At 43.4% G+C, this 71,921-nt stretch overlaps 3 protein-coding genes across 9 annotated transcripts; 1 reads left to right on the forward strand and 2 right to left on the reverse strand.

Moving 5' to 3' along the window:
* Window positions 1–14,397: 14,397 nt before the first annotated feature.
* Window positions 14,398–18,584, forward strand: dad1 (defender against cell death 1). The gene is made up of 3 exons (XM_055633959.1): window positions 14,398–14,677; window positions 17,166–17,298; window positions 18,449–18,584. The coding sequence occupies exons 1-2, from the start codon at window positions 14,467–14,469 to the stop codon at window positions 17,294–17,296; spliced, it is 342 nt and encodes a 113-aa protein (XP_055489934.1). The 5' UTR covers window positions 14,398–14,466; the 3' UTR covers window positions 17,297–17,298; window positions 18,449–18,584.
* A 3,834-nt stretch (window positions 18,585–22,418) lies between these two features.
* Window positions 22,419–51,961, reverse strand: adhfe1 (alcohol dehydrogenase iron containing 1). Of its 5 annotated transcripts, none has more exons than XM_055633955.1 (14): window positions 51,808–51,961; window positions 48,308–48,345; window positions 46,983–47,026; window positions 46,791–46,844; window positions 45,926–46,080; window positions 43,750–43,946; window positions 42,620–42,697; window positions 38,921–39,026; window positions 36,911–37,063; window positions 33,007–33,105; window positions 31,670–31,748; window positions 30,167–30,263; window positions 26,032–26,189; window positions 22,419–23,615 (listed from the first exon to the last, which is right to left on the reverse strand). In XM_055633955.1, the coding sequence occupies exons 4-14, from the start codon at window positions 46,842–46,844 to the stop codon at window positions 23,532–23,534; spliced, it is 1,260 nt and encodes a 419-aa protein (XP_055489930.1). In that variant the 5' UTR covers window positions 46,983–47,026; window positions 48,308–48,345; window positions 51,808–51,961; the 3' UTR covers window positions 22,419–23,531. The 5 variants fall into 5 exon arrangements, with proteins under 5 accessions (XP_055489930.1, XP_055489932.1, XP_055489929.1 ...); XM_055633957.1 differs by having other exon boundaries at window positions 46,791–46,870; XM_055633954.1 differs by lacking the exon at window positions 51,808–51,961 and adding an exon at window positions 51,687–51,805.
* A 6,486-nt stretch (window positions 51,962–58,447) lies between these two features.
* LOC129696249 (ribosome biogenesis regulatory protein homolog) lies at window positions 58,448–59,895 on the reverse strand. 3 transcript variants are annotated; one of them, XM_055633962.1, is made up of 2 exons: window positions 59,698–59,895; window positions 58,448–59,580 (listed from the first exon to the last, which is right to left on the reverse strand). In XM_055633962.1, the coding sequence occupies exons 1-2, from the start codon at window positions 59,878–59,880 to the stop codon at window positions 58,582–58,584; spliced, it is 1,182 nt and encodes a 393-aa protein (XP_055489937.1). In that variant the 5' UTR covers window positions 59,881–59,895; the 3' UTR covers window positions 58,448–58,581. The 3 variants fall into 3 exon arrangements, with proteins under 3 accessions (XP_055489937.1, XP_055489936.1, XP_055489935.1); XM_055633961.1 differs by having other exon boundaries at window positions 58,448–59,640; XM_055633960.1 differs by having other exon boundaries at window positions 58,448–59,895.
* Window positions 59,896–71,921: the final 12,026 nt, after the last annotated feature.

Here is a 71,921-nt window from a genome sequence, read left to right on the forward strand (position 1 = left end):
TGGTCGCTTGAGCCATACGGTCTTGCAGGGCTGGTCCCACTTTGATCGCCGGAGCCGTATGGAGCTGTGCGGAGCTGCCCCGACATTGCTCGGGGCTCCAAAAAACAGACACTGTCCAAAAATTCCACGCGGCAACGGCCTGCCGGCCCGCAGCCACATTGAGGCCGTATGCACCGCCTCGATGGGTGTGCGCAGCGTCTTGATGCCGTACGTCACGCGCGAACTTCCCGCGGACGTCGCTCGAACTTCACGTCAATTCGTACGGGATCACTCGACCTCCGCGCGGCCCCCGCTTCCGGTTTGGTCGCGTTTGCCGCATGCAGTCGCATGCTGGTGGGACAGGCCCTTAATGGGCTTAGGACTAATGGCATGGACCACCAGGTGTCAGCATTGAGCCAAAGGGCTGCTTGGCCTCCTTCCGTCAAAATAAGCGTAAATGCTTACAGAAAATAATGGATGAAGTTGGCGGGTGGGAAACTGGAAGAGTGCCAATCCCTCACTTTATAATAGAACGTGAGATAGGAATTATCAAGGAGAACAGGATATTATCCAGGAACTGCAATATCAGCTGAATTCAAGCTTCACAATAAACACTTTATTCATGGCAGGGTGGAGGTTTTTGGGCGTGGTTCCGTGTGAAGGTTTCAGAAAATACAAAAACTTAGTTCAAAATGATGTTTCACTGGTGTCACTGCTTGCAAAAGACCACAAGCATGTTGGGTGGTCTGTTCCTATGTTGCACTGTGGCTGTCGACACCGTAGGCACCTTCTATAGTGAGCAAAAACACTCACACTGTGCTATTCTAGGCTCTGGTTAGACTAAGATTGGGTCTTAGTCTATACATAAGGCGGCACAGTGGCACAGCGGTAGAGTTGCTGCCTTACAGCGCCAGAGACCTGGGTTCGATCCTGACTACGGGTGCTGTCTGTACGGATTTTCTTCCTATGGCCACATTCCAAAGACGTGCACGTTTGTAGATTAATTGACCTGTAAATTGTCCATAGTGTGTAGGATAGAACTGGTGTATAGGTGGTTGTAGGTCGGTGAGCACTCGGTAGGCTGAAGGTCCTGTTTCTAAGCTGTATCTCTAAAACAAACTAAAAATACTAATATGTAATTGATGTGAAATAACAGAGCCATTGAATGAGGCATAAATAACAGCAACATAAAATGGAACGTTTTCCTTCTATTAAGATGAAAACGAGTGTGGTATTTAACAGGGCTGGTGATATTAAGTAAGTAAGTAAGTTTATTGGCCAAGGATTCACATACAAGGAATTTACCTTTGTGCTCCGCCCACAAGTAATAACATGACATACAGTGACAGTTACAAATGACTCAGAAAACACTAAACATTAATAATAATAAAACATTAATGATAAAACCCCATTGGTCATGAGGAGAATGTACAAATACTGTACAGAGAGCACCCGTAGTCAGGATCCAATCTGGGTCTGTGGTGCTGCAAGGTAGCAACTCTACCGCTGCGCCACCGTGCCACACCATTAAATTATTTTTTCTGTAATATATTTATTATGGTGTCACGTCAATAAAGGTGAACACATTATTCCGATTTCTGCCCTTAGTTGGATAACACACATCTCAATTCATTGTATTTTTTGCCTGGTTTTCAACCTCTTCAGTCTGAAGGTCTCGACCCGAAACATCACCTATTCTTTCTCTCCAGAGATGCTGTCTGTCCTGCTGAGTTATTCCAGCTTTTAGTTTAAACCACCATCTGTAGTTCCTTCCTACATTCTTTGTTAAGCAAAACAGGTCTTATTCTAATAATATTATTCACCTCAACTAAGTATTTTTTTTTCTCACCTCCATTGCTGCAGAGAATACAATCCCAGTTAACAAATCTTTCTACAAAGTGAAAAAAAAATTCCAACCCTGCCAATATGTTCATAAATCGTACCTGGATCCTCTCCAGAGCAATAGCACCCTTTCAACAGTGTGTCATAGTCTTACAGCATGGAAACAGACCCTTCATCCCAACTTGGACATGCAGATCAAGATGTCCTATCTAAACTAGTCCCATTTATCCGCATTTGGCCCATATCTCTTTAAACCTTGTGTGTTCCAGTGTGTGTTGTAAGGGTGTGTGTTGGGTTGTGTGTGAGAGTGTTTGTCAGTGAAGCGGCGACAACACCCGGAGTGAGTGGAGACTTGGTGATGTCCGGGGAGCATTTCCCTCTCTTCCCCCATCCCTGGGAATGCAGGCCGGCCCAGGTGCTCTGTGTCCAGCAGGGGTCCGGGGGAGATGAGGGACAGTGACCCGGGGGTCAGGCATCGGAGTGGAGCCTTAGCCCGAGATTCATCCCCGCGGCTTCAGAGGTGGCACTCACCTTGTCCGCTCCTGACTCCGGGCTGGGGTTAAAACTCCATACGGTGTGGACAGAGTGGCCGCCAGACACAGAGCCGCTGGAGGTGAGGGTGGGAGGTGTGAGCGGTGCCTCGAGGGGGGAACGCTGCTGGGACCACCACAGTGTCTCACCTATCACACCATCTGCACGGGAATGTGAATGCAGGTGAGGCAGCATCTATAGAGCGCTAGACAAAAATGCTGGAGAAATGCTTGAGTGTGAAGAAGGGTCAAACTCAGACATAGATGCTGCCTCACCGGTTGAGTTTCTCCACCATTTTTGTCTACGTTGCCATTTTAAATAGTGTGCGATGGGCTTAAGCCAATGTAAATTGCTCGTTCTTTACGGGAAACCCGCCGACAGAAAACTATTCTCATTGGTGAGTGTGGAGGAGTGTGACTTTATTTATTTATTTATTTATTTTTTGGTTTTTAAATGTGAGAGTGAGAACGTCTGTCATCAGCGTGAGAGCATGAGAATTTCGTCAAATGCGTGAGTCTCACGCTCAATGCGTGAGAGTTGGCAGCACTGTGACAGCCCATACTCAGGGTCAAACCCTAGTCTCTGTCGCCGAGAGGCAGCAATTCTACTGCTGCGCCAATGTTTGTTGCTCTGTAAGGATGGAATGAAATAAACGGAAATAAATAAAGGTCCTATGAAATGACTGCTGGAAGTTTGTTCATATTTTTGTTGTGCTACAAGGAAAACATTTCCTTTCCATCGACTTTAAGTATAAATTTACTATTTCTATCCGTGCATAAATCCAATTCTACTTGTCAGGTCTGACATCTCTTTTGGTGACACTTTTAATAGGAAATTGGGCACCTTTAATTTTAATAATTCAGGTGAAATGAACTATTAATATTTTTCCTGAAGAAACAAATCTACAATATTGACCAAATAATGCAATACAGACACTACACATACCAAAACCTGGCATGGAAATAAGGAATGTTTCACAACTTGTAATACTTAGCTCATACCTTGTCATTATGTTTTATGAATTGCCCCATTAAATGTAAAAATTCTGCACTTCATACAACAAATCACATTACACTACCGTAAATAGTGATTATTTTAACTTTTTATTTATTTATTACAGCTCAGCTCAGCACTGTTATAAATGAATTAAAAAGGATCAATGTCTACATCCAATATAAAAAAAGAAATAGTGTTGGAAGGAAATGATTTGATAAAAATAATCATTAATTCAGTGAAGAAACAGGCACTTTGGCCCAACATGTCTACGCCAATCATCTACTACCTATCTATACTCATCCCATTTACCAGCACCTGGTCCATAACCTACCAGGCCTTGGCAATTCAAATGCTTGTTCTAAAATCATTATGAGAACACCTGATTCCAGCATCATCTCAGGCAGAGTATTCCAGTTCAGTTTTTGTTTATTGCCACGTGAACCGAGGTACAGTGAAAAGCTTTTGATGCGTGCTAACTGGTTAGCAGATAGACAAAACATGATTACAATCGAGCCATTTACAGTGTATAGATACATGATAAGGGAATAACGTTTAGTGCAAGGTAAATCTAGTAAAGTCCAATCAAGGATAGTTAAAGGGTCACCAATGAGGTAGATAGTAGTTCAGCACTACTCTCTGGTTGTGGTGGTAATGATTCAGTTGCCTGATAACATTCCAGATAATAGTCACCCGCTTGGTGAAAACATTATTCCTCAGATCATGTCTGAACCGCTTACTTCTCACCTAAATGATAATGGTTCAATGGTTTGTTTATTGTCATGTGTACCAGGTACAGTGAAATACATTTTTTGCATACAGCTCAGCAAGGGCCCGTTGCAGCCATCACCTCCATCCCATGATCCCACGAACCGATGTCCTTCTCCACACCTGACCTCTGGGTAAAAGTGGATATCCCTATAGTGGGTAGGACAGGTTTGGAGGGATATGGACCAAAAGCGGGCAGGAGGGACGTGTAGGTGGGACATGTTGGCCGGTGTGGGCAGGTTGGGCCAAAGGGCCTGTTTCCATGCTGTATCGCTCTATGACACTATCTATCCAAACTACTCATTATCTACCCCATCTCTGCTTCTAATTTTACAAGCCTCTATGAAATTTCTCCTTGGTCTTCTTGCGCTAGGGAAAACAAACCTTTTCCCAGGGTAGGGGAATCAAGAACCAGAGGATGTAGGTTTAAGGTGAGAAGAAAAAGAATTACTAGGAACCTGAGGGGCAACCTTTGGCTTACAGCTTGGTTTGGGAACAGCTCCACCCAAGAGAGAAATAAATTGCACGGAGTGTAGATGTAGCCCAGCCCATCAGACAGCTCAGACTCTCCATTATTGAATCCATCTACACACTTCACCCTGCCATGGAAATACAACCAACATAATCAAAGGCTTGTCCCACCACAGTCATTCCTTCTTCTCACCGATCCCCTTTCCTTCTTCTCTCCACACCACCAGGCTGAGAAACAACTTCTTCTCCTCTGTTATCAGGGTTATGAATAGTCCTTCCATAAGCTATTGTACTGTCCAATTCACCTCTACTCCACAGTGAACTTGTTTCTCGAACTGCAATGCTTATAACTATATTTTGCACTCTGAATCCTCCTCGGAGCCCTATCATTTGTACTTGAGTTTGGCTTGATCATAGTTCAGTATAGTATTATCTGATTTGATTGAATAGCATGCAAAACAAAGCTTTTTTGCTGAACCACAATACACATGAAAATAATAAACTTCAATTTGTGAAGTGTCTTCATGTGGCCATGAAACAAATAACAGTGAGATGGAGCCATCTAGTGCTTGTTGAGATCAATTCAGTTCCCACAATTTGAGCATTGAAACAAGAACGTTTAAAGGCAAAAATCAGGACTTCTTCTTCTTCTTGCATATGACGTGCACAGCCTAAAGTTGTAGGACAACTTGTTCTATTTGATCTTATTTAATTGTGCACGCCGGGTTGATTGCATTAGTCGAAACAGGGTGAAGATTGCAATCTCCCACCCCAAAACAGGACTGACACTGTTACACGAATCCAAGCAATATTTTTGTCCCCATCTTTATATCTTTACAACATCTATTTAGAACCATAGAAACATAGAAAATAAGTGCAGGAGTAGGCCATTCGGCCCTTTGAGCCAGCACTGCCATTCAATATGATCATGGCTGATCATCCAACTCAGTATCCTGTACCTTCCTTCTCTCCATACCCCCTGATCCCTTTAGCCACAAGGGCCACGTCTAACTCCCTCTTAAATATAGCCAATGAACTGGCCTCAACTACCTTCTGTGGCAGAGAATTCCACAGATTCACCACTCTCTGTGTGAAAAATATTTTTCTCATCTCGGTCCTAAAAGATTTCCCCCTTATCCTTAAACTGTGATCCCTTGTTCTGGACTTCCCCAACATTGGGAACGATCTTCCTGCATCTAGCCTGTCCAACCCCTTAAGAATTTTGTAAGTTTCTATAAGATCCCCCCTCAACCTTCTAAATTCTAGCGAGTACAAGCCAAGTCTACTTAATCCACAATGTGACATTAGAGAAAGCTTCGTCGGTCAACAGGAAAGCCTTTCTGAATTATTTTAATATATAGGAAGGAACTCTCCAGAGATGCTTCCTGTCCTGCTGAGTTACTACAGCATTTTGAATTATTTTAATAATGCTGATGCTATAATATGAATAATGCTATAGGAAGGGCGCTATTAAGCTAGAAAGAGTGCAGAGATTTACAAGGATATTGCCAGGACTTGAGGGGCTGAGTTAAAAGAGAGGTTAAGACTTTATTACTTGGCATGCAATAGGTTAAGGAGTACATCGATGACTGTATCGTGCCTGCCTCCTACATCCATGCAGAACTCATTTTTTTCATTAACTTTGCCACTAACTTGCACCCTATGCTCAAATTCAGTTGGACTATCTCTGACACCTCATTCCCCTTTCTTGATCTCTCTGTCTCCATCACGGGACACCCACTATTGTCTGACATCTACTACATCTCAATTTCTCCGTCTCCACCACATCAGCCGGCAGAAACGGCAAACAAGGGACAATGACGGGCCTGGCGGCTGAGTGGGCAGAGACGCCAATGAGCGAGGAGGAGCATCGGACATCTATCGGTGAGTGAGGAGGGTCATTGGGTGGCATGGAGGGGGTGAGAACAAAGAGGGATCCGGCTTGTGGGAGCCGGCAAAAACGAAAAGGGGCCATTGGGACTATAATGAATATTTAGTAATTTTTCGGCTCCCAATACCTGGCCACTCTTTGCATGCTTTGTGTATTGTATGTAAAACAAAGGATTTTGCTGTACCAAGTACATGTGACAATAAAGTATCATCATCGTCATCATCTGCTCCCACGGTGAGGCTTTCCATTCTAGGACATACAAGAGGTCCTTGTGTAAACATGCTTCTACCCTGTTGTCATAGATGGATCCATCACCCACGTCTCCTCAGTGCCCTGTAGTTCTGCTCTCTCACCATCTCCCCGCAGATGGAACAAGGATAGAGTTCTGCTCTCTCCCATTTCTCCCCTACCCACTTCCATTCCACCTATATTCCTTCCTCTGGCTTCACAATTTACATAATAACGTTTAGTGCAAGATAAAGTCCAGTGAAGTCCAATTAAAGATAGTCCAAGGATCTCCAATGAAGTAGATGATAGGTCAGGACCCCTCCCTAGTTGGTGATGGGTGATCTTTTACCGATCCGCAGTTACCTTTATTGCCAAGTTCCCACTTGTTTCATACATTACAGACATCCATATTTCTAAACCAATACCAAAATAATGCCTCACCCTCGAGCTGCTTCCATTCACTCATTGACCAAATAATCTTGCTTCCAGCTTGTCTATGCTCATCCCAGTATTATCCTGTCTAAGACATTCTCCCTCCCCAACCTTCACTGCAGCTGAACTTGCTTCATTTGTCTCCTTCCAAGCTCTCAAGAACGGTATTTGACTTTAATGGCTTCCCTTCACACCAATGCTACCCGATCCGGAGAGTATTTCCTCATTTTAGATGTGGAAAGGGTTTCAACAATAAAGATATAAGTCACCACGGTGTGATAGGAGGAAGAATAGGAATGTGAATTGTGCTCCATGCGCATACACCTCTCTTCATTACCCAGGACCATGTACTAATTCAAAGCGGTTTACACACTCTTTAAAATTGCACGTCGATTCAGAAATAAACCACCAAAGCAGCAGAACATTAAAACTGATAAAGGGGCAGATAAATAGAAATGTTCAATTAAAAAGCAACACAACATTGTAAACTGGTCCAGTGAGTGAGGTCAGACAATTAACTTGATATCTTTAATTATGTTTAGTTACCAGAAACAGCATTAACATATCATCTTTTCATCCATGTATATAAGACATTATGCCGTTTCGAACTTAAACAGTTCAGCACAGGAACATGCCGTGCAGCCCACAATACCTGTGCTGACCATGATGCCAAGTCCAACGCTTAATTGCTTGCACATAATCCATGTTACATCCATTCCCATTCCCATTCCCTACCCATCTACGTATCTATATAAAAGTCTCTTAAATGCCGCTGCCGTGTCTGCCTCTGCCACCATCCCCAGCACCTCATCCCAGGCACTCACCACCCCCTGTGTAAAATAACTTGCCCTGCACATCTCCTTTAAACTTTGCCCCCCCCTCACCTTAAAGCTATGCCCTCTAGTATTTGATATTTCCATCATGGGAAAAAAAAATAAAAATTATCTGCATGGAAATTTCTATTTCAGTTTTATTTTCTGTGAGTTTTTTGTGATGTAAAAAAAAACTTATATTACTTTGCAAACCAATAACCTATAGTAACCTTGTCTGCCCAAGGCTCATCCATAGTCCTTTCACGATAAACAACATATTTGAATGCTCTCCAGCCCCGAGATATTTGGAATTTCCATTACCTCCAAGGGAATAATGGATTATTTTTAGTTTGAGTTATCTCCATGGACTGCTTCACTGGACCAGTTAATCGTGGCAGAGGCAGAGGAGTGGTTACAATCATTTTCTGAGAAGATGCTTTGCAGACTCACCCAGGGGCTTCTCAAAATGGGAAACATGCCACTCAAAATGGCAGCTCCTCGTTAAACAGATCTGGCAACCACATGGAGCAATTGTGTGGAGGGAAGATGTAGTTTCACAGTTACTGTACTGGAAAAGACGGTGGCACAGTGGCGCAGCAGTAGAACTGCTGCCTCACAGTGCCAGAGTCCTTGGTTCGATCCTAACTACGGGTGCTGTCTGTGTGAAGTTTGTAAGTTTTCCCTGTAACCGTGTGGGTTTTCTCTGGGTGTTCCAGTTTCTTCCCACATTCCAAAGATGTACAGGTTTGTAGGTTAATTGGCTTCAGTAAAAATTATAAATTGTCCCTAATGTTTAGGATGGTGCTAGTGTACGAGGATTGCTGGTCGGCGCGGACTCGGTGGGTCGAAAGGACTGTTTCCGCACTGTATCTCCAAACTAAACTAAACTTAGAACAACGCAAAAAACAGACCCTTCAGCCCACAATGTCTGTGCCAAACATGATGCCAAGCCAATAATTTATCAACCTGCGTATTATCTATATCTGATTTTTCCATCGTGGGAAAAAAATTCTGACTGTCTATCCTTTCCAAACCACTCATAATTGTATATACTTCTATCAGGTCTCTCTGCAACCTCCGGCCTCCAGAGAAAATAATCCAAGTCTGTCCAACCTATCCTGTAGCTAATATCCCATAATCCAGGCATCATTCTGTTAAACCTCTGCACCTTTTCCAAAGCTTCCACATCCACCATGTAAGGGGGCAACCAGAACTGCACACAATACTCCAAATGGGGCCTAACCAATGTCCTGTAAAGCAGCAGTCAGATGTTTTTAGACAGTTTTTTAATGCAGGGTTAGGGATGGAGGTGTACGTAGACACGTAGAAAATAGGTGCAGGAGTAAGCCATTCGGCCCTTCGAGCCAGCACCACCATTCAATGCGATCATGGCTGATCATCCACAATCAGTACCCCTTTCCTGCCTTCTCCCCATATCCATGGATTCCACTAGCCCTAAGAGCTCTATCTAACTCTCTTTTGAATGCATCCAGTGAATCGGCCTCCACTGTCTTCTGAGGTAGAGAATTCCACAAATTCACAACTCTATGGGTGAAAAGGTTTTTCCTCATCTCAGTTCTAAATGGCCTACCCCTTATTCTTAAACTGTGGCCCCTGGTTTTGTACTCCCCCAACATCGGGGACATGTTTCCTGCATCTAGCATATCCAATCCAAACTGAGAAGGAGCTACTTGCTGTGATTAAGTTTAGGATACAGCATGGAAATAGGCCCTTCAGCCCACCAAGTCCATGCCAACCAGCGATCATCCCATACACTAACACTATCCTACATATTTACAATCTTTACCAAAGCCAATTAACCTACAAACCTGCACATCTTTGGAGTGTGGGAGGAAGCCGGAGCACCCGGGGAATACTCGCATGGTCACAGGGAGAACGTGCAAACTCCGTACAGACAGCACCCGTGGTCAGGATCAAACCTGGGTCTCTGGCCCAATAAGGCAGCAACTCTGCCACTGTGTGATCTTTGACCTGGAAAAGCATCATAAATTCACACAAAGGAGAACAGTATAGTTCACAGCTGACCAGGAACCACCTCGAGATAACTGTTGGTAAGCCACTTAGAATCAGTCCAACACAAGGCAGCACAAAAGAGGGTTTGGGGATTGCTTGCAAGGATAAAAGTATACAATGTACAGTTGTAGTAAAGACTCTGCATAGCAAGATAAAGTAACTACAGAGTGAAGGGGGAGATCAGGGCAACACCGTGGCACAGCGATTGAGTATCTGCCTTTCAGCGCCAGAGATGTGGGTTCGATCCTGACTATGGGTGCTTGTCTGTATGGAGTTTGTACGTTTTCCCTGTGACTTGAATGGGTTTTCCCAGGAGCTCCGGTTTCCTCCCACACTCCAAAGACGTACAAACTTGTAGGCTGATTGGCTTGATATAATTGTAACTTGTCCCTAGTGTGTAGGATCTTGTTAGTGTGCAGGGATCTGGTTGGCACAAACTCTGTGGGCCTAAGGGCCTGTTTCTCTAAACTAAACTAAACTAATCAGGCCATTACATTTGCAGATGGTATGGATTTCACTTAAAAGGGAATCTTGCTGAACATTCTATTCAATGACCTAACTTGCAGAATTAATCTAATTTCCTTTAGCCACTAGCTGACCTCCACTGTGTTTCCAGCATTCTTTTCACATCTGTGTGACATATTTCAGTAGCTCTGATATTATTAATAAAAACGGGATTAGCAATTCACAGCTTTTCCAGTATCTTTTGACATGAAACACAAACCTTTCAAGTTATTTAGAACATCTAGATGATTATTTTACACAGTCTTTCATGATTTAAGGCACTTTAATTGAAAACATTGCAGAATCAAAACCAATTAGTTGGAGAAAATAATTATTGATAGGAGCAAGAAAGGGAGGGAAGAGAAATGATTTTATTTTTTTAATTCAAACATATAGAGGTCTTTTCCTGAATGTACTTAAAATTGGCAAGATTCTTTGAGTAATTCAGTGCCTTGCATCAAAGATAACCTGCTTCCATCAGCTCTGATGAAGAGGTCCCAAATGTGAAATGTTAACTTTGTTTCTCTTTCCACATGTGCTGCTTGATTTACAGAGACTTTCCAGCATTTCTGTTTTTATTTCAGCTTTTCAACATCTGCTGTTTTTTTTAAAATCTTTATGACTTCAGAGGTGGCTGATGAGGCCAATGTAGGAACTGCAGACTCTTCCAGGGAGAGGCAGGAGGTGACTCCCCAGAGGGTGGCCGGGGTGGGGGGGGTGATAGGGGATTGCTGGATAGTTTTGTGAGATGATTTACTTTAAACTTTAGAGATACAACACAGAAACAAGCCCTTCGGTCCACCGAGTCCACGCCCAACCAGCGATAACTCCGTACACTAACACCATACTACACACTAGCGACAACTTACAATTTTTGCAAAACCAATTAACCTACAAACCTGTACATCTTTAGAGTCTGGGAGGAAACTGAAGCACCTGGAAAAAAAACCCACGCGATCACAGGGAGAAACATAGAAAATAGCTGCAGGAGTCGGCCATTCGGCTCTTTGAATTGACACCGCCATTCAATATGATCATGGCTGATCATCCAAAATCAGTACCTCATTCCGGCTTTTTCCCCATATCCCAATTACCTTAGCCCTAAGAGCTAAATCTAAATCTCCCTTGAAAACATCCAGTGAATTGGCCTCCACTGCTTTCTGTGGCAGAGAATGTCCATATAGACGGCAACCGTAGTCAGGATCTAACCCAGATCTCTGGGGCTGTAAGGCAGTAACTCAACCACTGTGCCACCTTTAACCTGCCATTTATTTCCGCTGTTGCATTGTATTTTGTTTTGTATCCTCCACATCTCCCTCTGCCACTTACTTTTGCAATAAACCTGATGCATGGACTCAAAATTCCCAATTCCATCCCAAATGCTCCTTCGTTTTGAATGGTCATGGACCAAGCCCTCCCATGTTTCATCTCTTCAGAAAGTCTTTGAGTTCAGGTTTGAATCTTTTCCTCATTCTGCCTACTAATCGCTTCCCGTGGCAGAGCTCAGGAATTAGTTGGATTTGGAAAATTGGTGTTGGATCGCCAATAAATGGCCGTTGGTTCACTGCTGGGCTGTCATCCCAACTTATTCTTTCATATGCATTGCAATTTGTGGTCATTGCATCTTAGATTCAACACACTGTGGTTGGCTGCTGGACTCTCTCACGACGGCAACTAGACATGAATCACCCTGTACACTACCACTATCCTTCCATACAAGGGACAATTATGCAATTTTTATCAAAGTCAATTAGCCTACAAATCTGTACGTCTTTGGAGTGTGACAGGAAACTGGAGCACTGGGAGAAAACATACGCGGTCAAGGGGAGAACGTACAAACTCCGTACAGACAGCACCTGTCATCACGATCAAACCCAGGTCTCCGGCACAGTGAGGTAGCAAGTCTACTCACTGCGCCACTATGCTGCCTTTGGGGTTCAGTTGTTACTGTTGTTCGTAACCTTGTCATGGTTTTGGTTGGATGTGGTGTCGGAGAGGGGTAGGTGAGCTGAGTGGAGCTGACAAAGAAGCCTTTCCATAGTACATTTTGCAGATGGTAAACTGTTTTCCAGTGACAAAGAAATGTTTATGAAGGTGGATGGGGTGACAATCAAGTGAATTACTTTGTCTAAATCAAACTTCCGAAATATTATGGACCTCCACTTATCCAGGTTTCTGGACAATATTCCATCATATTCCTGTCTTGACAATGGTACATAGGCTTTAGAAGATAGATAAGTTGCTTGCTGCCGAATATCGTGGGTTTGATTTGCTCAGGTAGCCACAAAATCTTTGTAGCCAGGGTTTAATTTAGTTTAGAGATACAGCATGGAAACAAGCCCTGTGGCCCATCAAGTCCACATCGCCCAGTGATCCCCGCACACTAACACTATCCTACACACATTAGGGACAATATACAATTCAACCAAGCCAACTAGCCTACAAACCTGTACGTCTTTGGAGTGGGGATTTGGCAATAATTAATTGCTTTTGATTCAAACTGATTATTTCTTTCTTTCTCCTGCTATTTAATTTTGAAGATATTTAAATTGTCACTTCATCCATTCGATAAAGACCTCTGGAGGACAGGATCTTTTCATGCAATTGAATCACAACAATGAGGGAGATAGTAGTTCAGGACCACTCCCAACTATCAACCTGAGCTACCATCTACATTATTGGAAACCCTCAGATTATCTTTAATCAGACTTTGCTGGTCTTTAACTTGCACTAAATATTACTCCTTTTATCAAGTATATGTACATTAGGGTTGCCAACCGTCCCGTATTAGCCAGGACATCCCATATATTGGTTTGTCCCATATGGGACCACCTTTGTCCCGTATTTGACTGCTACTACTCAGGTCGAGGGGACTGTCGGGTCGGATGGCCGTGTTCGTCCCCGCTTCACCCCTCCCAACATAGTACAGCCCATGGAATGCAGCAGCAGCGCCATGCCCGTGGCCCCGTCGGTCGGCAGCCCACCCAGTTGTCCGACCTTCGGACCTTCGCTTACCACCGACACCACCACCCCTCCTTCTCACGGCCGATTATCAGTTCATGAGTTGGATGGGGTGCCGGACTTTGCACGCGATGTCCGACACCCGGTCCAAAATTCCTCAGCTGGCCCGCCAGCTGGGCTTTGTGTGCAGTCCAGCACCCGGGCCAACTCATCAGTCACCGCCGAGTCAGTCAACGAATTGCCGTCGGGAATTTGTCCCTTATTTTGAACTTTTGCCCCTTATTTGGGAGTGAGAAAGTTGGCAACCCTAATGTACACTCAGTATTTCCACCAATAGGGTGATTTCACCAAATGTCAAATGAGCGTAGATCCCCCCTCACGTGACTGAAAATTTTAACTGGAGGACATGTGTCCTTGATAACCATATAACCGATGTGACATATGTCCTCCAGTTAAAATTTTCGGTCACGTGAGGGGGGATCTACGCTCATTTGACATTTGGTGAAATCACCCTATTGGTTAGATGGCATCAAAACATTTTTCACTCTACCTCTGTGCACGTGACATTAAACTAAACTAAACTCTCAGGAATTACATAAAATGCTGGAGTAACTCAGTGGGACAGGCAGCATCTCTGGAGACAGGGAATTATGTCTCGGGTTGGGACTCTTCTTCAGACTGGGAGTCAGGGGAGAGGTGCAGAACTCTCCTCATAGAGAGGAGAACTTCTTCAAAGTAGGCACACCTTGAGCAGACAAAATGTGTAGGAAGGAACTGCAGTCTGAAGAAGGGTCTCAAACAAAACGACACCCATTTGTTTTCTCCAGAGATGCTGCCTGTCCCGCTGAGTTACTCCAGCATTTTGTGTAACTCTCTTCAGGGAGTGGTGGGGACGTTATTTGCTCGGGCCCTGGTGACGTGGCCGCGGCGGTCAGACCGGACGAGTTACGGTGGGGACGGACAATACTGCTGACGTGTTTGTGCGCCGCTGGATTGTGTCCCCGGATCCTGTTAGTGAAGATGCGCGGCTCCGTGTTCTCGGTCCTCAGCCGCTTCTCCCACGAGTATGCGGCGGGGACGCCCCTGCGGCTCAAGCTCGTCGACTCGTACCTGCTGTACATGGCGCTGAGCGGCGCGGCACAGTTCCTCTACTGCGCGCTGGTCGGCACATTCCCCTTCAACTCGTTCCTGTCCGGGTTCATCGCCTGTGTCGGCGCCTTCGTGTTGGCGGGTGAGGCCCGTGTGGGGGATGGGGGGGGTGGGGGTGTGTGGGGGTTGGGGGGGGATGGTGGTGGGTTGGGGGGGGGTGGGGGATGGGTGTGGGTGGGGGGATGGGTGTGGGATGGGGGGGTGGGTGGGGGTGGGGGGGGGGGGTGGGTGTGGGTGGGGGGGGGGGATGGGTGTGGGTTGGGGGGGGGTGGTGTGGGTGGGGGGGGATGGGTGTGGGTTGGGGGGGGGATGGGTGTGGGTTGGGGGGGGTTGGTGTGGGTGGGGGGATGGTGGGGGATGGGTGGGGTGGGTGTGGGTTGGGGGGGGGGGGATGGGTGTGGGTGGGGGGGATGGGTGGGGGGGTGGGGGGGGGGGGGGGGTGGGGGGGGAATTGGGGGGGTGGTGAAAGGTATGATAAATGGGTGTGGGTGGGGAATTGGGGTAAGGAATGGGGGTGATGGCGTGGTGGGTGGGGGGGGGGGTGGGTGGTGGATGGAAGTTGGTGTGGATGGGGGGTGGGTGGGGAATGGGGTGGTGGTGGTGGAGGATGGAGGTTGGTGTGGATGGGGGGTGGCGTGGGGTTGGTGGGGAATGGGGAGGGGTGGGGGTTGGTGTGGATGGGGGGTGTTGGGGATGGGGTGTGGTGGGGATTGGGTGGTGGTGGGGGGGGGGTGGTGGTGGGGGATGGAGGTTGGTGTGGATGGGGGCTGGCGTGGTGTTGGTGGGGAATGGGGAGGTTGGTGTGGATGGGGAGTGTTGGGGATTGGGGGTGGTGGAGAATGGGGTGGTGTGGTTTAGCAGGGGGTGGGCTGTGGTGGTTAGTGTAGAAGGGTTGAGGGGAATAGATCAGGTGCAGGATCTCGGTCAAAGAGGAAGGTGGAAAAATGGTGGAGGGGGCAAAATGAAAAGGGACTCTGGGATGGCAAAGGAGGAGGGAATCTGAATTGTGGGTCGGGACAGTAGTTGTTTCTGGTGGTGATAGAGGCTAGAACGATTGGAAAGTGTTGGGTCAAGCTTTGTTTGTTGGCACTCATCATTGGGAATTGGTTTGTGGTAGACCTATGTGTTGTCATGGCTTGCATGCCACGGTAGATATGATTATTTTGGCCAGCCAAATTTGAGGGGGGTGCTCCACAACACCCCCTGATTAAATAGGTTCAATATTTTGGTGGGGGAGAAAAGGGGCATGTGATGGTGGTTGGTGCTGCTCCCTGCAATTTGCTTGGAGTTGTTGCGGCATTACCTCAACAGTTCTCAAACCTTTTTACTTGAATGGTACAACTTACCACCAACAAACCTCTTTGAGTGGAGCTCATCTTTATAACAAATTGGAAGCCAACTGGCCTACGATGACAAAACTCTAAAACCAAGGCTATTGAAGAATGATGATTTGCACATGTTCGGAAGCTGAGTTCCACGCAATTGTCAGTGCATTCACTGATGAATTTGAGAAAATGGGCCTTGCACTCTAATCATTTGCAAAGTAACTGTCCACTACCAAGCTGTCTCTGTTGCTCTACCTTGTCCTCGGGCAATAAAGGTTCAAAGCAAGATCTTGGCAAATGTAAACCACTTCCCAAATCTCAGAGCAGCCTCTTCGTGAAGATAGACATGGGTGACAAGATCTGCCAGCCTTTGATTGTGAAGAAGCATACTTGAAACTCCAGATCATATACATAGCTCATGGTCTGTCAAGACACTGGAAAATACCAACTGTCTCTTCCAATTCACTGGAAGGACAAGTGAAGCAAAAGTGTTCTCCCACGTTCATATTATCTGTATTTACACTTAGCAATATTAGGTATATCACATTGAACGCATTATTAGACAATCTGCTATGAACACTGTCATGGGATGAGATTATCTGGCAGGTGGAGGAAAAGGTTCAAGGATCTGCTCAAAGCCTCCTTGAAGAAATGAAACGCCATCCATGGACACCTGGGAATCTCGTGCCCATGAACATTCAAAGGTGTACCTTGGATAGGTTCTTAAAGGTCATGCACAAGGAGCATACAGAAGCCTTGCCGAAGTGAAGGAAGGAGCAGACTACCTAACAACCTACTCAGTCCCATTGGCCACTACAGCTCCACAAGTGAAAGAGTCTGCAATTTCTACATTGGGCTTCATTAGCTCCTCAGAACCCACAAAACTAAAGTGGAAGTAGGTTATCGATTGACGACCCCTCCCTCCCCCAAATGTCTGGGGAGATGGAAGGGTGTGCTTGCTGCTATGCAGTTGGAAAAAAAAACACATCAGATTTAACTGAAAGGGTTACTGTTTCATCATATTCCACAGGCCATCAATGGATAACACATTAACTATGTTGAAGTTTGTTTGATGAAATGGGTGTGTATTCTCAATGATTATCATCCAGTGAGGATGGTGTAATTGTGTACAGTGGACATGTTTTCAGACTAGTGACCAAAATGTATGGTTCGATATTTCTTTATGGTAGTCCTGCGGAATTGTCTTCTAATTGCATACTCTGTTGGTTTCTGCTTCTCACACAGTTTGCTTGCGGATACAGATCAACCCTCAGAACAAAGGTGAATTCATTGGTATCTCACCAGAGCGGGCATTTGCTGATTTCCTTTTTGCCAGCACCATCCTTCATCTAGTGGTGATCAACTTCATAGGCTAAATGTATGTATGATGAGTAAAGAAATTGCCTTTAAGCTGAAATTTCCATTGTCTTTGTATGAAATGGTCTAATGTGCTGATAATAATAAATGTGTACAAAGATAATGGGATCAAAAGAAGGAATGATTTTGGCCTCTTATTCTGTCTGGTTTTGGTATGACTCCTATCCTGAAATGTATATTAATGGAAAACAAAGTAGTTACATTTATTTTATGTGCTATGTTACGATCTGAGGAGCACAAACTTTAAAGTACTGGAAGCATATTCGGCAGGGTAGTTGGACTAATTGTATTTCTCTGCCTGAGATCTGAAACTTGTGTTAATGGAGTCATTTTCTGTATTCCTTTGTTTGACTGTTTGAATTCCTGAAGGTTTATTTTTGTGCCACTAAGTTATATTTGGGGGTTTGGAGCCTATGTCATGATATCTGAAGCGGTGATTCTTTATAATTAGACTGTTAGTTTGTAAATAGCGTGTTAATGTTTTTCCTGGAGTTTTTGGAATGCGAGTAGAATAGCATTAAAAACCTACCAGGCCAAGACGAGAAAGTGACTTTTTAATATGGTACCCATGACCTTTGGATGGTCCAAAATACATTACATATTTTAAGGTTAAGTTATTGAAACAGTACTAGCAGAAGCATGTGTAGTCATCGGTTCATGTTTTACTGATGATGGATAACTGATAAATACTGCTTTTTTCTTTAAACGCCATGAGATCTTGGGAAGGTAGATGGGGTTTGGCATAATCATTCTTCCGAAAAACACACTTTGTTACTGAAAGATGAACCAAGTTTTCTGAAATTGCCGTTCATATTGGGTGTTTGGCTCCAGATAAAAATATACCAAGTTCTAAAGATTTGATTTCAGAACATATGAATGAGGTTTGAAACATGACTTATGAGTTGCCATTCTAGTACCATATCACCAGGCCCTCGCATATTGAAGTCTTTATTCTTGGTATGAGAATTTATCTTCAGTGGCACTTCAAATAAAATTCTCAGAAGACAGACATTTTGAGTGATGGGGAGTTAATAAGATAAGAGCTTATCTTATTACTTTGCATAAGAGCATGAGTAAGCCACTCGACACCTCTGCTGTTTAATAAGGTCATGGTTGATCTGATTATAACCCAACCCTTTTTCTCTTTGCAGTTGTGCAGCAGAATGGATGCAACCCCAGCAGATTGGAGCCTGCGTTGCAGCTGCATTGGATCTGTTTGAATTTTGTTTACAATTTTTCATTCCATACTGTATAAAACAAAATAAAAATCTTGTACAAAATGGTTAATTACATGTGTAAGAAAGAACTTCAGGTGCTGGTTTAAATCGGAGGTAGACACAAAATGCTGGAGTAACTCAGCGGGTGAGACAGCATCACTGGAGAGAAAGAACGGGTGACGTTTCGGGTCGAGACCCTTCTTCAGACTTCAGATCTTCGTTAATAAATAGCGAGTTGAAGTGCACTGGAAACTGGTTAGTCAAGATAGCTAATTGTACACTAACCAGCAATTGAATTAGCCAGTTTTCTAGTCTGCAATTTGTTCTGTTAGGGCATTGTAATTACCAAATGTGATAACACACTAAATTTTGACACATTGTCATTTTGGTGAGGCAATATTGACTTAAAATATCACTTACTAAGTAACATTGTATAACAATTAGCTACTCGAGAACAAACATTTCTGCACTTAACCATTTGGTGGTGTGGGGGCAGACTAGCTTGTAAAGAAAAATATTTATTAGTTTGAGATCAAGTTACCAACTGGCAAAACTTTCTTTGCCCAGAGTTCAACACACTCCTGTCCAGAGAGTAAAATGCAACCTGACATGACTGTTAACTCCTAATACATATTACAAAGCAATTATTTATGAAACGGTTTGCATTTATACAGCGGTTTTCCAAGTCTTCAGGTGTATAAATGAAGTATATTTGTAGCTTCATATCTGAAGCTCAACAGTCAATTTGTGTTCATTCAGATAGCATTGCTTACTGTGGCTTCTCTGAATTGTAGATAATTGTTGATGCACTCAGTACAACAGCAATATCTCAATTTGCCAGCAAATTTTATCCTGCCTTAAAATCCAGTCTTGTTAAATATAACCCGAGCTTGCTGTAATAATGTAAGCAAACAGTACTAAAATAAGAAAGTTTGTTTCCATTTATTTCATTCCTTCATCTTATACAGTAGACTGAATGATAATTCAAATAGATTATAGTAAGCCCAAGTGTCCTAATCAAAATCATGCAACTCTGGCAACAATTGCTGACACGTGGACCATTTTACTTTAGGATGCCAATGAATTGAAAGAATAGCATTTTCTTTGAATAATTCCTCAGCTTTAAAAGTTTTAATAATTTAGGTTCCATGTTACTTTTCACCAGAGTTAGTGTGATTTAAAAAAAAACTAAAGATCTGATCTTTATGCAAGAACACATTGAGTATACTGAGAAATCCGAGCAAGGATCACCTGACTTAAAAATATGTTCTGTTTCTCTTTCATCATCACTGCTTAATGGCACCTGGATGATTGCAGCCATCCAAGAAGATACCTCATCATCACCACCTCCTGGTCAATTAAGAATAAGCAGAAAATGTTTATTTCAATTGCTTCACAACGTAATGGCTGTCCAAGTGAAACAAGGATTTTGGCTTAAGGAATATGTGGTAGATTACCAATGCTTTCATGTACAACCGATGGTGGTGGTGATATATGGTGGTGGCGCTGGGGGCTTTGATAAGTCTGCATCTGACATGTAAACTTCCTGGATGTTGGTGTCACTGCAGGGGACTGCCTCTCACACATGACAGGTCCTTCTGGCTGATGTGACAAAGTGGAGGGGTCTGGTGTGTTTGTCAGAGAATTTAGGATTCAACTAAATATCTGTAAACTAAACTATTTTGCAATGGGTCTGGAATTACATCTAGGCCACAATAGTTTAGTTTAGAGATACAATGCGGAAACAGGCTCTTCGACCCACCGGGACCGTGCTGACCAGCGATCCTCGTTTATTAACACTATCCTACACACACACACACACACACTAGGGACAATTTTTACATTTACCAAGCCAATTAACCTATAAACCTGTACGTCTTTGGAGTGTGGGAGAAAAACGAACATCTCGGAGAAAACCCACGAAGGTCACGGGGAGAACGTACAAACTCCATACAAAGATGTAAAGATGTCCTTTGGAGGATGTAGAAATAAAGAACTGCAGATGGTTAATACACAAAAGTACTTAGTGCTGCAGTAACTCAGCAGGTAGGAGATGCTGCCTGACCTGCTGAGTTACTCCAGCACTTTGTGTTCTTTGGAGGATATTAGATAGGATATTTTATGACATATATATAAAATGCCTGTTGATGTTATTTTTAAGTTTCCCATTATTAAATGAATTTAAATTGCATATACTACACAATTTGACCTTGTGCCTCTGGATTGTTAGCCCAGGCTTGTAGTGTTTCCAATCTGGTAATTCAAACACTTTACGTTCACCCTGACATTACAAAAAGATTGATAACTCCTGATGTAAATAAACGTGACAGTACTGATTCCAGCAGGAAATTCCAAGGTTGTCACTGTTTGACGGTAAGTTTCATTCTTTATCTTGTTTTGTGAGAGGTCTTATCACCTTTGTCAAAACCCCAGTTGTCCATCTCTGTTAATCATCAGTGGAAAATGGCGACTCTGCCCTACTCACATTTCACATCCAAGAGAAATTCTGCCCCTTGGCAGCCCACATAGTTAAAGCAATGATTTAAATCTCCTTAGTTTGTGCACATAAGGCCTGACATGTCAGATTCTAACAGGACCAATTATTTACATATTTTTATGGATTAAAATGTTGCTTCCTTTTGACCTGAAACAAATGGCATTGATCAGAACCTCTAAACAACTTAAACACATTTTTAGTCCTGCTTGTCTCCTCTCCTCTTTAATGTGGCTCTGCCCATCTTCAACTTTTACATGTCTTTGTAACCTTGACTATTCAAATGTGCGTTTGAATTGATGGCCTCCCCCCATCCATTATAATGTTGAGGCTACACACTGCTGGCTATGTCCTAACCAGGCCATGTTTGTCCATACCTATTTCTCGGGCAATCCCTTGCAATTGAGTTTGATTTGCTTCTACGAGCTGACTGATGAGGCCAATGTGCAACATGAGACCTTTTCACAGATGAGGTAAGAGGTCCCTGAAGAAAAAGGTAGATTGGTCATTTGTGAGCTGGCATGCTCCTTGTTCCACAGGACTTTTGTGTGCTTCGAATGCATTAACTTGATTCACCCATAATCCTTATGGTTATGCACCTTGGCAATCTTCATCATAATATTCTTCCTTTTTTTTTCTGTACATGCATATCATGGCTTCCAATTCCAAGGAATCAAGATCTCAAACTCTTCCCTAAAACTTAACACGTATCTACTTATCTTTGTAGCATATTTTGAGATGCTTTTTAAAACCTCTTTGTTTGACCAATCTTTTGATCATCTGCCTTCATGTCTCTTGATGTAAAAACAAACAACTGCAGGTGCTGGTTTATACCAAAGATAGACACAAAAAGGATCCTTTTCGTCCCAAGATGCAGCCTGACCCGCTGAGTTAATACAGCGTCTATCTCATGTTTCTTGATGTAATTTGACCAATTTGCCTGTAGTGCGTTTAACAAAGCAAGTTCCATTGATTAAAGTGTTAGTGCTGAAATAAGATTGAAGAATTGTCATAGGTTGCAAACTGGGAAGTGAACAGCACTCTTTTTAACTAACATTTTCAATAAATTTAAATAATCATTGGGTTTGGAGGCTGATACAATAGTGGCATTTTGCGCAGGTATATTGGTATACAGCGAATGGATGGATATGTGCAGGCAGATAAGAGTTTCCCATGGCACAAACCTTGTTGGCAGAAGGGCCTGTTCTGTGTTGTATGCTAATTAGTTTATCAGACAGGCTGTTCAGCAGTAATTATTAAATATTAAAAGTGCAATTGCACCATATTCAACCAGGTTTAATGTCTTAAGTAGGTTTTGCAAGGTTATTGTAAAATGCTAATCTGTCAAATCATTGACTCTGTCATGCGGACATAACAAGCTGAGTAATGCTGTAAATAATGAATAACATACAGGTGGAAGCTCTGATTTATTTTAAGGTAATCAGGATTTTTTCTGATACAGTAGATCTTAACAGTGAGGAATTTTGTCAGTGCACAATCCCCCTATATTACAAGCTTTATTTATTAGATACAGTTGAACAATATAAACAATTATTCTATTGTAAACCAAGTTTATTGTTATTTTCCATAAAAAATATTGGAATTAACATGTCAGAACAGGACTATTGGCATTTGATCTTTACACAATTAATATCTTGCATTAAAAATGTCATGCTGTTTATTACTATATTATTAGAACATTTTCCTATAACCAAATATATAATAGTTGTTAGTTTATTGGGAGCACAAGATAGCCCTTAGAACAAGAGGTTTAGTTTAATTTAGAAATACAATAAACCTCACACCAATACAAATATTCTTACACCTAGATTGCAGGCACAACTTCCTACAACATATTTATTTGAGAGTTTATTTTACCGACTGACTTTTACAGTTAAAGCACTTCTCCTCGCCCAATTTTGACAATGCCTTGCATATCCTGTGTGGGGAAGAAAAAAACAATTCTGAACTCCACTTTGGTTCTTTTGGCAATCTGTGATTTCTGATTACCAACTAACTAATGAACTGTGGAAACAGCTTTATCTTATTCACTATTAAAATCACTCATTATTTTTAGAATTCTATTAACCCTCATCGCTCCCGGATATAAAGAGAACAATCCTAATGTCCCTAGTCTCCGTGTTATTGAAGTCCATCATCCTTGGTTCTTGTTCCATTAAATCTCTCCTGGTTCTTCCCCAAGAATCGACTTAAAATGTGCTGTTCTGGACAGGACCCAAAGTGCAATTTTCAACTGCATTTGGTGAGGAGGTTTGGCAGAGGCAGCTGCAGATGTACATAGGTGTTCCCTTTCACTGATCCAATGACTGTTGGTTTGCCATTGCATGGTAACAAACTGGCATAACAATTAGTGACACTCAGAAAAATAGTATTTCACAAGCTTATAGCATTCATAGTAACATATTTAAAACATACTTTGAAACGCTGGCATACTAACCAGCAACGTCCTTATTTTATGTTCATCATGATTTAGTTTTGTGTTCTGTATCTTGTGTATGGCGGTCAATACAGTTTCATAGAAGACTCAAACAAAGCTGCCAGGTCTTCTTCTGTGTGAGGTTTGGGTGACAGTTTTGTTACCCTTTCCTAAAACAGATGAATAGAAAACCTAAATAATTTCAAGGATGTAAAGCCATTTTCGTTTCAGTACAATGTACATCTCAATGTAACAGTCAAATAAGATGATAGCAGACAATATTCCAAAGGAATAAAAATCATGGGGGGCAGACTCTCCTTTCTTAGTTTAATGATGACAAAAAAACAATGTCATCCTAGTCTCTCAAAGGCAAAGCATGAGCAAAACATTTTCTCACAGGTAATTCATGCAAGTGTGTAGGAGATTGACTAGTGGGCAGAAAAATGAAAGAAAACTCTGCTCAATTGGAAATAGCCGCATTACCTAAAGTATCAGAAATTTCATTTCTATGGTTAGTTATCAATTTGACCCTTTCCTTCAATTCCTTGCCTTATAGATCTATTATTTCCTCAAGATGGCTGATTTGACAGATTTATATAATTACAGTTCATTTGAGCAACTGTCAGAGTAAATAAAACATTCTCGGAGTTGGGATAATTTGAAGCTATGAGAAATCGGGGCGGGACGGTGGCGTAGCAGTGGAGCTACTGCCTTACAACGCCAAAGAACCAGGTTCAATCCTGACTACAGGTGCTTGTCTGTACGGAGTTTGTACGTTCTACCCGTGACCTGCGTGGGGTTTCTCCGAGATCTTCAGTTTCCTCCCACACTCCAAAGACATACAGGTTTGGAGGTTACTTAGCTTGGTATAAAAATGTAAAAATTGTTCCTAGTGTGTGCAAGGTGGTGTTAAAAACTTCGCTTTCAAAACTGCTGCGGTCACACCTCCCAATCTCAAAACCTCCCTTTCTTTCAAAAAATCACACAATCTTAAAGAAACCTGGTCTTGATCCCTCCTCTCTCATTAACTACCGCCCAATCTCAAACCGCCCCTTTCTTTCAAAAACCCTGGAGCGTATCGTTGCGTCCCACCTCCTTGCGTATAACCTAATTGAACCCCTCCAAACTGGCTTTCGCCCCCTCCATAGCACAGAAACTGCTCTCCTCAAAGTCCTCAACGACCTCCTCACCTCTGCTGACACTGGTTCCCTCAACATCCTCATCCTCCTCGACCCAAGCGCAGCCTTCGATACAGTGAACCACTACATCCTGCTCACCAGACTCAAAGATCTCGGCATTGAAGGCTCTGCACTCAGCTGGCTCCGTTCCTACCTTTCCAATATCTGCCTCATATTGTGTTTTGAATTGTATTCTGTCTTTACTTTGTGTACTAGTCACGTCTCTACTATTTATTTCATTCCCCTTACATGTTTTTCCTCTACCTGCTAAATTTTTGTAAGGTGTCCTTGGGACTCTTGAAAGGCGCCCATAAATAAAATTTATTATTATTATTATTAATGTGCGGGAATTGCTGGTTGGCATAGACTTGATGGGCCAAACGGCCTGTTTCCACACTGTATCTCTAAACTAAACTAATATTACATTTGCAATTTTCAGGAGGCTGGTTCCATTTGTTAGACTAGCCTGAAAAGAGTCTCCCTGTCCTTACATGATCGCCTGTTTGCCAAACATTTTAACTCCTCTTCCCATTCTCATACTGACTTTTCCGTCCTGGACCTCCTTCATCGCCAGAGTGAGGCCACATGCAAATTGGAGGAACAGCATCTCATATGTTGCTTGGGCAGCTTAAAACCCGGCAGTATGAATATTGATTTATCTAATTTTTAGTATATTTGTTCTGTGCCTTTTCTTACCTCTAGTTTTCCTCTCCCCCAACTCTCAGTCTGAAAAAGGGTCTCCACCCAACCGTCACATTTATTTTCTCTACAGATGCTGCCTGACCTGCTGAGTTTTGTGTCTATCTTCCTGTCCTTTGTCTAGGTTTGTTTCTCCAATACAATTTTTTGATCGCATTGAACGTCACTTCAAGACCAAAGGGGCTGCATCTTTTCAAATCACTACTCAAGGATCGTGATGTGGGATCACTAGTTAAACAGGTTTTCATACAGATGACTGGCACTGTAATGCCCCTGTCCCACTTAGGAAACCAGAACGGAAACCTCTGGAGACTTTGCGCCCCACCCAAGGTTTCCGTGCAGTTCCCGGAGGTTCCTGTCAGTCTCCCTACCTGCTTCCACTACCTGCAACCTCCGGCAACCACCTGCAACCACCGGGAACTGTACGGAAACCTTGGGTGGGGCGCAAAGTCTCCAGAGGTTTCCGTTCAGGTTTCCTAAGTGGGACAGGGGCATTTAACTAGTTTCAGCCCAACTGCGTATCATTTAATATTGCCCACAGAGCTACCCACCGCTCAATTTTTCGTACGAGATTCATGATCATTAATTTCCACAGAAATACTCCACCTTTATTTACTTACTTTTTTTCCTTTCATTTTGTAACTAATTGTTTAGTAATTTTAATAAATTATATATTGTAAAATCACTCTTTGCTAGTATCACTGCAGACCTGTGGTAGTGTTCCTTTGACTAAAGCTGGAATATCTTCTTGAGTGTAACCAACTGCACTCAGCCCATCTTCAACATTCAGGTCAAACAGCAAATTCCGAAGTGTATCAGCTAGAACTAATCCTGCATCTTCACATTTCACAGTCCTTATATCAGTTCCTGTAAAACAGGATCAGGAGAAAGTCACATTGATTTCACTGTTCCATTTTCATTTCAATATTATCTATGTGATTCCAGTGTATGTCAAATTCATCGAAACCAACAGTAAAAATTACTAATTAATTCAGTGACTATACAATTTACATGAACAATGATGTAAGAGATCATTGAGTCACAAAGGTTTATCTGTATGTGCAGAGAAATGCATTCCTGGTAGCAACTGATAAAACAGGCAGCATCATTTTAACGTCTGTTTTGAGAGTGAGAGAGAGAATGAACTATTAAGCCATTTATTTAGGTCAATTTATTCCTTTAGTCGCAGTATGTGGTCAAATACAATGATTTTTTTTTTTTTTTAAATTGTAATTCATTTAATGGTCGGGTAGGTTTGTACTTTTGCTTCATTATTCATAGAATTGTCTTTGAAATTCAATCAATCAATCAGTTTTATTCATCACATACACATATAAGTGCAGTGAAATGAATTAGCCAGCAGCGGTACAATCAAAAAAGAACACACAATTTATACTATTACTAAAAGTCTCATCTTGACCACTTCCTGTCTACGTTGTAAATACATTTTAGGAAAAACACTACCTTATATCGCTATGATTTTTTTTGCCATCTTACTCACCATCCTCCTCTCCTCCAACTGCCCCAAGGTTTTTTCCGATCGGTGAAATAATAAAAAATGTTGTGGCGGTCCCTGGATATTAGGCCACTCCTTGGGTCATCCCCCTGGGCACTTATGGGACGAGGGACTGCCAACAGACTTCCGGTTTCTGCTCTGGGGTTGGCTGGGAGTTTTTCATCCCTTTGGTGGAACTCGTGGTGAGTGGATGCTCACAACCCTCAATAAAGAACCTTTGAACCTGCCTGATGTCTAGCCTTTTTCTGACCGCGTCCAGGCCACTACATTGGTGACTTCGACGTTCATCACGCATCGTGATGGACCAGAACGTGGTACAACCTGGTCCCGCCGACCTCCACGCCATCGCGCTGACTTTGTGGACCGAAGAGCCTGATATCCGGTTCCAGCAGGCAGAGACAGTTTGCTCTGCGAGGTGTGACGGTCGATGTAACCAAGTACTATTACGTGATCAGCACTCTTGACCAGGCGACTGCGAGACGAGTAAAACCTTACCTCCGTGCTGGTTGGGGCAGTGCTGGAGCAGCTCGTTGACGGGTGCTGGTGGCCACTCACCTTCTTCAGCAGGCATCTCAGAGGTGCTCAGGGCCGTTACGGCGCCTTCGACCGTGAGCTCATCGCCCTATACCTCGCCATACGCCACTTTCGCTACTTCCTGGAGGGGAGGCCTTTTACTGCCTTCACGGATCACAAGCCACTCACAATCGCATTTGCCAAGCTTTCTGACCCGTGGTCTGCATGGCAGCAGAGGCAGTTGGCGTACGTGTCGGAGTACACCACCTCCATCCGCTTTGTGGAGGGCAAGTACCACAGGGTGGCCGACGCCTTATCGCGACCCACGTTCCACGCCATCCTCCAGGTGGCCGAGGATATTGATTATTCCGCCCTGGCAGCCGCACAGCTGATGGACGAGGAGATGGCCGCCTATCACATGGCAGTTTCGGGCCTGCAGTTGGAGGACGTTGTCTGTGGTCCTGGGGGCGCAACGCTGCTGTGCGATGTCTCCACTGGCCTTCCACCACACATCGTCCCCGTCGCCTGGCGGCACAGGGTGTTTGAGGTGGTCCATGGACTTGCCCATCCCTCCATTCGGGCGACGATGGCCCTCGTAGCCTCCTGCTTCATGTGGCACGGGCTGCGCAAGGAGGTTGGTCATTGGGCGCGTACCTGCATCCCATGCCAGACCGCTAAGGTGCATCGTCACGTGCGTGCGCCGCTGCAGGGGTTCGCCATCCCTTGGCAGCGGTTCGACTACATTCACGTGGACATCGTGGGGCCGCTGCCACCGTCCCAGGGCCTAACCCACCTCTTCACCGTGGTGGACCGCTTCACGCGGTGGCCTGAAACCATTCCACTGGCTGACACCTCGATGGCCACTTGCGCTCAGGCCTTGGTGGCGCACTGGATCGCCCAGTTCGGGGTGCCACTGGACATAACATCCGACCGGGAGCCTCAGTTCACGTCGGAACTGTGGTCGGCCATGACACGCCTCCTGGGGGTTCGCCTACACCACACTGCGGCGTATCATCTGCAGGCGAACGGCCTAGTGGAGCAGTTTCGCCACCAACTCAAGGATGCCCTGACGGCGCGACTCACGTCGCAGCTGCCTCTGCAGTCCGTCTATCTTTTTGTTATTTTTTGTCCCGTTTTAATGTAGTTTTTATTTTTTTGATGGGGTATGTGTATGTGTGTGTGTATGTGGGGGGCGGGGGGTTGGAGGGGAAACTTTTAAAATTTTTCCCCTGCACGGAGAACCCGACCTTTCCCTGTCGGGTCTCCATTGTCGTTGGGGCTGCACCGTGGAGCGGCCTCCAGCAGGAACGTCCTGGGGCTCCAGTCACGGAGCTGCGGACCTACTCACCATCACGGAGCTGGCCGAGTCCGGAGCGGGAGGAGCGGTGGTGGCGCACTGCTGCGACCCGACCCTCGGAAGCTTACCGCAGGTCTGGTGGACAGTGATATCGGGAGCCCGCGGGTCCCTGCTGGGAGACCGCTTTTCGGGGCTTCCGCAACGGCGACTTCTCCCACCCGAGTAGCAGGGTCGAGGATGACCTGGAGCGGGGCCTTACATCATCGCCCGGCGTGGCTTCAACGGCTGCGGGACTTTGCTAGCGCCCGCCCGTGGCTCCAACAACAAGACCCGGAGCGCGGCTTTGCATCACCCGGCGGGGGCGTTAATGGCCGCGGGACAATTGTTATCACCCGCCGGGGGCTCTGACTTTGACTCTGACATCGGGGGGAGAGGGAAGTGCAGGGGAGAGATACGTTTTTTTTGCCTTCCATCACAGCGAGGTGGAGATGCGCTGTGATGGATGTCTGTGTAAATTGTGTTGTGTCTTGGGTCTTTTTTTTTCTTGTATGTATGACTGCAGAAACAACATTTCACTTGAGCCTCTATGAGGTTCAAGTGACAAATAAATTGTATTGTGTATTGTATTGTAAGGCACGGCTCAATGATCCGGACTGGGTGGACGCACTGCTGTGGGTTTTGCTGGGGATCCGCACCGCACCCAAAGAGGACTTGGCCTCCTCCTCCGCCGAGTTGGCGTATGGGTTCCCGTTGACGGTGCCCGGGGAGTTCATCCCGCTGGCACGGGGCCAGGTGGAGCAGCCTTCGGATGCTCTGCAAGGTGCCCACGTCTCGTCATGGGTCTTTCCGTCTGCACATTCCCTCTGCTCTGGAGGACTGCCAGTTCATCTTCCTGCACAGGGATGCTCATTGGACACCCCTCCAGTGGCCGTACGAGGGTCTCCTCCGGGTCCTGGAACATGGCTCGTCCACTTTCATCCTGGACATGGGGGGTCGGCGTGAGACCGCAACTTCAGGATGTTATCGGCCGCGGGCCGGTGGTCGGAGCTCTTCTCCGGCAATTCCTAGCGAGGGGTCCACGGCTAGAAGGTCTGCAGACTGCGGCTTCCGGCTGTAACAGTCCGCAGGCCAGCGATCGGAGCACTCCCTTCTGGCGACCCCGGCACGGGCTCGCCCGCTGCACCCGCTGCTGAAACTCCAGGCCCGACACCGGGAAAGGCCGCACCAATCCATGGTGTTAGGCCGCGAGGGAGGAGGGATGGAAAAAGTCTCCTCTCCATGGAGGAGGCAACCAAAAGCGGTTCCCCCCTTACACCCCCTCCCCTCACCACCCCCCACACAAGACACACCAAGAGACATTAAAACACACATTTGGACACACTTAAAAAAAAAAAAAAAAGTAGAAATTATGAACACGCTGCTGGCAGGGCAGCCGACTCACAGAACCAAAGGGAAATTAAAGGACTGATCTACAAATTCCATCTCAATGTTGGGGAACTTGAGGACCTGATCACTTACCCAGTATTTCTGCTGCTTCCAAGTGGCGAGTTGGACACATAGAGCCTGTGAAAGCAAAGACTGCCGGAGATGTCAGAACGACGGAAAGGCCGTGTGGCTGCAAAAACAGAGCACTGCACTTATGCGGGAATAGCATTTAAAGCATATCTCTCAAAATTAAAAAAAAATCCTTCTATAAAGCTCCACTAACACCAAGACATTCTCCTTTTTGCCAATACACTCAGCTGACCCATTGCCACTGATGGAAAAAATACATCTATCCATTAATTGAATGGCTGCCTACATATTTAGGGAGACGGCAAGGCTAACAAATCCCACTAACGTGCCACCAATTCTTCACTAAAATCACAAATGATTGTTGAATATATATTGCTGTTGGTTTATTACTGTCACGTACCAAGATACAGCGATAATACTTATTTGCATGTTATATGAAAGTGAGTAGAACTTTAAGAGATGAGTGTATCATTTGGTACGGCTTCAGATACATGCTCATACAGCTACTGCTGTTTGATGGGTGGTCATAAAACCAAAGAGCAATATTGCATGAAAACGGGTCCTTTAGCTCATCTCATTCACGTTGGTCAATATTTCTATCCAAGCAATTTCCACTTGCCTGCACCTGGGCCACATTCCTATCCGTGTAGCTGTTTTTTTTTTTAAATACAATAATTGTACCCTCAATCATTTCCTCTGGCAGCTTGTTCCATTCTCTGTGACAATTTCCTCCACATATCCCTTTTAAAACTTCCCCCTCTTGCCTTATACCTATGACCTCTAGTTTCAGACTCCCCTATCCTGAGGAAAAGACTGGCAATTCATCTTATAAATGCCTGCATGATTTCATAAACCTCCTAAGCTCCTGGGAAAAATGACCCAGTGATGTGCTCCCTTTATAGTAAAAAGCAACAAGTTGGCACACAGTGGCATAGCTACTGCCTCACAGCACCAGAGACCCAGGTTTGCTCCTAATGTCAGCTGTGTGGAGTTTGCATGAACTCACTATGACCGCTTGGGTTTCCTCCGGGTGCTCTGATTTCCTAATATTCCAAAGACGTGCGGGTTTGAAGGTTAATTGGTCTCTATGTAGGGAATAGATGCAAAGTGCGGTAACAGAACGAGTGTGAATGGGTAATCGATGGTTGGCGTGGACTCAGTGCACTGAAAGGCCTGTTTCCATGCTATATGATACTATCTACTTGCTCTTAGTTCTATTGAGACTGTTCCATGTCAGTGATAGTGTGGGACTTTCTGCTTGAATTCATGTTGGTGTTAGCAGAAATGTATGGAATATTAATAATGTCATTATTTGGTATATGTCTTACACCAGGGAAACATCAGATACGTTGACATGAATAACATAGGTAAATACATGGTCTAATTTCTCATCTAGTATGATTCACCTAGAAGTGATCTCCAGTACAAACAACTTTTGGGTAAACTTGGGGAGGAATTGCCTTGCACCTAAATTGGATGTCACGTGAAAACATGTACAGTACATACCACCAACGGATGATCCACATTGTAATCTTTGGCTTTAAAGGTTTTCACCATTCCTGCCACTGGATAGGACATTCCATGACTAGGAAAGGAAGATAAAGCATACAGTACAAGTGAGTGACTTTGTCTTCTTGTAATTTGAATTGTGAAATTTCAGAATAATGTAACTGGTCTCGTGTCAAAACCAACAATACAATAACTTATGGGTTGTTTTTTTTTTTTAATTGTGAGCATATAGATTGAATATTTGAGAATCTTCATTGATTTGTTATAAGGAATTTGTGTAAAACAAAGCTAAAGTTTGTTTTTAAATAGTAGTGACTGACTACATTGATAAAAAATAATGGAAAGGATAGATCAGTAGGTGCAGATTTTCCACTGAAATCTCCTTTAGGATACAAAATCTCCTTTAGGATAGCTGTAAAATTTTAGATTTTCAAGAGGAAATGTAATTGTCTAGATAGAAAATTGGTTAATGAACCTGTAAGAACTTTGGATGATGAAGGACTGTAAAATGAGTACCTTAGAATTAGTTCTCAGTGAACTTTGAACGCTGAAGAAAGGGAGCATAATCCTAAATCTACTAATGACACTAATGACATCTGCCAATAAACTATGATGAGAAATGATAGGAAGGAACTGCAGATGCTGGTTTAAACCGATGATAGACACAAAAAGTTGTAGTAACTCAGCGGGACATGCAGGTAACAGAAAGACAGGAGGTAAAAGAAAGATTGATAGTATGGTCCCATTAGTGAAGATTGTGGAACAATTCAGACTCATTGTATTCCAAATTAACATTTCCTTGAACATGGTGTTGTAAGGATGTCATGTTTCTAGATATTAAAACATGTATTTAAAACTTGCTTTCGGGAGGCAGGGCCATATTAGCACAGACAAAACATTTAGCTAGATTGCCTCAGATATTGGGGGATAGAGAAAAAAAAAAACACTTGTTGCATATATTGTACCTTCTAGATTTAATCCTGCCAAGTTTTCACTGAGACAATTATAGAAAGGAAATTTACATTATACAGTGCATAAACTCAAGAGGATGCAGCCAGGATTATAGTGATGATGATAGCCTTTGGATTATGGTATTGGAGCTGAGAAAGCTGCAAAGAACTAAGAACTCTACTATGATGAGATTTGAGAGATGAGTGTCTCTGTTTGGGAGTCAAGGACAAATGGATTGCCAATTTAAAGCATGGGAAAGTGATTAGAATATTGTTTTAATGCATGATTTCATATAATTTGGCATCACCTATTTTGGGCAAAAGTAAGGACTAAATCTATTTATAAGACTCGTAAATCAATTTATTAGCCATAGGATTGCTTACCAAAGATGAACACCAGCATTTCCAAATCCAATCCCAGCAAAAACACTTGCAAGGTGCATGCTGAACCTAGCCTCATGGTCATCAGCATTCCGGACAGCCCTGGCAGTTTTAAAGATAAATTAATTATTAACAGGCATTGTGTAAGTTCTTTTCCAAGTCATTGCTATAGTTAATTCTGTTAAACGATGTCCCAGAGCCAGCTGCCAATTGCAAACCGCAGCTGCAAGTTGCTCATGTTTGCCACTGACTTAACTGAGAACTTGCAGACCTAAGGAACTGGAGTAACTCAGCAGGTCAGGCAACATCGTTGGAGAACATGGATAGGCGATGTTTCGGGTCGTGGCCCTTCTTCAGACTAAGAATTTGCCTTTTGTTGATTTCTGCCTAGTGATTTGTCACTGTGAGTTTAATTGTGGGAAGCTCTACCAAATAATATGGTCTTGTGACATGTTTGTAATTCCATCAAATTTGTGGGACCCTGTCCATGAAACTATTGATTCAAACTGTCAAATGTTGGAGGTGTCACTTGATAAGATTAAATGAGATTCATTTTTTTAAATTCTCTGATGATTATTTATTCCATTTCACCATTCCTATTACACAATTAGTATCCATTAAATAGTGGTCGTTGGAGAAAGAGGAAGAAAAGATGTACATAAATTGTTGGCTACTAGTCAAGGGAGGCAACACAGGAGGAGGTTGGTGCCGCTGCTGCTGCTTATGCGGAGGCTGCTACTGCGGGTCTGCGGACGGCGGCACCGGGAGCCCGCGGGTCCCTGGAGGGAGACCGCTTTTCAGGGCTCCTGCAACGGCGACTTCTCCCGCCCGAGTTGCGGGGTCGAAGAGCTCCTGGAGCGGGGCCTAACATCACTGCCCCGCGCGGCTTGGAATGGCCGCGGGACTCTGCGAGCGCACGCCGGGGGCTCTAACATCAAGAACCCGGTGTGCGACCTCGCACCACCCGGCGTGGCTTTAATGGCTGCGGGACAATCGCCATCGCCAGCCGGGGGCTTTGACTTTGACTCTGACATCGGGGGGGGGGGGGGGGGGGAGGGGGGGGGGAGTGCAGTGGAGTGGAGAGATAAGCTTTTCTGGCCTTCCATCACAGCTATGTGATGGATGTTTATGTAAATTATGTTGTGTCTGGGGTCTATTTGTGTGTAATGTATGGCTGCAGAAACGGCATTTCATTTGGACCTCCAGGGGTCCAAATGACAATTAAATAGACTATTGACTATTGACTATTGTTCCTATCCAGATAACAAATATGTTGTAGCAGGATAATATGTTGTAGCAGGAAATGGAGTACAACCCACAGTTGCTACTACATTATTTGTTTAGCACAAGTGACCAAGGATGCATCCACTACTCGATGGAGGTGACAGTCTTGGTTACGATAATGCTCCACAAACAAAGGAACTGTCCATAAATTCAGATCAGGAATACTCATATAAAGATAACACTTGATACTCATACAAAGATAACGTATTTTCTTGAAAAGATTGACAATGTCTTGTTTAAAAAACTTTAACCATGTACACCACAGAGATCAAACTAGAGAATAAATCCTGAAAGGATTACAATGGCAGCATAAAATAAATTGTACTCTGAGATACAATCTACAGCTCCATTAAATATTTATTATAATTATGATATGCTACAATTTCAAGCTTCAGGAACTCAATTCACTCGGAGTGAATTGTTCTGGGTTGTTCTGGGTTATTTTTCTACATGGGTTCATGCTGGCGATAGCTAGTTCTGGAATTAATGTGGGAGGTCCTGTTTGCAGATAGTGATTTGCATTTTGAACATGTTATCACATATCTCAATTCTTATTCAGAAAATATGTTCTTATTTAAAATCTTAAACTTAAGCAATTTCTTCCCCAGCAATGAGCCTCCCTGTAGATAAAGCTACATAAATTACTAGACTAAGTGAGACCCGTTGGGTCCCATGTTCACACGGGAGGGCTGGTCCCCCAACGCAATATTCCACCTCTCCACCAATTCCAATATTGGTGGCCAGTGGGTGGAGGGGCTTTTTGGAGCACTAGTATGGGTGTTGTGGGCTGAAGGGACTGGTTTCCAGAGGGCTAGTATGGACATTGTGGGCCAAATGGATTCTTGTGGTGGCTGCTCAGTCACTCAAGCCTGATGTGCTGGCAGCTCACTCACGGCTGGTGGGCTAGCAGTTGACTCACGGCTATTCCTTGAAATTCCATTTCAAGCAGGGTGCAAGGCCACCAAATTCAAGTGCAGTTTCTTACCATTCCAAGCAGGGTGCAAGGTCACCAAATTCAATTGCAGTTTCATACCACCCAGCAGGGTGCAAGGCCACCAAATTCAGGTGCAATTTCCTACCACTACAAGAAGGGTGCAAGGTCACCAAATTCAAGTGCAGTTTCCTACCATTGCAAGGCCACCTAATTCAAGTACAGATTCCGACCACTTCATGCAGGGTGCAAGGCCACTGCATTCAAGTGCAGTTTCATACCACTTCAAGCAGGGTGCAGAGCCACCAAACTCAAGTGCAGTTTCCCACCACTTCAAGCAGGGTGCAGGGCCACCAAACTCAAGTGCAGTTTCCTGCCACTTCAAGCAAGGTACAAGGCCACCAAATTCAAGTGTAGTTTCATGCCACTTCAAGCTGGGTGCAAGGCCACCAAATTCAAGTGTGGTTTCATGCCATTTTAAGCAGGGTGCAAGGCCACCAAATTCAAGTGCAGTTTCATGCCACTTCAAGCAGGGTGCAAGGCCACCAAATGCTAGTGCTGTTTCATGCCATTTCAGCCAGGGTGCAAGGCCACCAAATTCAAGTGCAGTTTCATACCACTTCAAGCAGGGTGCAAGGCCACCAAATTCAAGTGCAGTTTCATGCCACTTCTTCAAGCTGGGTGCAAGACCACCAAATTCAAGTGTGGTTTCATGCCATTTCAAGCAGGGTGCAAGGCCACCAAATTCAAGTGCAATTTCATGCCATTTCAGGGTGAAACCACCACAAAACCACCACAAAACCACACAAAACACCAAATATACACCACACTCACAGTTCAGTAGACATTCAGTGTGTTCAGTTGATTCACAGCTCAGACAGAGTTGTGATCTGTGAATCAAGAGATTCTCAACATTTTTTAAAACACTAATAACACTTTTATTTTTCATTGATGGGAAGAATCCTCTGCACCTGATGAGCGGAGGGGGGCCGAGTAAGATGGCCAAAAATCACAGCCGTAAGTGGTAGCATTTTATCTAAAATCAATATGCAGTGCAAACAGGAAGTGGTCAAGTTTAGACTTTCAACCATTTGCAGTGCAGCATTTCAAAGCAACCACCACCAACAACCATTGCAGTGCAGCATTTCAAAGCAACCACCAACAACAACCATTTGCAGTGCAGCATTTCAAAGCAACCACCACCACAACCATTTGCAGTGTAGCATTTCAAAGCAACCACCACCAACAATCAATTGCAGTGCAGCATTTCAAAGCAACCACATTTTCATTTTCAAACCAGATTAAGGGCATTCACAGTTGAGTAGACATGTGCTCAGTGTTATTCACAGCTCAGAGAGACGTGATCCTCTCGCTTTCTCCATCTTGCAGAGACTGACTGTGGCACAACACTTCCGGGTTTTATAATCCCTCCCCCCTCCCACCAGCAGGGCAGCAGAGAGCATCGCAACATTTATTAAACATTAATAACTCTTTTATATTTCATCGATGGGAAAAGTCCTCTTGTCCTGCAGAGCGGAGGGGGGCTCCGAGTAACATGGCTAAAAATCACAACCGTAAGTGGCAGCGTTTTTTCTAAAATCATGAAACAGAAAAACAGGAAGTGGTCAAGATCAAGGTTTTAGTAATATAGATAAAGGACTTCAGTAACAGACGTGCTGGACTATACATTACCTTTTCATGTATTTGGCCACAATTCTCAGGGCATGTTTGGACCATACATCGCTGATAGGGTTGCTCCCTTGATAAGCTGGACGATTGATTGGATTTGGAGGGCAAGGTGATCGTAAATTGTACGGAAGGGCGGTGTAAGATTCCAATGCATGGCTGTTGGAATGAAGAAATAGTATCAGGGAATAAACTTTGCATTTTTTAAACATATGAAGTTAGTATATTGTTAAAAACAATGAGTTCAGATTCTGTCATAGCTACATAATTACCCCCCTGAATTCTTTATTCAAGCCTCTGTTACTCTGGCAGCAGTTTCATAAGATCATAAGATCTTAAGAGATAGGAGTAGAATTAGGCCATTTGGCCCATCAAATCGACTCCGCCATTCAATCATGACTGATTTATCTCTCCTTCCTAACCGCATACTCCCCGTAACCACTGACACCCATTGTAATCAAGAATCTATCTATCTCTGCCTTAAATATATCCACTGACTTTGCCTCCACAGCCTTCAGTGGCAAAGAATTCCACAGATTCATCACCTTCTGACCATAGAAATTCCTCCTCATCTCCTACCTAAAAGAAAGTCCTTTAATTCTGGGGCTATGACCTCTAGTCCTAGATTCATCCACTAGTGGAAACATCATCTCCACAGCCACTCTGTCCAAGTGTTTCACACTATTCTGTACGTTTCAATGATGTCCCCCCCTCATTCTACTAAACTCCAGGAAATATAGGCCCAGTGCTGTCAAACGCTCATCATATGTTAGTTTGATTGATTTGTGGTCATGAAACTCACACCAATGTATCTGCTTAGTAAGAATTATTTGTCTATTTATGAAGAATCACCAGATTTCCTTATTGGACATCTGCTCTTATGTCTTGTCCCAGTGCTTTTGTAGTTTAACTTCAAATTGTCTTATCCAAAGGAGCTCCTTTGGGGTGAATGACATTTAATGTCATTGCTTCACCTTCTCTATAAAGAGTCAATCAATACAAGCTTTAAAGAGGTGGGAAATGTAGATAACTGCTGCTGGTTGTTGTTGGGCAGCCTTGCAGTGTGTTGTCCCACAGTTCATGCAACAACTACCCTTGCAGCAGGAACCTCATAGGCGAGCCTTCCATCCTTATTAGCAAGGTAACTATATCCAGCAGTCCCAGCTCTGAAAATAGAACAAAAATGCAGATGCTGGAAATGTGAAAACTAAGAAGGTCAAGAGGCATCAATGGAAAGAAAAAGCGTGAAAATACTTCAGGTTGAAGACCCTTTATCAGAACTGGAAAAGAAAGAAAGTCAGATATTTATAAATTGCTAGCCTATTTGTCCCTATTCAAGGCCACAATTGATAGATTAAAGAGGGCAGAGAGAGAGAAAGAGAGAGAAAAAAAAAAATATCAAAGGGACACAAGCAGGTAAAATGCAGGATAGCGATGTATGAAATGCCCAGCAGTTCAGGCAGAGTCAAAAGTAATCACGTTCTACGTCTTTATTCTGCACTCATTCAGCGTAATATTATATTTCTAAAATAACATTCAATTTACATTGCAAATACCATTAAAAATGTGCTTAGCCCATTTTATACATTACTCAGAAAATGCAGTTCCACAAACAAAACTTAATAAATGTAATGCAGAAGATAATCACAACATATGATTGAAAAAAGAAAATTTCTGCCACAAATGAGCAGATAAAAAATTTGAATGTACATCACACAAATCTGCATGTTTCAATCTACTCTGCCAAGAAAAATAAGGGAAGTAAAGAATGTATCAAAATAAAACGAACTATATTACAATGACATTACATTATTCCATTCATCTTCCATTATTTACAGTTGTACAACATTAGTCAGGAATTTTCTCAGAGCTATTCTCATTGTTGGAACAGCCGGACATAGAACCAAAAGTGCATTGTCAGTGAACTTGTATCATAGGGTCATAGTTCGAAAGAAACTCTTGGCCATGGTTCAGATTTGCTTCATGAATGTTTAACTTGTTAAAAATATTACTTACCAAAGTACGTCAAATCCACTGTAAGCTGCCACGCGCTCAGGCATGTGTAACGTATGCAATGGATCCACTATCCCAAGTAATGGTTTCAGAGCCCTACTAGCAATGCCTAAAATTGTACATAAAGCACAGTAGCATAGTAAGGCTACAAATTGTTAAAAAAAAAAGCTTATTAATTCAATTACATATTTGGTGACATTTTGTGATAAGAACGATTAGAATAGTAATTATCACATAACACAATAACTATGAGAGGCTTTGATTCCTAAATTTAAGCTTGGATTGTGTCCTGTAGAGGTCTCTATAGATCTTAATGAGTCAGAGATAACCATGTGGTCATAGAGTGATAGTGTGGAAACAGGCTCTTCAGCCCAACTTGCTCACAGCGGCCAACAGGTCCCAGCTATACTAGTCCCACCTGCCAGCATTTGGCCCATATCGCTCCAAACCTGTCCTATCAATGTACCTGTATAGGAAGGAACTATTGATGCTGGATAAACAGAAGATGGACACAAAAAGCTGGAGTAAATCAGCGGGACAGGCAGCCTCTGGAGAAAAGGAATGGGTGAATTTTCGGGCCAAGAAACGTCACCCATTCCTTCTCTCCAGAGATGCTGCCTGTCCCGCTGAGTTACTGCAACTTTTTGTATCTATCTTCTATCCATGTCCCTGTCTAACTGCTTCTTAAATGTTGGGATAGTCCCTGCCACAACTACCTCCGCTAGTGCCTTGTTCCATACGTCCATCATCCTTTGTGTGAAAAGGTTACCCCTCAGATTCCGATCTTTTCCCCTTGTGCTGTCCTCAAAATACGACTGTGTATATATTGACAATCAGCTTAAACACCTTCCTTTATCAAGAATCTGAAGACGCAAACTTTTTTGTCCACAGGCTTATTGAATCGTGAAAGTGTGAAACTACAAGTACAAAACGGCGTAGAAATAAGAAATACGCTTATTGCAAACATACTACAATAACACTGTAAATAAACATTCTACCTAAAATACCAAATCCCAAACAAAAGTAAACATTAAACACTTTTTCACACAGAGAGTTGCGAGTCAGAGGAATTCTCTGCCTAAGTCTGTTCTCTGGATACAGAGGTCAGTTCTCTGGATATTTTCTAGAGATAGATAGGGTTCTTAAAGACAGCGGAGTCAGGGGATATGGGGAGAAGGCAGGAACAGGGTAAAGATTGGAGATGATCAGCCATGATCACATTGAATGGCGGTGATGGCTTGAAGGGGCGAATGGCCTACTCCTGCACCTATTGTCTGGTGTCTATTAAACATTGCAATACATACCAATGATGCTGTCAAAAGGCATAAGATGATTGCAGATGTCTACAAAATATATCAGGATCAAAAAATGTGCTGCTGCCAGCAGTCAAATCCTGCCAAAGGTCACATGACAAGGTCACACAGTCAGCCAGTTACAAATTAAGTGTATTACCCAGCATGGCCACTTGGAGGCACTACATTGCCTCTGCATTTAATACTGAAACTGTTCAAGAACACTCCCCGCCTGCTGTGTTTGAAAGGGGGGAGCAAGTCTTCATCTGTGGTCTTTGGTCTTCAGTCCACGGCCCAACTTGCTCGTTCTTTGTGCGTCTCTTTTGAATAACGGGGGGGGGGGGGAAGGGGGGAGGGGTGGGTGGGGGGGTTGACGTCACTCGCTGCTCATGGAACACAGCGCAGCAGGCCGCGCGGTGCAGCTCCATTGTGATGTCATCAGCGAGACCATCTTGTTTATTTTCAAAGTTATTTCAGATTTGTGAACATTTTCATAAATAACTCGAGAAATAACGCTCGAAATATTTAGATAAGGCAATTTCGGAGTCTACTTGGTCTAGTTTAATACTGAAACTAATTCAGTACACCCCTTCACCTTAAACCCATGTCCTCTGGTCTTCGGTTGTCCTACTCTGGGCAAGAGACTCTTGTGCATCTACCTGATCTATTCCTCGCATGATCTTGTGCACTTCCACGAGATCACCCCCTCATCCTCCTGTGCTCCAAGGAATAGAGTCCCAGCTTACACAACCTGGACCTGGTACTGTGGCTACCTCTAGAGGGTCTGATGCAGTACAGATGTGAAAGTCCAAAAATATAACTATTGTATAACTGGATGGATCTTCAAAATGTCAACATCTACTAATCTCTAACATTTTAAAAATATTTATTTTTCATTCTTCCACCAAAGTGTGTAATTTCACACTTTACCATCTTATACTTTTGTCCATCACATTCTTCCCCAATGTTGGATACAATGTAATGGGGCGAAGGGCTGTGTTGTGAAGTGTAATTGAGTGTAAAGGAGATAAATCCTCTGAAGCCAAGATATTAAAAATTAAGATGATGGATGGTTGCTTCTCGGACTGGAGGCCTGTGATTAGTGATGTGCATCAGGGTTCGGTGCTGGGCCCCTAACTGTTTGTCATGTACATTAATGATTTGGATTAGAAAATACAGCAAGTTTGCTGTTTTATACAAAAGTGGGTAGTTTTGCAGATAGTGAAGATGGTTGTGAAAGATTGCAGCAGGATCTGGATCGATTGGCTAGGTGGGCTGAGGAATGGAATTTAATACAGAGAAGTTGCATTTTAGCACATCTAACAAGGGCAGGACCTACACATAGAATGGTGGGCCTCTGGGGGATGTTGTAGAACAGAGGGATCTAGGAGTGTAGGTGCATGGTTCCTTGAAGGTCAAGTCGCAGGTAGATAAGGTGGTCAAAAAGGCTTTTGGCACATTGACCTTCATCAGTCAGAGTATTGAGTATAGAAGTTGAGAGGTCTTGTTGCAGTTGTATTAAGATGTTGATGAGACTGCATTTAGAGTATTGTGTTCAGTTCTGGGCACCATGCTATAGAAAATATATTGTCAAGCTTGAAAGGGGTCAGAGAAGATTTACGAGGATGTTGCCAGGACTAGAGGGTCTGAACTATTGGGAGAGGTTGAGTAGGCCAAGTCTCTATTCCTTGGGGCGCAGGAGAATGAGGGGTGATCCTATAAGATCATGAGAGGAATAGATCGCGTAGATGCACAGAGTCTCTTGTACTGAGTAGGGCAATCAAGGACCAGAGGACATAGGTTCAAGATGAAGGGCAAAAGATTTAATAGGAATCTGAGGGGTAAATTTTTCGCACAAAGGATGGTGGGTGTATGGAAGAGGAGGTAGAGGCTGCGAGTATCCCAACATTTAAGAAATAGTTAGGCAAGTACGTGGATAGGCCAGGTTTGGAGGGATATGGACCAAGCGCAGGCAGGTGGGACAGGTATACCTGGGACATGTTGGCCAAATGGCCTGTTTCCACACTGTATCACTCCATGACTCTATGTGAGCTCATTGAAATGCGTAGAATTCTGACAGAATTTGATATGTAGTTGCTGAAGAACTGTCTCTCTGGCAAGATATGCCAAATCTTATCCTGACCTGCTGAGTACTTCCAGCGTTTTATGTTATTATACTGATGATGCTCAGTTAATAAATATATTCAGACCAATATTGAAATAAATTTGGGCACTTAGGGATGGGAAACCAAAATGGTGTAGATTGTGTATAAGCTTTCAGGATGTCTTATGGTCACTCCTACTCAGATGCTCAAAACAAAAAGTGCCTTTGGTTATTTTGATCCATTTTTACTATATCAACATAGCAACGTTCCATCTTGTCACACCTTGCATTGTGACAAGTAATCACCTGTTTTAACTTTCATCGCTTCATAATCAAACACAGCCACCCCTGTGGTCTCACTTCCAGTACCAGCTGTAGTGGGAACTAAGAAGAAACAACATATCTTATTAGTAATGCATTATACTTTGGTTCTCCATGTCGTTTAATGTATGAATTTAAGACAAATTTATTACTCACGTTTGTCAACACTTTGGAAAGTACTTCATTGGTTGTGAAATGATTTATTCTTAAGTCACGAAAGGCAATATATAAATGCATCTTTCTTTTTTCTCTTTGAAACGTGTATTGGTCACAAAATCATGATATACAAAACATTAGTTTGCCTCATCAATGAAAAGTATAAAATTATAATTCTATAACCTTTTACCTCCATAGTGTGTCGAGTGTGGAGGGGAAGGAGTTATGGATGGGACACCTGGAAGTATAAATTCCCTGTATATCCAGCTATCTTTAACTGCGTTACCTCAGATTGCTTATTTCTGCCTCCCAATCTGCTATCAACCATCTTCAGGGACAGCCTGCTGCATAAGGATGCAGCAGAGTACTAGGAGACAAGAGATTGTTGTGGAATGTTAAACATAGTGTAGAGGAGATTGTCAGAGGATGGGGAGATGGTTCTTCAGGAGTTTTTTTTTCTCATAGAATAGGGAAGAGCAAAAGATGAAGGGTACTTTAATCACAACAATGGAGTGGGTGAAGGGGGTGGTAATCCCTTCATGGCAGGAGTTGGGATATGATAGCTAAGTGAAGCAGTTGGTAGTGAGAAAACAGATCATTGGGTAGAAGGAACTCTGGGTCCTCCTAGCTCACCATCAGTTCTATAAAGGTATGCTGGTGCAGTTTTCATTGCCTCTTATTATCTGCTGGTTTTCCAGCAGTTGGGGCCAGCAAAATCGAACCAATTATGTTTTAAAATATAATCACTGATCAAATGAAGACATTTAAATGATGATTGATCCACGTGGGACAAATTAAGCAATTGACCCAGGAAATGGTAGTTTAGATCTTTGAGTCTTTTTAGAGTTTAAATCATTCTTTTACAAATAATCACACAGCTCTGTCACATCAGCAATAAATAATGGTAATTAACACTCAATGAATTGTACTGTTGAGCAAATTCTTCTGAATGAACCCACCTGCTATCAAAGGACGGAGGTTAACAGTAACAGGTTTTCCTTTCCCTATCGGTGCATTGACGTAGTCCAAGAATTCAGCATCAGGGCTGCAGCTGTAGAGGTTCGCCACTTTACATGTATCTATCACCGATCCACCTCCAACAGCAACATATGCATCAAATTGCTCTTGTCTAGCAAACTTTATTGCTTCTATGAAACTAATAACGTTACAAAAACAGAAAATGTCAAAAAACAGAACGATACACTTTGAAATCAAATTCAAAAACCAAAATCAAATTATACTTGACCCTGAACGATCTTCTTAAGGGCCTGTCCCACTGTGCGAGGTAATTCAAGAGTTTCCCCTGATGCGAACTCGGAGAATTACGGTAATAGCTGCTTGTAGGTACTCAGGGCTCTCGTGGACATTTTTCACAGTGCTGAAAAAACTTCCACATTTCCCGAGTACCTGCCGTTAGCGTTACGAGCCGCTGCGAGACATCCACGAGCTCCGGCGTAGCCGCTACGCACTTATCACGAGTTTGATTTTTTTTTTAAACTAGGGAGAGCTCTTGAATTACCTCGTACAGTGGGACAGGCCCTTAAGAAGATCGTTCAGGGTCAAGTATAATTTGATTTTGGTTCAAGGCTCTAAGTTGGCTGATGCAGACTCTGCTACAACAGGAGGTGGATGGCAGATAGGGCCTGTCAATGTGCGGGTCCCACAATGACATCATCAACCATCCAAAAAACTGGAGAACTGGAGAGGACGCAAATCATCAGAGTTGTGCTTTTATTTACTTTCCTCAAAGGACAGTAAAAGCAATGTCTTTGAATATTTTTCAGATGTAGATAGATGCATTATTGATAAACAAACAGATGGAAGGTTATTGCAGATAGACGAGGCTGCAGAGTTGTGGTTATAATTGTCGCAAGCTTGGGAGGCCGTAGAACACCCCTGATATTTGAGGGAACAAGTGAATCCTCATACTGATTCATATCATACCACCATCACTTTGCTCCTCCACATCCGAGAAACCCTTTTTATCTGCTTTATTAAAGCATTTCAAAAATGTAATTACCTTCTCAATCTTCTTTTACAAAATAGAAAGAGAAGCAGGTTGTTCACCCTTCCCTCAATCTTCCAATGTTATCCTAGGACATTGTGGGAGCTCTACCTAACTGTCTCCCGTTTCTCTACCCACTTTTCATAATTATGGCTACTGGACTTGAACACCGTAACCCAAGTTTAGTCCAATAAGATTTGTCACAAACTTAACATAACCTTTCTACTTTTCAATACTAGCCATCTACAACTAAATGCTGGTACTTCATACTTGTTTGTTTTACTTGTCCTCATTAATGCGCCAACAGTGTTAATAATTTATGTATTTGTACTTCAAGATCAATTGCTCTCCCCAACCGATTTGAATTATGTTCCAAGATTTATGTGGCTTCCTTATTTTTCTTGCAAAAATATAATCCCTCCTGCTTATTGTGTTCAAATTTATTTCATGATTTTCTGCTCATTCAGCAAATGTATTAACATACATTGTTGCAGTCCTCTAGTATTGAGTATTTAATGCTAGTCATGTAAATGTAAATTTAGAAATTTTGTTTTTGAATGTAAAAAATAAACTGTGAACAATGGTACATGCAGCTTTCCATCTTTTGTCACTCTGAATAGAGTCCTCTGCATCTATCCTTCAGCACCCTACCACACCCATAGCTATGGTACCAACCGCCACACCACTATTTCACCCTGGACCACCGCTTAGTCTGACCCCCTAAAGACTTGAGCATGCAATAATCCCGATCACCTGATCCTCAGTGCCCCAATGGTCCCCTTCGTTCCACTCTCTTATGCTCCTGTCTTTATCCATTACCCTCCCCATAAAGTTCAGATTGTTCGATTGCTATATAGCGGCTCAACAAATGTCCTCTCCACAACCTCATCTCTCAGAAGGCCATAACCTTAAATGCAACTTGTAATGATGTAAATTTTCCACTGTAATTTATTTTTCATTAAATGTGAAACATGCAAGTAACAATGTTGTGGTGCTGTGATTCATATTCTACCTAAAACGTTTTAATTGCTAGATTGCTTATCGTGGAATAGCAATGTCAATGACACCACCAACAATAAACTATTAAGACGTTGCTCTTTAAACTTTCACTTGAATGAAGTGCTGCTCACCTTAAATCAGATGGTTCCACTCTGACCTTGTCAAATATTTGAAAGTTTACTCCATTCTTAACCAATGAATCCAGTACAGCTTTGACGGGAGGAAGCTTGGCCATATTTCTGTCTGTCATCACGCAAACTTTCCTGGCACCAATGTTCTGTAGATCCTATTGAAATACCAGAACCTGCAGCTTTTTAACATGAAAAGCCTGCAAACTAATTCACCCAGTTAGCAGTGAATAACATGGTGGGGCCCTGGAGTGTATTGAAGAGCAGAATGATCTAGCAGTGCAGGTGTACAGTACCTTGAAAGTGGCATCACAAGTAGATAAGAGTGGAAATAAGGCTTTTGGTACATTACCTTTTATCTGTCAGGATATTTAATATAGAAGAGGGACATAAAATGCTAGAGTAACACAGCGGGACAGGCAACATCACTGGATAGTAGGAATGGGTGACATTTCAGGTTGAGACCCATCTTGAGAATATAGAAGTGGGGATGTTCCGTTACTGTTGTACAAGATATTGCTTAGTTAAGTTTAGAGGTACTGCACAGAAACAGGCCGTTCTGCCCACTAAATCTGTGCCGACCAGCAATCCCTGCGCACAAACATTATCCAAACACTCAACAATTTTCAATTAGACAAAGTCAATTAGCATACAAACCTGTACGTCTTTGTAGTGTGGTAAGAAACCAGAGATCCCAGAGAAAAGCCACGCAAGTCACAGGGAGAACACGTACAAACTTCTTACAGGCAGCACACACAGTCAGGATCGAACCTGGGTCTCCGGCGCTGCAAGGCAGCAACTCTATTGCTGCACCACCGTGCTGCCCTTAACAAAGGTTTTTGAATAAATTCAGCCGTCAGTTCCTTACCATTCCAATTTCATTTGTTACCCCTTCTCCATATCGGATGTTCGAACAAGCCATCTGAAACAGAACCAAGACCAGATTGTCTGGAAAAGCAAATAATGTCATGATTTTTAAAATCGTTTTCTTCTACATTATTATTGGTCAAATATCACAGAGTTGTTAAAAATCATGGGAGATTTGATTAATGATTTGTACCTCAAAAGCGTAGTCTGTTGCTCTGGTTGTAACATGCCCTGGAGCTGGAACACAAACACCAGTAGTGAAGTCACAATTTCCAATCACTATAGTCGTCAAGTTTATTTGTCACATACACATACGAGATGTGCAGTGAAATGAAAGTGGCAATGCTCGCGGACTTTTGTGCAAAAGACAAACAACAAAACAACCAAACAAATTATAAACACAATCATAACACACATATTATTTTACATAATAAATAATAGAAGGAAAAACGTTCTGTAGAGTTAGTCCCTGGTGAGATAGGCGTTTACAGTCCGAATTGCCTCTGGGAAGAAACTCCTTTTCAACCTCTCCGTTCTCACTGCATGGCAACGAAGGCGTTTACCTGACCGTAGCGGCTGGAACAGTCCGTTGCAGGGGTGGAAGAGGTCTCTCATGATTTTGTTTGCTCTGGAGTTGCACCTCCTGTTGTATAGTTCCTGCAGGTGGGTGAGTGAAGTTCCCATAGTGCGCTCAGCCGAACGCACTACTCTCTGCAGAGCCTTCTTGTCCTTGGCAGAGCAATTCCCAAACCAGATGGTAATGTTCCCGGACAAAATGCTTTCCACCGCCGCTGCGTAGAAGCACTGTAGGATCCTCGGAGACACTCTGAGTACTGTAGGATCCTCGGAGACACTCTGATATACCATAAAAAGCAGAAACTTCTCGGTTTCAACCAATTTAAGATGATTGCATAGAATGGATTTTCAATACTAATGCGAACATTAGTTTGTCAGGTGTGGGTAAAGTTACATAAAGGCTGGTGTTTTCCACTTACAGAGAGCAACGACCAAATGCTGTAAAGAGCTTGGCCAACTTTATTTATTTAATATATCACACTCTCTGCTAAGTCAAAGGAGACGCTTCAATTTCTGACCTGAAAAGGCATCAACCTTGTCTCAAAAATAAGAGTTGATGTTTAAAATATTTTTTTTGTCTTAAAAAAAAATCTTAAATTTGAGAAGCATAAACCAGTGTGTATTAATTCATAATAACTGCTTATATTAATATTACCTCAAGCCTATCAAGTGTTGTAATATTTGGCACCTAAAATGATCATTACATAGGTTTAATAATCTGGCATTGCAACTTCTACCACTTTAAGTGATCCATTTTGAATTCTATTATTATCACACACTATTACATGGAGAAAATGTTTATGTTTACCAAGCTTTAGCCATCTTTTACCAAGCTTTAAGCATCAACCCCCTTGAAAAGTAATAATAGGATGGAACAGTTTTACAGTGTTTGCAGGTAATATTAATATAAACAGTTATTATTATAAATGTAACAGAGTTTACCTTGTGTGTAGGTCTGAGAGTGAGCAGGACACCGGCATCTAGTTAATAACAGAAGATAAATATTCAAATTACATTTCTTTTAAAAGTATTTATAGAAATTTTTGCAGTTAAGAATTATCTTTAAATAATCTTGCATTAACATTTGCAAAATGCTGTTTTTAAACTTAATTTACTTTGTAAATTAACCTGCAACGTACTTTATTTCAGCTTCAGTGTCAGTACAAAGCATTTTCAGGTTTGTTTCACCACTAAAATTGTAAGAGGCTAATTCCAGCCTCCATATTAAATGACAGGCAGCATTTTTTCTGAAAGGTTGCAGTACATGTTAGACATGAACAAGACAACCTAAAAATGTCAAATTTTAATTATAAATTTTGCATTAAGTTTAAACAGTAAAGTTATAAATTCTGTCAAGCTTCCAAGTTGGTTACCAAGTTCATGGAACTGGGTCTCTACACATCCCTCTGCAAATTGATGCTTGACTTTCTCATCAACAGACCACAATCTGGACAAAAGGGCAGCAATACTTCCTCCTCGATAACCATCAGCAAGGGTTCACCGCCAGGCTGTGTGCTCTGCCCCCCTGCTCGACTCACTCTATACTCACGGCTAGGTAGCTGGACACAGTTCAAACTCCATCTTCAAGTTTGCAGACGACGCCACTGTTGTTGGACGAATAGTAGATGACATTGAGTTAAGGAGAGAGATCAAATATCTGATCAAATGGTGCCAGAACAACAATCTTGCTCTCAACGTCACAAAGACGAAGGAACTGATTGTGGACGTTGGAAGAGGAAGAACGAGGGGGTGTGTGGGGGAAGGTACAGGGGAGGGGTAAAACAGGGGGGGGTGTGGCAGGGGGGGGGGGGGGGGGGGGGGGGGGGGGGTGGAGGAGGGGGAGGGGGGGAAGGGGGGTGTGTGGGGGGGAAGGGTAGGTGTGTGGGGGGGAGGGGGGGGTGTGTGTGTGGAGGGGCGGGGGAGGGACTCCACTCAACGGGCCACCGGGACACCGGCCCGGCTTTCCCCGACTCCACACAGCGGCTTTCCCGACTCCACACAGCGGCTTTCCCGACTCCACACAGCGGCTTTCCCGACTCCACACAGCGGCTTTCCCGACTCCACTCTTGCGGACTCAATCAGCACGGCTTGTTTATTCAGCCCCGCCTCCGGGACTTTATTCTCCTGAGCACAGCCCCCACTCGCAGAGCACAGCCCCTCGCTCGCAGAGCACAGTCCCCGCTCGCAGTCCGCTTCAGCTTTATTCTTCCTGCCGGACAGCGGGTGTCGGAAGGGGTGTTACCCTTTGTGGTGAGTGACAGGCGAGAAGACCAATCTGCTGATCTCATGATTTTTTAAACCTTCATAACTTTTCTCATATTTCACCAATCAGAACAAAACTTGGTGGGTTGGAGCAGAGGAGAACGGTGAGTAGGATGGCGAAAAAACCTAGCGATATAGCGTAGACAAAAATGCTGCAGAAACTCAGCGGGTGAGGCAGCATCTATGGAGCGAAGGAAATAGGCAACATTTCAGGTCGAGACCCTTCTTCATAGCGATATCGGGTAGCGTTTATGAGCAAATTTAATTACAATGCATACAGGAAGTCAAGATTAGATAGATAGATAGATAGATAGATAGATAGATAGATAGAGCGAGCAAGCTTTCTTTGGTACCTTCCCCAGCAATCGCTGGAGATTCAACACCTGTTCCTATATCTCCTCACTCTTCTCTGTCCAGGGACCCCGACAGTCATTTCAGGTTAGGCAGAGGTTCACTTGTACCTCCTCCAACCTCATCTACTGTATCCGTTGTTCAAGATATTGGGACTCCTATACATCAGCGAGACCAAACGTAGACTGGGCGATTGTTTCGAATACCTTTGCTCAGTCCACCTGGACCTACCTGATCTCCCAGTTCCCAAATACTTTAATTCTCCTTCCCATTCCCAGAACGACCTTTCTGTTTATGGCCTCCTCCATTGTCAGAGTGAGGCTAAACGCAAATTGGAGGAACGGCATCTCGTATTTCGCTTGGGCAGCTTACAACCCAGTGGTATGAATATTGATTTCTCTAACTTCAAGTAGCCTCTGCATTCCCTCTCCATCCTTCCCCCATCCAAGTCGAAACAGGTTCTTGTTTACTTCTCACCTAGCACACAGTTAACAAAGGCCTGTTTCCTTTATCATTGTTATTTTTTGCATATCTTCCATTTATTTGTTGTAATAACATATTGTTGTATATCTCTCTACATCACCGTCTTTTTACTCTCGTTTCCCTTTCCCCAGACTCTAGTCTGAAGGGTCTCAACCCTAAACGTCACCCATTCACCCAGAGATGCAGCCTGTCCCGTTCCAGCGGTTACTTCAACATTTTGTGTCTATCTTGAGGTTATTTTGTTGTTTATTATGGGTTTTATAACATGCTATGTTTATATACCTGTTGTGCTGCTGCAAGAATACCATTGTTCCGTTTCAAGACACATGACAATAAACCACTCTTGACTGATGATTTGATTCAACAAATTAAAAAAATCCCATCAGATAAAACAAATTCAAGAGTCAAACAGCCCTCCATGTGATATTAATCCATCAACAACATGGTAGTATAATATTGAATTCACACCAGTTATAATACCTAACATTCTCATCCACTCCCGACATATTAGGGACAATTTACAGAGGCCAATTAACCTACAAAGTCTTTGGGATGTGGGATAAAATCGGAGCACCCGAAGGAAGCCCACGCAGTCACTGGGACAAGGTTCAAACTCCACACAGATGCACCAGAGGTCACAATTAAAAAAGCTTTGCTCTATCATCTTTGGTCACAATCGACCCCGGTTATGATTATCAGGCGCTGTAACGCAGTAACTCTACCAATTGCGCTAATGTGCAGTTTTCTTTCCAAATCTGCAAGTTTGCGGAAGGTCGCCAAAGATACTAGAGGAGCTCCTCTAGTATCTTTGGTGGTCGCCGCGGCGCCAGTGATGTCTGGCCGGTGCTCGGCTGCAACCCGCGATATCTCGGGGTTAGCAAACCCAGTTGCTGTGGTTTGAAATTAGAGTGACATTTATTTTAATAAATGTATTTGCTTTGGTTGTATTGGCGCTGGTGGGTTTGTCGGGCTGGAGGCCCGCACTCTCAACAGACGCACAACCAACAACTCGCTCTGCGCTTGGCTGCATCCTCTCCTAACCCCGGGCCGGCGAGGCGAGGCGACACCGCGCAACCCTACAGGCGACCGGGCTCCGCTCTGCAGCGGGCCTGCGCCTCGACTCTTGCCGCTGGATTTCCCGTTTACTTGCGGCCCCGTTGCATCCAGCCAAGGCTAGCCAGGCAGCTGAGATCCAGGCGGCTGCGGTCAGCAACCCGTAACTTACGACGCCCTTTGCAGCTGCCTCAACAAGTCAACAACCCTCTCCCGGGCGGCCATAGCTTAGCTGCGAGTCTATCGGTTGCACACGGGTAAAACGTCCCATAATTACACAGACGTCAGCTCACCGTTATTGTCCTCGTATGTTGGATGTTACCAGCGCAACAGCCGTATTTGCTGATGTACAATTAGCACGAAAGAGAAGTATATTTGTTAAGAGTAGAAGAGACCTTTCGACCCATTGTATCCGCGCCAGCTCATTAAAATAATGTCTATTAACCCCAGTTTACACCTCTTCCATATAATTACGAGTAAATATTCAGATGGTAACAATTACCCGAGTAAAGGTGAACATCTCCATATCTTGTTTCGTTCTTTTGACTATTCTGTTCAGCTTGTGGCCTCTGGTTGCTAATCTTGCAGGAAAACCGCAGCTTCTTACTTATTTTGGACTCCTATTAGAACAAATCTTTTATTTTAGAAATACTATTGATTGCCCACCCCCTCAATTGGCAACATTGTTACCAAAGATCTTTGATTGTTACCTTTGAGTCATTGAAATTGTGTTGATCCTGATTACAGGATGTTATTACATAACGTAGGATGGTTGATCCATCAGTATAGGAGTGAAGCATCACACTAGGAATGATTATATTTTATAAAATATAATGGATTTTATTATTCTGAAGAAGGGTCTAGACCCGAAACATTACCTATTCCTTCGCTCCATAGATGCTGCCTCAAGCGCTGAGTTTCTCCAGCATTTTTGTCTACCAGGGATTTTATTATACAAGTACACATTATAGGAGTAGAATTAGGCAATTCAGCCCATCGAGTCTACTCCGCCATTCAATCACGGTTGATCTCTGCCACCTAATCCCATTTTCCTGCCTTCTCATAACCCTTGACACCTGTTCTAATCAAGAACTTGTCAATCTCTGCCTCAAAAATATCCACTGACTTGGGGCTACTGACTATCCCGCGGTCCAGGTTTAAGCTCAGGGGCGACCGCGCTTTTGCGGTTGCAGCACCTAGACTGTGGAATAGCATCCCTCTTCACATCAGAACTGCCCCCTCCATCGACTGCATCGACTTAAGTCTAGAATTAAAACCTATTTCTTCTCACAAGCATTTCTTGAGGTCCTCTGAGAGAGTGCTGTATGTATGTATTGTTAGATCTATGTACCACTGTTTGTAGCATGTTAGTACCTGCACTGATGTAAAGCACTTTGGTCAACAAGAGTTGTTTTTAAATGTGCTATAGAAATAAAATTGACTGCTTGACTTGGCCTCCACAGCCATCTGTGGCAATGAGTTCCACATATTAATTACCTTCCGACTAAAGAAGTTCCTCCTCACCTTTCTAAAAGAGCACCCTTTAATTCTGAGTCTCTGGTCCTAGACTCATTCACCAGTGGAAACATCCTTTCCACATCCATTCTATGCCTTTCATTATTCTGTAAGTTTCAATGAGGTCCCCACTCAACCTTCTAAGCTCCAGCGAGTCCAAGTGCTATCAAACGCTCATCATATGCTAACCCATTCATTCCTGGAATCATTCTTGTAAACATCGGGATCCTCTCCAGAGCGTTATTACATCCTTCCTCAGATATGGGGCCCAAATTTGCTTACAGTACTCCAAATGTGGCCTGACCAGCACAACTGTTCCAGCTGCTACGGTCAGGCAAACGGAGAGATTGAGAAGGCGTTTCTTCCCAGAGGCCATTCGGACTGTAAACTCCTATCTCACCAGGGACTAACTTTACTGAATGTTTTTCCTTCCGCCCACAATATTTAATATGTAAAAGAATATGTGATTCTGTTTGTTGTTTGGTTGTTTGTTTTTTTGCACAAATTCCGCGAGCATTGCCACTTTTCATTTCACTGCGCATCTCGTATGTGTAAGTGACGAATAAACTTGACTTGACTAGAGCCTCAGCATTGCATCTGTTTTTTTTATTCCAGTCCTCTTGATATAAATACCTTCTAACAAGACAGTCTTTCTGAATCTACTGGCCACATTTCACTGTAATAATAGAATACCCTAAAAGAGTATTTTATGCAAAATTTAGAAAAATTAGAAACAAGGTAAATCCCGACACAAAAATGCAAGAAATTGCTTCAGGTTAGTTAGCATCAGAGAAGAATAATGTCATTATTATATCTCCATAAGTGCCAAATAATAACAGCCAGACATATTGATGCTTTGGAGATGCAGTATAGACAGGCCTTTTGGCCCACTGAGTCTATGCCAACCATTGATCATCCACTCACACTAATTCTGTTATCCCACATTCTCATTCATTTCCTACACACCTAGAACAATTTAGAGGCCAATTAACCTACATCTTTGGGATGCGGGAGGAAACTGGAGCATCCGTAGGAAACCCAAGAGGTCACAAGGAGAACATGCAAACTTCACACACAGCACACAAGGTCAGGATTTAACCCTGTTGTTGTGAGGCAATGATGGCCAGCTGCACCACTGATGTAATCTGATAGTAGGAAAATAAGTATATATAAACCTATGGATAATTGATGGGTGGAACAACGTAACAGGTTATCTTGGTTTAGCAGTGGACAGAAATACTGCATTCAGATGTTAAAGGACCAAAAGGTGCCATAAGCAGCTAATTGAGAAATGATTAGGGATTAGGAAAGATCCAAACAATTGGAAATCTGGGATAAAATAATTTAAAAGGATTGCAACCAAAATATAGATCACAAACGAATGTTCAGTAAAAGCATTTGTAGGTTTATGAGGTGATTGAATAAATAACACTTGTAAAGCGTAACATTAGTTTATTGCACTAGTTGGACCAGTGAAAGAATGGGAATTGATGACATTAAAACATTGGGTCACTGCTGAGGGCTGCATTTTTATTGATGAAATGAAAATGCATTATAATCTTGACTCAATCTCAGTGACATAAACATTAAAAATGAATACATACTAGAAATAGAAATAGACTCTTGGTTTTGAAATATCAATGAGAGTTCCAATTTGGTCTTCTCCAAATTAAAAACACTACCTAGATATTTAGTGTAAGGCAATAAGAATCAGAAATGTATAATGCATGACCACATTGACAATTTTTATTTGGTGAGACAAATAGACTCCAAGATGAACTGCATAGCCAGCTCTGGATAATTGGAAATATGCCAGACTTGGTAATGCAACACTTGCCCCTGGAATATATGCAGTAAAGTGCTTTCTAGCATATAATTGAGGATTCACCAACCAACCAAATTCATTGTATGGTAATTAAAATTATAGGTGGATAGACACAAAATGATGGAGTAACTCAGCGGGACAGGCAGCATCTCTGGAGAAGGAATGGATTACGTTTCAGGTCGAGACCCTTCTTCAGACTGATGTCGGGGGGGGTGGGTGGTACAGAGATCTCTGTCCTGCTGAGTTACTCCAGCATTTTGTTTCTATCTTCGATTTAACCCAGCAGCTGCAGCTCTTTTATACACAATTAAAATCATGGAATCCTTTCTCTTTCTAGCTAAACCAAACAATTCCTTACTAGGTGACACTGCCAGCATTCAGTACCCAACCTCAATTGTCCTCCTTCAGTCATGGTCGTGAACTAATGCAGTCCTTTTGATAAAGATATTGGCATATTATTATTGTTGAAGATAACATTAAAAAAAAAAATTGGCCAGTCAAATCATATTAGAAATTAGTACAATCAAGCCGTACACCATTACAGGTAGTGGAAAGTGAAAAATACCAGAGAGCAGAATATTGTGTTAGTATTATATATAGCTTTACAGCTGCACACAAAATGCAGTTTTATTTTTTAAAGCAAGGGTTGCGACGAGGTGGATTAGGAGCAGAAAAGCATCTTTGGGAAAGGATTTCAAACAACAATTTGAAATATAGAACTAATAGTTATCTTTGCATTCTAGGATGACCCTGGAATAGGGAGGTTGCACGGCAGTCGGGTCACGGACCCGTGACTCGTACGTTGCCATGCAACGCCAACTGGAGTACACGCGGTGAACTGCAGGTAAGCACTTGCCATTGAATCCAGTGTCTTCTGTCCCAGCATCTGGACTCCACAATGACTGATTCCACACTCGCAGACCCCGGGCTGTCTACCCCCCGGGGGGCGGGGGGGGGGGGGGGGGGGGGGGGGGGGGGGGGGGGGGGGGGGGGGGGGGGGGGGGGGCCGCCGATGCAGCGCGGTCAATTACTCTGGGTGGTGGAGATACCAGACTCCCCAACTCTGCTGCAGCTGTCAGGGATGTTGCCGGGTGGTTGGTGGGGGGCTGGGGGAGTCAGTGACTGGGCGGGCGGAGGGACCAGACTGTCCCCAACTCTGCTGTAGATGACGGGGACCTTTCCGGGTTTTCGTCCTCGTGTGTCCGCTGCCAGGAGCCGTGGCCCCGCTCCACCTGGCCCTGTGTGTGGGTGACAGTCCCCGTGACAGTGCAGCCGCACAGGGGGAGGGAGGCCGTGGCCGGTCAGCGCTGACCCTGGGGGGAGATTGGGAGCTGTCCCGAGGGATGCGCTCCTTCGGCCGTTTACACCTTGGTGCTCGGGTTCAGAGCAAAGATACTAGAGTATTTAGTTCAGAGCTCGCAGTCACCCTCCACAATTATTTACAGCGTAAAAATTAACAATTTCTGCGGTTTTTAACAGGTAAGTACGCGTTTCGTGTGTTAACAGTGTATGCCGGAAGCTGCCATGTCCTCCAGATGGATTGAGCTACTCTGTGCGTCATGCCCTTTGACCCGATGACCTTGCGTGCAACCCCCCAATAGGGTGATTTCACCAAAGGTCAAATGAGCGTAGATCCCCCCTCACGTGACCGAAAATTTTAACTGGAGGACATATGTCAGATCGGTACATGTTAGTGAATGGGGAAACACGCACTTTCCCACCCGTTAAAAACATGGAAAATGGCCGATTTTTGAGCTGAAATTTTCTGTGCTAGTCGGGGTGACCGTGAAGCACAGCGACCTAAATTTTCAGGCAACAAAAAAGATAGAAAGTAAGGTAATTACAAGAGTGTACTGAAGGTAGAAAGCAGCGGAAGTGAACAGCAAACATTTGCCGTGGAGATTTAAAGATCGATAATATCAGGAATTAACGCGTTTGCTCGCTGAATTTCATCAAAAGTAAGTTAATAATGCCTTACTTTTGATGAAATCAGCGAGCAAACGCGATAATTCCCGATATTTTGGATCTTTAAATCTCCACGGCAAATGTCTGCTGTTCACTTCCGCTGTTTTTCCACCTTCAGTTCCCTCTTGTAATTACCTTACTTTCTATCTTTTTTTTTGCCTGAAAATTTAGGTCGCTGTGCTTCACGGTCACCCCGACTAGCACAGAAAATTGCAGCTCAAAAATCGGCCGTTTTCCATGTTTTTAACGGGTGGGAAAGTGCGCGTTTCCCCATTCACTAACATGTACCGATCTGACATATGTCCTCCAGTTAAAATTTTCGGTCACGTGAGGGGGGGATCTACGCTCATTTGACATTTGGTGAAATCACCCTATAGTATTAGCACATATACAAGATACAATTTAACTGCAGGTGAAGTTAAATTTTTTTGTAAAATTTCTACTTCACCTTAGGTCACAGGAGTAGGGTTTGAAATAACCTACATGGGAGAAAATAATAGTGTGGCAATTTGAAAAAAGTGGACATAATGAAATATGAAGACTTTTCACATCAGCTCGTAGATGAGATTGCAATTGGCAGGTTACAGCTAATAACCTTGCACAATTTAGTTTAGTTTAGAGATGCAGCGTGGAAACAGGCCCTTCAGTCCACCGAGTCCGCACCGACCAGCGATCCGATCCCCACATATTAACACTATCCTACATACAAGGGACAATTTTACACATACACCAAGCCAATTAACCTACATACCAGTACGTCTTTGGAGTGTTAGAGGAAACCGAAGATCTCGGAGAAAACCCACGTGGTCATTGGGAGAACATACAAAATCCGTAGGCAGCACCTGTAATTGGGATCAAACCCGGGTCTCTAACTCTGTAAGGCAGCAACTCTACCACTGCGGCACAGTGCCGCCCCGTTGTTTTACTAATGTTCCCAGAAAATCAATTTTTATGTTGCTGAAGATAGACACAAAAAGCTGGAGTAGCTCAGCAGGACTGGCAGCATCTCTGGAGAGAAGGAATGCGTGACGTTTTGGACCTTCTTCAGACCATTGTCCATAAAGAGATGAAAAAGGCATTTCTAGTGACATTACATCTCAAGTTACATTTATAGTTATCAATTTGAGGAAATAATAATTAGCCGGGAACAAAGGACGATTGACGTGGGGGAACCACCGTGAGGGGGGGATGGGGGGGGGAGAAAGAGAACAAAGGGGGACCAGGTTTGGGATGTCTTGTGCAAGCACCCTTTATGAGGTGACTCTTTGCATGCCTTGGGTATTGAATACCTTTGGCCAAGAATTTCACTGTAACTTGTCACATGTGACAATAAAGTACTCAATCATTCAAAGTGTACAACTGTAGCTTGTCAAACAGAATTATGAACTGCAGATGAGTCTTAGAGAGTGAAAATAATAAATGTTCTGTACACTTACCTAGGTGCTTTAGATAATTTTAAAGTAGAATGCTTACAACCAATGCTCGTGGGGTTGGCCTTTTCTTTAAGGCTTTGTTTTAAAAATAAATTGTCAGCCATTTAGCTCCTTTTTACACGTTAAGATCACGGCAGACACGACTTAATTCCATAGACCCGTCACATTTACTCAGATACACTCACATACCACATGTAATAATAATTCCATTTATTTTAAATATTATACAAAGATGTCAAAGCTCATTTCATAGACTAGATATCCCTCCCAAAACTGTAGTTTTTTAAAAATCAAAAAAGTACAACATTAAGAGTTCTATTTCACATGATTCATTTCCCCTTTCCTTTTTTATTAGCAGGTTTTCGACGTTGTCCCTTTCCATCTTTTTGGTTTTGTTTTTTGTGTCCCTTTTTGCCTTTTGGGCCCACTTTCTTTCGCTTTGCTGCCTGCTCCTGTTCATCTTCACGAAGCTGCCTATTTACAGCTCTTGTGAGGTCTAGTTTTGGTTTCTTGCTTGCCATGACTTTTAGCAGTTCTAGCTGGCTCTGCTTCTCTGCAGAAAAATCTCCAATAAGGGGTTGGAATTTCCTCTTCTTGGCTTTATTCCTCAACTCCTTTTCCTTCGGTAGCTTAGCCTGAAACTTGCCAACTGAAGCTGTGGAGGTCTTAGCCACGTGAATGGCTTTGCTCAGCTCACTCTTACTAGGCTGGCTGGCCGGGGTTATTCCCAAAGTTGGCACTTTCATCTTCTGAGCTCTGGCGATATTGCGCAGCCTACTCAGTTCGTTCTTCGCCACCCTTTCTTTTTTAGCCGTGGCACGTTTTGCAAATTGATCCTCATTGGGATCTGCCGACTCGGGCACCTCAATGACCCACTCTTTGGTTGGATCGTTGACTCTCTTGTACCCCCAGCGCCGCCGCCACTCGTTCTGCTCGTTGTCCCAGACCAGGTTGGTCTTCTTCTTCTTCCGGATGCCCTTGAGCTTGGCGAACTCTTCCCAGCGGGTGGGCGGCCGTCGCTTGGGCACGGGTTTCTCGCGGGGGATGCGTGTGGTGCCCTCGGGCAGCTTGGCCACGACCGCCTCCGGCAGCCGCTCGACCGGCAGCGCCCACATGGCGTTGACCAGCAGCTGGGTGTTGCCGCGGGCCAGCGAACGCAGGAATGTCTCGGGGTTCCTTCGGAACTCGCCGGCGTTCGGGACGTTTGTGTCGAACGCCGCCGCGTTCCCCAGATCGAACTCCAGCTCCAGATCCTTGTGCACGCGGACACTGTGCAGGCCATCGCCCGCCGTCTGCTGCTCCACGCCCGCCAGGGCCAGCGCCAGCACCTGCTCCACCGCCACCGCCGTCTGCTGCTGCTCCACGCCCGCCAGAGCCAGCGCCAGCACCTGCTCCACCGCCACCGCCGTCTGCTGCTCCACGCCCGCCAGAGCCAGCGCCAGCACCTGCTCCACCGCCACCGCCGTCTGCTGCTGCTCCACGCCCGCCAGCACCTCCACTTCCACCGCCGCCATCCCTCCGCACGCTGCACTCAGCTCACACGCCCCGGGTGAAACGGAAACCAGCTCTCTCTTCCGTCTGCGTGTTTCCTCCTCCTCCTCCTCCTCTCTCACTGGCCCGATGTTCATTCCGACTGGCCAATGAAGGTCCCGAACAAAGATCTTATAGCAGAGCTGCTGCTAGAGGATCTTTGGTCCCGAACACGGAAAGAGAACACGCTTCGAAAGCGAAGGTGGACAGCACAAAAATGCTGGAGTAAAAATGCAGGAAGGAACCAAAGATGCTGGTTTAAACCGAAGATCGACACAAAAAAGCTGGAGTAACTCAGCGGGGTACAGGCAGCATCTCTGGAGAGAAGGAGTGGGTGACGTTTCGGGTCAAGACCCTGCTTCAGAGAAATGCTGAATGGAGTAATAAAGGGCCTGTCCCACTGCGGCGACTTAATTCGCGAGTTTAGAAGAGTTTGCCCTCGACTCATACTCACAGCATTGTCGACACGAGGTCCCAGAAGGTTTTTGTTAAGGGCCCGTCCCACTTGGACGACCTAATCCACGAGTGGGTCAGGGGCTTTATTCTCCTTCATGCTCGAGAGTAGTCCCCGCGTACTCGAGGCCTCAGCTAGATCACTGTAAAGAAGGGAGATAAAAATGCGGGAGAAACTCAGCGGGTGAGGTAGCATCTATGGAGCGAATGAAATAGGCGACATTTCGGGTCAAGACCCTTCTTCAGACTGAGTTGAGTATAGGAGCAAAGAGGTCATCCTGAAGTTGCACAGGGCCCCATTGAGACCACACCTGGAGTATTGTATGCAGTTTTGGTTCCAAAACTTGAGGAAGGACATTCTTGCTATTGAGGGAGTGCAGCATAGGTTCATAAGGTTAATTCCCGGGACGGCGGGACTGTCATATGTTGATAGATTGGAGTGTCTGGGCTTGTATACTCTGGAATTTAGAAGGATGGGAGGGAATCTTATTGAAGATTATAATGTTGGGGGATTCCAGAACCAGAACAGTTTAAGAATAAGTGATAAGCTATTTAGAACGGAGATGCGGAAAAACATTTTCACACAGAGAGTTGTGAGTGTGTGGAATTCTCTGCCTCAGAGGGCAGTGGAGGCTGGTTCTCTGGATGCTTTCAAGAGAGAGTTGGATAGAGCTCTTAAGGATAGCGGACTTAAGGATAGTGGAGTTAAGAAGGCAGGAACGGGGTACTGATTGTGGATGATTAGCCATGATCACATTGAATGGCTTTGCTGCCTCAAAGGCCTACTCCTGCACCCATTTGTCTATTATATCGGCAACACCAAGCGCAGGCTCGGTGATCGTTTCGCTGAACACCTCAACTCAGTCCGCCTTAACCTACCTCACCCATTCCCAATCTGACTTTACGGTCCTGGGCCTCCTCCATTGGCAGAGTGAGGCCCAGCACAAATTGGAGGAACAGGACCTCATATTTTGATTGCATAGCTTACACCCCAGCGGTATGAACATTTACTTCTCTAACCTCTCTCTCCATCCCCTCCCCCTTCCCAGTTCTCCCACCAGTCTTACTGTCTCTGACTATATTCTATCTCTGTTCTGCCCACTCCCCTGACATCAGTCTGAAGAAGGATCTCGACCAGAAACATCACCCATTCCTTCTCTCCAGAGATGCTGCCTGTGCCCCGCTGAGTTACTCCAGCATTTTGTGTCTGTCTTTTGTTTTAAACCAGCATCTGCAGTTCCTTCCTACATGCGACAGTTGAAAATGTAGAGATACAATTGTATCGGGGACTGGGGTGGAGGGTACTGCATCGAGGAGTCCCGTGCAACCTGTTTCTCTTGCAGTTACAGACTCGCCAGTCGCCTGCCACTTGTGCGGGCTGGAAAAGCTGTGTTCCACGTGTACAGTGCATTCAGAAAGTATTCAGACCCCTTCACTTTTTCCACATTGTGTTACGTTACAGCCTTCTTCTAAAATTGATTAAATTCATTTATTTGTATCATCAATCTATACACAAAACCCCATAATAAAAAAGTCGAAAATGGGTGTTTAGACATTTTTGTAAAGTAATTAAATAGAAATAACTGCAACATCACATTTACATAGGTTTTCAGACCCTTAACTCAGTACCTTGTTGAGGAACCTTTGGCAGCGATTACAACCTCAAGTCTTCTTGGGTATGACACTACAAGCTTGGCACACCTGTATTTGGGTAATTTCTCCCATTCTTCTCTGCAGATTCTCTCAAGCTCTGTCAGGTTGGATGGGGAGCGTCGATACACAGCTATTTTCAGGTCCCTCCAGAGATATTCGATCGGCTTCAAGTCCGGGCACTGGCTGGGCCACTTAAGGACAATCACAGACTTGCCACGAAGCCACTCCTGCATTGTCTTGGTTGTGTGCTTAGGGTCGTTGTTCTGTTGGAAGGTGAACCTTTGCCCCATTTTGAGGTCCTGAATGCCCTGGAGCAGCTTTTCATCAAGGATCTCTGTACTTTGCTCCGTTCATCTTTCCCTCGATCCTGATTAGTTTCCCAGTTCCTGCCGCTGAAAAACATCGCCACAGCATGATGCTGCCACCACCATGCTTCACCGTAGGTATGGTATTGGCCAAGTGACGACCAGTGCCTGGTTTCCTCCAGATGTGACACTTGGCATTCAGGCCAAAGATTTCAATCTTGGTTTCATCAGACCAGCGAATCTTGTTTAGGTGCCTTTTGGCAAACTCGAAGTGGGCTGTAATGTGCCTTTTACTGAGGAGTGGCTTACGTCTGCCCATTCTACCATAAAGGCCTGATTGGTGGAGTGCTACAGATATAGTTGTCCTTCTGGAAGTTTCTCACATCTCCACAGAGGAAGTCTGGAGCTCTGTCAGAGTGACCATCGGGTTCTTGGTCCACTCCCTGACCAAGATCCTTCTCCCCTGATTGCTCAGTTTGGCCGGGCGGCCAGCTGTATGAAGAGTCCTGGTGGTTTCAAAGTTTTCACATTTAAGAATGACAGAGGCCACTGTGCCCTTTGGGACCTGCAATGCTGCAGAAATTGTTTTATACCCTTCCCCAGATCTGTGTCTCGACACAATATTGTCTCGGAGGTCTACGGATAATTCCTTCATCTTCATGGCATGGTTTTTACTCTGACATGCACTGTCAACTGTGGGATCTTATATAGACAGGAGTGTGCCTTTCCAAATCATGTCCAATCAATTTAATTTACCACTTGTGGACTCCAATCAAGTTGTAGAAACATCTCAAGGATAATCAATGGAAACAGGATGCACCAAAGCTCAATTTTGAGTGTCATAGCAATGGGTCTGAATACTTATGTAAATGTGATATTTCAGTTATTTCTTTTTAATTACTTTGCAAAAATTTTTTTTTTTTTCTTTTTTTGTTTTTGTTTATTTTATTAGAAGTTAATACAGTACAAAACAATACAGTGGTACCTAATTTTAGGTGCCAACTATGTCATAACGTAATACATTCTATGCACAACCTCTAGTTTTGTTTTTGAAAAGGAAGTAAAAAAAAACAAAAAATAGAGAGAAGAAAAAGAGGAAAAATAGATAATAGAAAATAGAAAAACGTGAAGTGTGTATATAAGAAAAGAAAAAGTAGAAAGTAGAAATACGAGAAAAAGACCCTTAAAAAAGAAATTTTCAAATCTTTGTTCGGAGATGTAAATCTATCCACGACCTAACCTGAAATCAGTAATCTTTACGGTACTGCTGCATCACATGATTCCAAAAAGTCGATGAAAGGGGACCAACTCCTTAAGAATTGGTCATATTTATCTATTAGGCGGAGTCTCATTTCTTCAAGGTGTGCTATGTCCGTCATATTCCTAATCCACAATTTAATAGTTGGTATAGCTGTATTTTTCCAAAGTGTAAGTATCAATTTCTTTCCAATTATTAACCCATAATTAAAGAATCCTTTTTGGTCTTTGTTTAAATTGATATCTTCTACTATTATTCCAAATATAATCCATTCCGTATTAGGTTCTATTCTTGACTTGAAGAGCTTTGTAAATATATCAAATATATCACTCCAAAATTTATTCAACTTTGTACATCCTACAAATGAATGTGTTATACAGGTGCACAACCTTTTATCCGAAAGCCTTGGGACCAGACACTTGTCGGATTTCGGACATTTTCGGATTTCCGAATGGAAGATTTTTAGCGTAGATTAGGTAGGCAGCGCGGGCGGCTTGAAAAGTCTGGAGCGGCTGCCTCCAACCCGGAGACCGGGGAATCATTGTAAATCATTGCATAAATGTTAGTCAGTTAGTTTGGAGGGATTTTATGTGGTGGTGGTGGGGTGGGTGGGTGAAGGGAGAAACTTTAATTCTTAGTCCCCTACCTGGTCGGCGACTCCCAACATCGCGGAGCTGGGGGCTCCGTCCGGCCGCGGGCGGCGCCGGCTGTAGCTCCGACCCCGGCAACTCGACCCGTGGCTGCGAGGTGCTCCAAATCCAGCGCCGCCCGCGGCCAGACGCCCGCAGTCCCAGCTCCGCGAATGTTGGGAGAAGGCGGCCTCAGCGCCCTGGAGCTTACCGCACAGCGCCCCAGTAAGGCATTGCCCGCTCCCCGCTGGTATCCCAGCACTGCGACGCCGCCGACTCCCAACATTTGCGGAGCTGGGTCTGAACGCGGCGCTGGATTTGGAGCGCCTCGCAGCCAGGGGTAGAGTTGCCGGGGTCGGAGCTACAACCGGCGCAGCCCGCAGCCCCAGCTGGGAGTTGACGGCCACAGCGCTGCAGAGCTTACTGCACGGCGACCCGGTAAGGCATTGACCGCTCCCCGCCTCTCCGACCAGGTAGGGGACTAAGAATTAAAGTTTACCCCTTCAACCCCCCCTTCACATAAAAGCCCTCCAAACTAACTGACTAACATTTAAGCAATGATTTACAGATGTTTAAGTGTCTCCCCGGTCTCCAGGGAGGAGGCAGCCGCTACAGTAGTACAGACCTGGGTTGACCGTGGGTCGTTTCGGGTCAAGTTTGGCACCAAACGCGAGCTTTGGTGTGCAGACGACATCCTGGGGGGAAATGGCCGGTTTTCGGAGTTTTTCGGTTTCCGGAACACCGGATAAAAGGTTGTGCACCTGTATTGGCATTTTGAAACAAACATTTATCGCATCTGGGAGAGACGTTTGGGTAGAATTTATTCAACCTCGTTTTTGAATAATATAGTCTATGTAATAATTTAAATTGAATTAAATTATGTCTTGCATTAATGGAACAATTATGTATGTTCATCAGATACTTTTCCCATCTATCTTTCGGGATTTTTATCATTAGTTCATGTTCCCAATCTTCTCAGTGCTTCTGTTGACGGTAATTCTCTATTTAATGTACTATTATAAAAATATGATATTAGTTTTTGTGAATCAGCCTTAATATTCATTGCTTCTTCTAAAGGGTCTAAAAATATAGTTTGAAATCTATGTATATATTTCTTCATAAAGTCACATATCTGTATATATTTAAAATATTGATTATCATTCAGTTTAAATTTTGATTTTAATTGTTGAAATGATAACAATTTGCCCAATTCATACATATCCCCTACTTTCCTAATCCCCAGTCTATCCCATTGTTTATATGTTTTGTCGATAAGAGATGGTTTGAATGCAGGATTGTTCAATATTGGGGTTAGTACTGATGGATTATTTAATTTCAAGGATAATTTTATTTGTTTCCAAATTCTTATTGTATTGTGAATAATTGGGTTCTTCTTATATATTACACTATTCAATTTTATCGGTGAGAACAAGATTGTTCCTATATCGTACGGGAAACACTCCTCTTTCTCCATTCTTATCCACTCCGACTGGTGAGTGGAACTATCCAACCAGTACATTATGTTCTTAATATGCACTGCCCAGTAGTAATACGTAAAGTTAGGTAATGATAAACCCCCCAACTTCTTTAGGTTTACACAAATGCTTTCGTTGAATTCTGTGTGCTCTATAATCCCATAAATAAAATTAGTGATATTAGAATCTAGTTTTTTTTTTAAATATTTTGGAATATATATTGGGATCGCTTGAAACAAATATATTAATTGTGGTAAGAAAGTCATTTTTATAGCGTTAATTCTACCTATCAATGAGAGCGGGAGCGTTTTCCAAAATTTAATCATAACATTCAGTTTATTTAATAGTGGCATAAAATTGGCGCTAAATAATGATTTGTGTCTTCTCGTAATTTGAATACCCAAATACTTGAATTTTTCTGTTGCAATTTTGAAAGGGAATTTTAATAAGTGTCTCGCATCCTGTGGTTTTAAAGACATAATTTCGCTTTTATTCCAATTTATTCTATATCCTGAAAAAGAACCAAATTCCTCAATTAGTGTTAATAAGGTGGGGATACTCGTTTGTGTATTAGTAATATATAAAAAAATATCATCAGCATATAATGAAATTTCATTCTTTGAGTCCTTAGTATTATAATCCATGAATATTCGGATGATTTCTAATCATTTCAGCCAGCGGTTCTATCATAAGGGCAAATAGCAATGGTGATAAGGCACCTATTACCCTTGATAAATAAAATTTTGGAGATAACATATTATTAGTTAATATTCTTGCCGTAGGTTTATCATAAAGTAGTTTAACCCATCTAATAAAATTCTCTCCCTTATTAAATTTTTGGAGTATCTTATATAAATACTGCCATTCTGCCTGATCAAATGCCTTCTCTGCATCCAGCATAACGACTGAAATATCTTCAATGTCCTCTTTGTGAGAGTACATATTGAAAAGCATTCTCAAGTTAATAAATCATTGTCTTTTGGGTATAAATCCCGTTTGATCCGGGTTTACCAATTTGTTAATATAATTATTCAGTCTTCTTGCTAGTATCTTTGCTAAGATTTTGCTAAGATTTTCCGTTCCGTATTTAGAAGTGATATAGCTCTGTAAGAACCCGGTTCATCTAAATCTTTATCTTTTTTTGGTATGCGTTATTGTTGATTCTGCTAAAGTTTCTGGTAGTTTAATTTTGGTATAAGCCTGCGTGAATAAGTTGAGTAATCTTGGGTCTGAATACTTATGTAAATGTGATATTTCAGTTATTTCTTTTTAATTACTTTGCAAAAATTTCTAAACACCCTTTTTCGCTTTTATATTATGAAGTATTGGTGTAGATTGATGATAAAAAAAAGATGAATTTAATCCATTTTAGAATGCTGTAACGTAATAAAAGGTAGAAAAAGTGAAGGGGTCCGAATACTTTTTGAATGCACTGCATATGGAGTGTATGAAGTTGCAGCCCCCGTTCCAATACCATTGCATTCTGGCTGCATTTCACACCCACCACCATAGGGGAGAGGGTAGGGCTGAAGATGTCCCGGTTGGGTTGCTCCTAGGCGTGGCCATTCGCAAGTCACGGCGCCAGGCGGAAGAGGGCTCTGCCCGAGCCAGCTGCCTGCCCCTTTTCCGGGGTTACTTCTGCGCCCGGGTGGTAATAGGAAGGGACTACGCGCTGTCCACGAACACCCTAGCGGATTTCCGAGATCGCTGGGCACCACGGGGGGTGGATTGCATCCTCAATAAGGATAGTGATATAGCATTTTAAGGAAAATTTGTTTTTTCTTGTATTGTGGTGGTAGGTTTGTTTTGAATCATTTAGTATTGTGCATATTATTGTAAATAGTTGAATTAATTATTTTTGGCTAAAATAAAAGGGGTGATACAATTATGGAGATGCAAGGAACTGCAAAGACACACAATGCTGGAGGAACTCAGCGGGGTCAGACAGCATCTGAGGAGGGAATTAGCAGGCGAAGATTCGGGTCAGGACAATTATGGAGACACAAGAAAAGCCCTCTCCTCCCCACCCCACTCCAATCAGTCTGGAGATAGAAACATAGAAACATAGAAAATAGGTGCAGGAGTAGGCCATTCGGCCCTTCGAGCCTGCACCGCCATTCAATATGATCATGGCTGATCATCCAACTCAGTATCCTGTACCTGCCTTCTCTCCATATCCCCTGATCCCTTTAGCCACAAGGGCCACATCTAACTCCCTCTTAAATATAGCCAATGAACTAGCCTCAACTACCCTCTGTGGCAGAGAATTCCAGAGATTCACCACTCTCTGTGTGAAACATCTATCCACGTTCTCCAGGGATGCTACTTGGCCCGCTGAGTTACTCTAGCACTTTGTGTATTTTTTTAATCACTTGTCCGACTTCGTTCCTTCCCCCCCTCCCCCCCCCCTTTTCAGTTTTATCCACCCGCTCCTCACTTAGTCTGAAGAAGAGTGGAAACAAGGAAACTGCAGATGCTGGTTAATACACAAGACACAAAGTTATAGTGTAGCTGAACAGGTCAGGCAGCATCTCTGGAGAACGTGGAACACAACGCAACTCAGTAGGTCAGACCACATCCCTGGGGAACATGGAACATCCATGTTCTCCAGGGATGCTATCTAACCTGCCCGAGTTGCTCCAACATTTTGTGTCCTTTTGAGTCTGAAGAAGAGCCCTGACCCGAAACGTCGCCTGTTCATTCCCTCCTCAGATGCCGTCTGACCCCGCTGAGATGTTTAATTTGTGTTTATTGTATGTTTTGTTATTATTGATTCTGTGTTGACTGCAGGCAACATAATTTCGTTCAGACCGAAAGGTCTGAATGACAATAAAGGATCTATCTATCTAAATGTTTTCCTCATCTCGGCCCTAAAAGATTTCCCCCTTATCCTTAAACTGTGACCCCTTGTTCTGGACTTCCCCAACATCGGGAACAATCTTCCTGCATCTAGCCTGTCCAACCCCTTAAGAATTTTGTAAGTTTCTATAAGATCCCCCCTCAATCTTCTAAATTCTAGCGAGGACAAACCGAGTCTATCCAATCTTTCTTCATATGAAAGTCCTGACATCCCAGGAATCAGTCTGGTGAACCTTCTCTGTACTCCCTCTATGGCAAGAATGTCCTTCCTCAGATTAGGAGACCAAAACTGTACGCAATACTCCAGGTGTGTTCTCACCAAGACCCTGTACAACTGCAGTACAACCTCCCTGCTCCTATACTCAAATCCTTTTGCTATGAATGCTAACATACCATTCACCTTCTTCACTGCCTGCTGCACCTGCATGCCTACTTTTAAAGACTGGTGTACCATGACATCCAGGTCCCGTTGCATCTCCCACTTTCCTAATCGGCCATCATTCAGATAATAGTCTACTTTCCTGTTTTTGCCACCAAAGTGGATAACCTCACATTTATCCACATTATACAGCATCTGCCATGCATTTGGCCACTCACCCAGCCTATCCAAGTCATCTTGCAGCCTCCTAGCATCCTCCACACAGCTAACACTGCCCCTCAGCTTCGTGTCATCCGAGATGAGTGGAAACAAGGAAACTGCAAGTGCAAGTTAATACACAAAAGACACAAAGTGCTAGACGACCTCAGCGGGGTCAGACGGCATCTGAGGAGGGAATGAACAGGCGACGTTTCGGGTCAGGGCTCTTCTTCAGACTCAAAAGGACACAAAATGTTGGAGCAACTCGGGCAGGTTAGATAGCATCCCTGGAGAACATGGATGTTCCATGTTCCCCAGGGATGTGGTCTGACGTACTGAGTTGCGTTGTGTTCCACGTTCTCCAGAGATGCTGCCTGACCTGTTCAGCTACACTAGAACTTTGTGTCTTTTGTGTATTAACCAGCATCTGCAGTTTCCTTGTTTCCACTCTTCTTCAGACTAAGTGAGGAGGGGGTGGATAAAACTGAAAAGGGGGGGGGGGAGGAACGAAGTCGGACAAGTGTTTAAAAAAATACACAAAGTGCTAGAGTAACTCAGCGGGCCAAGTAGCATCCCTGGAGAACGTGGATAGATATTTCTAAACACCTGGCAAACAATAGGTGGATACAGGCAAATGGGGTGCGATTGGTAAATGACAAAGGCTGAAGGTGAAGTGGAACAAAAAGGTGTCCGATAAGGTGAGAAAAAGAAACTCACATCTTTTGAAGGTGGTTCTGAAAAGGATCATAATGAGATACGGCCAATGCACATCAAACCTTTAATGGAGGAACTCAGCTGGTCAGGCAGCATCTGAACTTATGAAATCCATCAGTCTGAAGATGGGTCCTGATCCAAAAGATCATCTGTCTATTCTTTCCACAGATGCTGAATGACCCGCTGAGTTCCTCCAGCTCTTTGTTTTTAGCTTAAAATTTCAGCATCAGCAGTCTTTTGTGATAAGCCAGATTAAAGAAGGGGGCACATTGTCACATCCTGTTCTTGATAAAGATGCAGTGGAGATGTCTTTGAGATTTATTCATTTTCCAAAATAAAGAAAATAGTGGCATGTGAACCTTGAAATCGAAGATAAAAATCATACCCTGCATATATGCAAAATGAGTACAAGATCTGCAGCTTATCAAAATCCTTGGGCCTAGAGCTGTCCCTGGAGGCTGGGCGCTGGTTCTTTAGAACCTGCTTGAGTGACGCCCCTATCTATTAAAACAGATGGGTGCATGCTGAAATTAAAAAGCACATAAATTTCAGGTAATGGAAATCTAAAATTAAAACAGAAAATGCTGGAAGCATGTAGCAGGCAACATCTGTGGAGAGCAAAGCAGAGTTAGCGTTTCAGCTGGGTGGCTTTTCATAAGCACAGGAACAAGTGTAGGAAGCAATTATAGGCAGCACTGACAGCATCCTGGCTAACAGATCTTGCAACTAGTACTGTCAAAAAATAATTGACAGTCCTCCCACTGATTTTTGTTTCTTTTGTCTGTTAGGGCGATTGTACATGTAATACAACAAAGACGTCAGAATTTGCCTTCAGAAGAAGACCAAAGGGGGACCATGTAGTCTTGAAGAGTGATATAAGGAAGTTGTGAAATAGGGGAATAGATATCCCCTTTCAGAAGGCTATAGTTGAATCAGTTACAGTGCTGGCATCATCAGAATTTTTACCTTTTTAATGTCGCCATATATTTGAGCAACTTATGTAATCAATGGTGCTATCATAAATAGGGATTATTTTCTAAACTTTGGTACTATTTTATTTTATTATGTTAGGGTAAAACATCTTATGGAGATTGTCAACTCAAATTTCACTGTACCTTAATTGGTGCATGTGACAATAAATTGACGACCTTGAAACTTGAACAAACAATATGGGTCGATGGTAAATAGAAACTTTTAAAAAAATGTGAGGGAAATTCAATTGGTTAGTTATGCTTAAAGTCCTTAAAATTGTACTTAGCGGTTTACTAGCTCATTTCAAAGGTCATTTAAGAGTCAATTATGGTCCTGGGTCTGGAGTCATATAAACTAGGATGGGAAAGGATGGCAGACTTCCTTACTAGCAACAAATTTCACTCTTGTTTACAATCTCTCCTATTTCCATTATGTCACTGTAATCCAACCCGAACTGGACACATGTCATTTTTGAACTCTAGAGAATATTTAATTTAAAATCCTCCACCATTGATCATTGTGATTTTAGCTGCAAAGGGTTTAAGAGCGAAATTCTTTGCTTGCAAAGAGTTGCCACATACAGTGCTGACAAAGTTGCAAAGTCCTTTGGTTACACAAAAAAGCTGGAGAAACTCAGCGGGTGCAGCAGCATCTATGGAGCGAAGGAAACCTTCGCTCCATAGATGCTGCTGCACCCGCTGAGTTTCTCCAGCTTTTTTGTGTAACCTTCGATTCTCCAGCATCTGCAGTTCCCTCTTAAATACAAAGTCCTTTATTCCCTTCCCAAATACTTTTTGCCTATTACTTCTCAGTCATCTACAACACTTTGTAGCACCTAGTTCTTTAACCAACGTGTAGGTTAACCACTCGAATATCTGTTCCTGCAGTCTGAAGAAAGGTTCCAACCCAAAATATCACCTATCCCTTGTTTCCAGAGATGCTGCCTGACACACTTAGTTACTCCAGTATTTTGTGTCGCAGTTCCAGTGACCACGTTTTAATCACTTTATTATTAGTGCTACAGTGATTCACCTTAACATGCATCATCACTAGGTTAAAAGCAGAGATCACAGAGCTCTAAGATCTTTGGTTAAAAGTAATGTAAAACATAAGCTGTTGCTGTGTACTCTACAAACAGTTACATTAAACCACCAACTGGTGGCAGTAAATCAATGTTTTTCAGTCATCTCAGCAAAGGAAGTTATATGGTGAGAACAGTGCTACATGTTTATGGAGACTGTAGA

Source organism: Leucoraja erinacea, chromosome 4, assembly GCF_028641065.1.
Source record: "Leucoraja erinacea ecotype New England chromosome 4, Leri_hhj_1, whole genome shotgun sequence".
Taxonomy (NCBI): Eukaryota; Metazoa; Chordata; class Chondrichthyes; order Rajiformes; family Rajidae; genus Leucoraja; species Leucoraja erinaceus.

Coding starts and splice junctions, on each gene's coding strand:
- dad1 (XM_055633959.1), top strand. CDS start 14,467: ATGCGCGGCTCCGTGTTCTCGGTCCTCAGCCGCTTCTCCCACGAGTAT. Junction 14,678..17,165: donor CGGCGCCTTCGTGTTGGCGG/GTGAGGCCCGTG, acceptor CTTCTCACACAG/TTTGCTTGCGGATACAGATC.
- adhfe1 (XM_055633954.1), bottom strand. CDS start 51,739: ATGGCCGCCCGGGAGAGGGTTGTTGACTTGTTGAGGCAGCTGCAAAGG. Junction 37,064..38,920: donor AGTGGATTTGACGTACTTTG/GTAAGTAATATT, acceptor TCATTCCAACAG/CCATGCATTGGAATCTTACA. Junction 30,264..31,669: donor ATGTGGATCATCCGTTGGTG/GTATGTACTGTA, acceptor CTGTTTTTGCAG/CCACACGGCCTTTCCGTCGT.
- LOC129696249 (XM_055633960.1), bottom strand. CDS start 59,880: ATGAACATCGGGCCAGTGAGAGAGGAGGAGGAGGAGGAGGAAACACGC.